This window comes from Amborella trichopoda, chromosome 2, assembly GCF_054954075.1.
Source record: "Amborella trichopoda isolate Santa Cruz 75 chromosome 2, AtrichopodaSantaCruz75HAP2 v2.0, whole genome shotgun sequence".
In the NCBI taxonomy this organism is placed as follows: Eukaryota; Viridiplantae; Streptophyta; class Magnoliopsida; order Amborellales; family Amborellaceae; genus Amborella; species Amborella trichopoda.
Genome location: NC_142337.1, coordinates 25,557,707 through 25,629,795, shown reverse-complemented (window position 1 = coordinate 25,629,795; position 72,089 = coordinate 25,557,707). Strand labels below are relative to the sequence as shown.

Here is a 72,089-nt window from a genome sequence, read left to right as displayed (position 1 = left end):
TCTTTTCCTCTACACTTTCTTCTTCTCTCCCTTTTCTTCTGTTTCTTCTTCCTCTGAGTTTCCCTCAGAGGCCATGCACGGCAGTGGCAGTGCCGTACATGCCTCTCTCATTTTTCTCGTCCCCTCCTGTGGTTTCACAGGTCGCACATGGCCATAGCAGCGCCATGCGCGAGCTCCTTTTTCCTTCTTCTTTGTTTGCCTCGATCTCTCAGCGAGGTTTGCAGAAGGTGCTACCCATCGCCGTTCGCAAACATATCCTCGACGTCTCAGCGAGGAACACAGATGGCGAAGCCTACTGCCACCCACAGGGGTTTCACCCTGTTGCGTACCTATGGCAGGAGGCAATGTTCATCACCATCTGCGAAGGGTTGCGTCAATACACGTCGCCACCCCCGAGCTTCTCTCTTACACTCAGCACCTATCGTCGTGCGTAGGCTTCTTTCGTGAGTTCGGCATTTATTGTCGTGCTCTAGTTTTTCTCGTGCTCTCAGTACTCATCATCGTGCGTTAGTTTCTTTCATGCGCTCAAGGCCTATTGCCGCGGGCAGGCTTCTTTCGTGCGCTCTGTACCTATCGTCGCGCGTAAGCTTCTCTCATGTACCACACCTATCACCGTGCGCTTCACGAGGGGTTATCACCATACACCTCACCAGAAGCTATCTTTGCCCACAAGAGATGCATTGTCTTCTCGTGTTGCCAACAGTGATGCTTATCGTCTCCCTCAAGGGATGTGTTGCCTCCTCGTGCTGTAAATGGCAATGTTTGGCATCGTTGGGACCTCATCTCTCTGCCATCTCGTGCCTTCTCCTTGGTCTCTTCTTTTCTCACTTGACTAAGGATAGACTTAGTCTAGTGCTGCTATAGTGATTTGGCTGTCGAGCAGTATTGCCGTCGTGCTGGTCCTGAGTATCATGCCCATCTTGCTGCAACACCAGATTAGGATAATTGTATCGGCCTCAGTTTTCGAGTAATATTTTCGTTGTGCTGGTCTTGAGTACCATGCCTGTCTTGCTACCACTCTGAGTCGGTCATTGTATTGCTCCTGCTATCTTGCTAGTCTCGTCCCCTTATCAAGTTCTCTTCTCTTCTCTGCCTTTATTTGAACCTTCCACTTCATCACCCTCACTTATGAATGTGCATCCTTCGGCCCACTTGTCTTGTAAGTTAACCATGATAATGTTGTGCAGAAAACATGGAGATTGAAGGCCAAGGGAGGCGATTTCGAACCAGTTGTAGCAGCCTGGGGGATTTTTGACATGATCTAAGAGGGCGCCCATGTGAGTCAGCCCAAGTAAGTCACAGAACTAGGTGAGGTTGGTCCCCACGTCAAATAAAATTCCTCTCTCACTAGTTGGACACCTGCCCTTGTTCTATGAACGAGGTTCCTGAGAGAGTGATATCAAGTCCCGGGTCTTCCAACCCGAGACACGTGCCACTCGATCACCTAAATCTGGGGAGGCAAGATCAAGGCATCTAACCACTCCTCAGTTTCTAGTCTTGGTGGACCCTCCACCATGGCCCTTTGCATTGGTAGTACATTTACTACCACCCAAAACATGCACCTTGCTACTGGCTAGTGCCTTTCCAGTTACATTGCTAAAGTACACTAAAAGGCTGCCCTGTCCACTTACGCAAAAGGCTAGTAGATTACCATCTCTCTTGAGGGTTGCCGCAAGGCCACCCTCCATACTTCTTCACTACCTTGAACCTCTATGTCGAGGCTCGACACACCGAGGAGGAGATCATGGGGCCTCCACCTCTCACACACACCTAAAGGCTCGTGGTCCATCCACTAGAGCCACATCTCGAGGCAACTTCCATGCTGAGCTCGCATCCAAGGCTAGGCCTTCTCGGGCCGAATTCTGAATGCGCCATGCATCTGCATCGCACAGCTCAGAGCAGCTTTAGTTCTACGCCAGCTCGAGCACATGAAGGTCGACCACCTCGTCCTCCCTCTCAGTGAACACAGCTTCACCTTGTGAGAGATAGGCTCTTACCTAGTCCCTCATAGACACAAGATCATGGTCTCAGCGTCTTAAGGTCGAACTAGCTGACTGAGCCCAGGCTGAACCCTAAGCCACCCGGATGGCTTCCTCCAAAGGTGCACACGAACCAGCTTCACAGGTTCCTCCCCGATCCCAACTCAGGCGGAGTCGCGAGCTAGTTCCTTCTTCTATCATGCTCCCTTTGCCAGGGAAACACTTCGAGACCTTGTACTCCAAGGTTTTCCCTAAGAGTACCATCTTGAGTCAGCCACCTCGGGTTAGCCATGCACCCGAACCTCACAAGGGAACTCGGGGCAAAGGCTTAATGGAAGATAGAAGCCCTCAGCCTCCAAGGAAGTAACCTATCCTTGGACCTCACTCTCTGCTCATGCTGATGGACGCAGCCCTCGCATGCTCAAGAAAGGCGGGGCTGTCCAAATCTCAAGCTCAATTATGGAGTGAAGTCTATTGCAGCCTCAAGATTAAGCAGAAGAGAGGCCTGCAGCTCCTGACCAGGGAGGCCCCAAAGGTAGTAGAGGTTACTACTCTCGATAACCTCCTATCTTACAATCCCTTCTTCCCTCTTCAGATTCCAGAACTTGAGCAGGAAATCCAAGAATATTGCTCCGTTGTGATTATCACAGGAAAAGATCGAGATACCAAGAAATCATGGTCCCAAGACCGTCACGAACCGGTTTTCATACGATCGGCATACAAGACTCAAGTCCAGTCGGGGCCTGCTGAGCCCCTACAGACTGAATTGCTGCATACGACTCCCCGACCTCGACAGCCCACTACTCCACATGGCTCTAACCCTTCCGAAGAAATTGTCAACATCAAGGTGATCGACGACCCGTCTGACGCTCAAGAAGAGCGGATGAACAGGTTCGAGGTGATGATGCAGTCCATTCTCGAAAAGATGGATCGCTTAAAAGCCTCCAGGCCCCCTTTCTCACCATGAGGCCAACTCCCCACCGGTTGTGGACATAGCCGCCAGACAAACTCCCACATCAGCCTCTCAAGACAGTTATGCTCCTTGCATGGTGTCTCAAGCCGATATAGATGCCATGGTGACCCACAGTCTCAAGAGCAAGGTGTTGTTTCCCTTAGATTATCAAAAAGGGAAGCTTCTGCTGTTCAATGGTACTACATCCCCGCACCAGCATATTGCTCACTTCCAAGAAGCTTGTCGAGAGATGGCAGCTGGCAAACGAATCCTCCTCGGTCAGTTCGTCGAGACTCTTGAAGGGCCAGCCTTCCAGTGGTATGCTCGGCTGCCCCCAAGCTCGGTACACACATGGTAGGAAATGGAGCAATTGTTTTACCAAATTGCTAAGTTGGTAAGTTCATCGCCCGATGGAGAGAGATGGAAACCTATCATGCCACTACCATGACTGAAAGAGAAGCAGTTTAGACCTGCATACGGGATATGTTGCCCGAGATCGCCCTGCATGTTGAGGTTTCCAATCCAGCCTCCATGTCAGAGCTCATCTCTAAAGCAATTCCTATAGAAGGTTTCTCCAAACACCATGGTGGATCTCGTTAGCAGCCCTCTAGCTCGAGAAACAGCCGAAGCAACAACAATTATCACTCCAACAATCGGTGCAACCAGTGATTAGTGCGGCTGTCACCGTGACAGACACTAAGAAAGTCACCTCTCAAACATTGGATCTCTCCAAAGGCGTAGTCACAACCAAGGCACAGACAGAACCTCCGGCTGGAGGCAAGCACCAATAGTCCGATAATAAGGTCCCGCCCCCTAAAAATATAAATCGAAGTGACTACTTGATCCAGCACCAGAACAAGGTGTACCCCTTCGAGAAGGAGTGGGTTCTTTCACTGCTTCGCTTACTACTAGAGCAGAACATGATCCAGTTGCCAGAGGTTAAATCCCCAGAGCAACCTAGAAAGGAGGCACATGAGAGATATTACGCCTATCACAGGAGATTAGGCCACCCCACTCAAGAATGCTATACACTCAAAGACATTATCGAATCCCTCATTAACAAGGGCAACATAAAGCTTGAAGAGCTAAAGAAATCATTTAGGGCAACTGAGGCTTCTCACGTAATGACAATCCAAGAGGATGTCGAGGCACCTACCGTCCTTCATGCGATATTCTCTGTCATTCTTAAGAAGGTCACATCATGTTGAAGCCTACAAGGCAGCCCAAGTTCTTGCCTCTAGGAAATGAGAACCTCTAGTGTTTGTATCATCTGATATGAGGCCATGACCTCAGCAAATGCACCAGCTTCCATGAGCTTTAAGCAAAGAAGATGCAATAGCACCACCAAGAAGTTCATGCTAACCCAGGAGCTCACCCTCAGGTCCCTGCTGCACCAGTGCAAGAAGACCTCCCAACATAAGCCCAAGGAAGTGCTGAGCCTGACCCTCTATAGGACCTCTTTGAGGCATTGCCCCGACAAGGTCTCGTCAGTCCCAACCCCGTCAGGCAACCTAGGCTTCTTGCTCAGGGTACAAAAAATCTTCGGTTCCCATATCACCAGGTATGGGGTCATGAGCAGAGGGAATACTATGGCTTTGAAGCGATAGTCACGGAGAAAGTACAAAAAGGCCACATTGCTTGCACCATCCTCCCAGAACGCTTCCAAGCCACCACTCTCGTCCAAAAAGAAGTTCCATTACAAGTCCCCTACGAGGATACCCTAGACCCTTATGAACCCTCAACTTCTCAGCTATGGGAAGTCTACCACGGGCGAAACATGCTCAATTATCTGAAGCAAGAGGCAGTTCACCATGCCTGGGCTGCTCATTACCCGGTCATGACGGACCCTACACTTCCCCAGAGATCTAGAAAGAGCCAAGCATCTAGGTCAGCTTGCTGAAGAATTATATTCCTCGGCCACCAGTCGATGAAGAATTTCCCAAGCCCCTTCCTCCACTGCAGACCCTACAGGACTTCATCTCAGGCGTAACTCACCTGATCCCTTCGTCCAATCAGGAGGACACCCCTAATTCATCAACTGCTCAAGACTCATCCAATACGGGTGATGACGTTAAAAGCATCCCTCAATGGTTAGAGTAGGGGCAAGACCTAAAATACCGCCTGCACACGTCCAATTCTGGTGATGACATAAAAAGATGCCCAAAACACTCTAACTCTGCTTCTTCTTCTTCACCTCCCTCTTCTTTTATCTCCTTCACAGGTGTAGCTCGGCAGTGCCCACACTTCGATGTTATAAACAGAGAGCTCACCAACATCAGCAGGTTGCTGCGGACGCGCCAAGGAAAGATGCTAGCCTACGCGGCTTGATTCTTAACCGTCGCCAACGCCCTGGCAGCCCAAGCCAAATCTGAGCCACCTTCAAGCCCCCGTACTAAGGATGTCTGCCACGTGATTTAGGTCCATGAAGCGCAAGCCAGCTTGGGGCAAGTATCGAGTGATCCTAGTAAGGATGTCATGGACTCCACGATCACAGAATCTCAAAGTCATCCTCTGTAGTCCGATGGGTCGACCATGTTCAATTCCAAACGTTTCATTATTTGGTCCGATAATGGTCCAAGGGTCGTTTCCCACACTAGGGTCCTCCTAGAAGAAGAAATGTTAGGATCTTTGGTCTCTGCACTAGAGATTAAGGGATGAAGACGACTCAAGGCCAACTTTCATCTTGGCAAAAATGTCCCCAAAGGAGAAAGAAAGTTATATTTCCTTCCTCCGGGCAAATCGGGACGTCTTCGCCTGGCATTATCATGAGAAGCCCAGTCTTGACCCCCAAATCATTGTCCATCGTCTCGGCATTGATCTGTCCATCCAACCCATAAAAAAAAAATCAAGAAGGTTTGGACCTGATATTGAGATGCAGATTGATGCTGAGGTGAACAAGCTCAGGCAAGCTGGATTTTTACGTGAAGTCAAATACCCAAGATGGACAGAAAATGTTGTCCCAGTTGCGAAGAAAAATGGCCAAATCAGGGTCTGTATTGATTTTTGTGACCTGAACACTGCCTTCCCCTAGGATGACTTCCCCTTACCGTTCACCGAGATGTTTGTTGATTCTACGGCTCATTGCCAGATCTTCTCCTTCATGGATGGGTATTCTGGTTATAATCATATCAGGATGGAGTCAGAGGATGAGGAGGCCACCGCATTCTTGACTCTAAAGGGTGTATTTTGCTACATTGTGATACCTTTCAGGTTAAAGAACATCGGTGACACATACCAGCGAGCCATGACTACCATCTTCAAGGACATGATGCACAAGGAGGTCGAGTGCTATGTGGATGACTTGGTGGTGAAGTCTGAAGCAAGGGATGCTCACATGAAGGATCTTGAAAATGTATTTGAGTGATTACAGCGTCACCAATTCAAGATGAACCCCTTGAAATGCACCTTTGGTGTATGCTCAAGAAAGTTCTTAGCGTTCATCATGAGGTATCGTGAGCTTGAAATTGAGTCGGTCAAATGCCTACAGCCCTGTGTGAGCTTCGGTCTCTCCAAGGGCAGTTGGCCTTCATTCGAAGGTTCATCTCGAAACTCTCAGGACGATGCAAGCCCTTTTCACACTTGTTGAAGAAGGACACTCCCTTCATATGGGATGAGGTGTGCCAAGCTACACTTGATGATATCAAGCAGTACTTGTTGAATCCTCCGGTACTCTCCACACCAGTGTTAGGAAGGCCTCTCATCCTGTACGTGACCGCTCTCGATCAGTCGCTTGGGGTACTCTTAACATAGAACAATGATGAGGGGAAAGAATAACACTCTATTATCTCAGCCACAGGATGCAGGGTGCGGACCACTCAAGCAGGCCCACACCAGCAGCGACATAATGAAGCAATCCCTCTCAAGCAGGTTTCAGGGGACAATCTCAGTCCAACTTCATGCGTCATCACTTCATAGACCGGTTCAGGGTTCCGGACTGAATAATATCTGACAATGGACCTCAGTTCAGAAGCCATCACATTGATCACCTAGTTAACCAGTTCGGTTTTGAGTGGAAGTACTCGACCATGTACCACCCTCGAGCCAATGGTTTTGCTGAGGCGTTTAATAAAACCTTGTGTGGGGTGCTCCAAAAATTAGTTTAGAAGTCAAAGAAGAATTGACATGAGAGGGTGCATGAAGATCTATGGGCCTATCACACCACCACTCAGAATGCTACAGACTCTACTCCTTATTCCCTGGTCTAAGGAGGTGAAGCAATTTATCCCTTGAGGTTCAATTACCCTCACTCCGTGTCGCTATACATAAGAGACTGACTGAAGATGAAAGGGTCAAGCTCTGTTATCAAGAGTTGGATGCCCTTGATGAAAAGCTTAAAGGCTCAGTAGAACCTCGAGCTCAATCAGGGAAGAATGAAGGGAGCCTTTGACAAGTCTGTCAAGGTTCGCTCATTCGCTAGTGGGGATCTAGTCTTAGTAGTCAAGAGACCGATCATCATGCATGGACGTTGCAAAGAAAAATTCGAACCAAAGTGGGAAGGTCCCTTCATTGTCAAAAAGGTCGCACAAAATGGGGCCTATATACTGGCAAACTTTGATGAAGAAGAGGCAATGCCCCCTATCAACGAGCGATACCTAAAGAAGTACTATTCCTGATGTGCTTTTAAAATACAACATATGAAATAAAAGGAAGAAAGAAATGGAAAAGAAGAACACTAAACCAACTCAAAAGAAATTCATTCCTTTTATTGCACTAGAAAAAGTTACAAGCCACCGTCAAAAGCCCATTATCAGGGAGGTTACAAATATAGTATCAACAATTTCTCTTGCTTTAGAAGAAAAGACGGTGTTCGCACTAAAATGTTGCTCTTGCTTCGAAGGAGGACCAACCATTTTCGAGTTAGCTTCAATTATCTAACAAGGCATGGCTTTCAAGGAGAGGGAAGAAGTACCCTGATAGAGTCTTCTTCCCTAGTAAGGAGCTGGCCTATGATGGATTCCCTTCCTCGTGACAACCTGGACTTCACTATTGTGCTGGACAACTTCGCTTCCAATACACCACAATGGCCGGGCTTTCTCATCTTCCATCACTCTTGACCCCCTCAAGGCACCACCATCCATGGTCTTCGCCGCATGCAACTCAACATTGCACGTGATCATCGCTGCAGGCAGTCCAACGCTGCGTGTGACCATTGCCACTAGCGGCATACTGCCGAGCATGGCTGTCACCGTGCACAGCTTTGCACTACGCGAAGGCAGCGTTGCATCCGACTTAATGTCGTGCATGCCCTTATGGTACCCCGGTTCTCAATGTCCCCAATTCCCAGGGGGCATTAACTCTTGGGCCTCTTCGGTTTCCTCAACCGATGCCCCTTGGTGATGGTCAACCTTCTTACGACCCTTCGCCTCCCTGACCGTTACAGGCTTGCGATGCCTCGGGTTCTCACCGACGCTTCCTCTTCTCATCGAGAACTCACTCCTACTTGCCGGATGACCCTTCCCCGTCTTTTCCCTCTCTTTCACCGGTGACCGAAACTAGAAAAAAACTGCCTGGAGTCCCCTGAGAGCCCTCTGTGACCTCTAGGTTTCTCCTCCTCTTACTTTTACAATTCACCACAACTCATCAGAATGACACTGTGTTTACGGTGAGCCCACTGTTGTGCTTTCTCTTTCCTTGCCGATGATCACAAAATCACCATGACGTCCACCAAACAGTCCCTGTGCACCCCGAAAATACTGTCTCAACCTGATGACACCACTATCTTTCTCACAATAGCTTCAATGGCTACCGTTCTTCATCGAAAACATCTCTGTGAATTCCTACGAAGTCCCTATTACCCACTACAGAAGCCTTGACACTCTCTCAAAATTCTCGCAAGTACTCTGTGAAGATTCATGATTCACTAAAGTACACTAGAGAGCTCCTGAATGACTGTGCACTGCGGCTTGGCCGGAGGTTTCTTGCCGGAAGACTCTCGACAGAAGTTCTCGCTTTGTAACTCTCCTCTTCACTGTTTTATCAAAGGTAAAACGATAAAATGGGGTTTTACCCCTTTTATAGACGAGGGTTACGTGAAGTGCTCCCCCACAAGCTCAAAATGACATTCATGTTCTCGTCTTCAAACGGTGATAAGTCGAGGCCGGGGGCGGGTCTAGCCCGAGGGCCGAATGCGAGTTGCTGCCGCTTGTGCCTCATGAACTTGCTGCTGCCTATGCCTTGACATCGTGTGATATTGACGTCATGCGCTTCTCTAAGGATTAGCATTGTGTGATTCATAAGAAGCTATCATCGTGCGCTTCATCAGGAGCTATCACTGTGTGCTTCACAATAAGCTATCACTGCAGGCTTCACAAGAAGCTATCGTCGTGCGCTTCACCAGGATCTATCATCATGCGCTTCACAAGAAGCTATCGCCGTGCGCTTCACCATGAGCTATCACCACGCGCCTCACTAGAAGCTATCACCATGCGCTTCACTAGGATCTATCGCCGTGCACTTCACCAGGATCTATCGTCAGGAGCTTCCCCAGCAGCTATCGTCGTGCACTTCATTAGGAGTTATCGCTTTGCGTCACTTTCCTCAAGCTAACACCGTGCCTCAGCACCATGTGCCTTACTCATGTTAACATCATGCACTTCTCTAAAAGGCTTAATATCATGCGCCTCTCTAAAATACTAATGTCGTGCGTGTATTGCTCATGCCTTATGGCGAGTGTCTGCCTCAGCCTAGTGCCGCTCATCTGCCTCAGCCTAGCGTCGCTCATCTACCTCATCCCAACTCCACACGTAGATCAAACAGAGGCACTGCTAGCTGTGGTTTTTTCGGTGTTCCCAGTGGAGTTATGCCCAAACGGGACCTGCCATCCCTAGCAAGCAGGCCACCGTTCTACATCACCAAGGAGTCCATTCGCTACACTATGGTCATCAGATCCTCAGGGAGTCAAGTCTCCAATTACGGCTCTGTCCCCATGGAGTCACATTCCCCTAAACTGTATGGTCCAGACTATAAGACCTTAAACTGTAGCAGAGGTCGACCTTAAACAGCATGGTCTTCACTGAAAGATGTTAACCTGCACAACCATGGTCCAAAGTATATGACCTTAAACTATAGCGGAGGTCTAGTTACACGACCTTAAACTGCATGATCCTAGTAGCATGACTTTAAACTACATAGCCATGGTACGAGCTGCAAGACCTTAAAATTATTATGCACATCCCGGTATAAGACCTTAAAATTGTAGTGCACGTTAAACAACACGACAAATAGTCCATGGGCATGTCTTTAAACTGTGAAATGAACGCATCTCTCCACCGGGTGTATTCTACCACTATCCCCAGTGAGGTTACACCTGTACCCCATACTATCATTCTCAATGGAGCTACATGCGGGCCACTGTCCCTCATCCCCAGTAGGAGTTACATTTGTATTGCAGCCCATTATCCCCAGTTGAGTTAGAGTCATTCTTATCTCTTCAATCCCTAGTGGGGTTGCATCTATGGTCCAGCCTTCCATCCCCAGCAGAGTTCCATGCATGCCATTGCTCATTATTCCTGTGGAGCCATTAATCCCCAGTGGGTCCGTTTCTCACCGAACCACTGTCGCCATACCCCATGGAGCTTCACGTAAATGGTGACCCACTTAAATGGTCTAGGTGCATGACCCTAATCCGCATGGTCCAAACTATATGGTCTAAAGCTATAGCGGAGGTCTCGTTGCACGACCTTAAACTGAATGATCTTAGCTGCATGACTTTAAACTGCGTAGCCAACGTCCAACTGTATGACCCAAAACTATAGTGCACGACCCAAAACTACAGTGCACGTCTTGATCGCATGAATTTAAATTGCTTCGCCCAGGTCCATGAGCCATGACCTTAAACTTGGCCCCACACACACGCACTTGCCCTTTATGAGCATCTTCACACACGCCTTTCTTAATCGGCCCATTCGTGTGCACGCATCACCTTCATTACTTCCCCAGTGAGTCCATTCACTTCATTACCATCATCTATTATTCCCCAGTGAGTCTTACCTGTGCTCAATAAACAGCGAGCCATCCCGCCATCCATACTCATCATCAGCTAGTGGGTCACCAGTATCGACCACTCAATTCCCCAAAGTGAGTATAATCACCATTATGCTCACTCCATGGCCTCCAAAGGCTCCCATCCAACACCACCATGGTCTAGCTATATGACCTTAAACTATAAGTGCACATCCTGGCCGCATGACAATAAAAGGCTCCGCATAGGTCTTGAAGGCATGACCTTAAACACGCCCTTAACAAAAGAAAAGAAAGAAAGAGAGACATACATGACGAAAACCCACAAGGGCGTCGTGGATAAAAATGTCAGAAAATAAAAATAAAATAATAAAGTGGACGGACACGGTCACAAAACCGTGAGCAAAAATGTCCAAAAATAAAACCTGGGCACGATGAAAACCCGAAAGGGTGTCATGAGTAAAAACAGATGAAAAGGGTGGACATGGCCACCAAGTCATGGATAAAAGGAGCCCATAAATAAAGGAGGTTGGTGAAAACCGTCTTTACGGTGCCACTTCCCTTATTCAGGTGAAAACCCACAAAGGACGCTTGGACCGATAAAGCAGGTTGGCCCAATGTCATAGCCTGAGCCAGCACCCAATTGCCAAACAGGAGTAATTCTGGCTAATGAGGTCCACACAAAATCCTCAGCTTCCAGCATCTAATCACAACACAGGATGGCTCACTCGGGAGTGAGAGCCTCACAAGATCTAATAAACTTCAACACCAAAATCAAAAAGAGTCCTTGAGGGTGGAGGCGATGAACAATAGACCCCTCAAAAGCAAAAAGAGTCCTTGAGGGTTAGGACAATGACCAAAAGATCCCTCCAAAAGAAAAAAGAGCCCTTGAGGGTGAGGACGATGACCGAAAGATCCATTCAAAAACAAAGAGTGTTCCTAAGGTGAGGACGATGGCTGGAATATCCCTCAAAAACACAAATGGCCCCTAGGGGTACTTTCCGATAGGGTGAGGACTGTAAATACCAATCTCTCCATATCGAAAACTCGTCTGATGACATTAAAAACTAATCCCTACGGTTCCGTGAGGGTGAGGATCGCTACATGATCCCTGAAAGTCTCTTCTCCCCCAAAGTCTCCATTAATGGATCTATGAAAAATGCGTCCAAACATCTGAGCATCCTAGTTTCAACATTGCATGGAGTTCTCCTCGACGTTCATGTGGTCATGTGGCTAGGAAGAAAAAATAAATAAAGCCAGAGAAAATTTTCCAAATGTTGTCCTTCTCACTTCTCTCGAAGCACAACATTCTATGGGGCATGCTGTTTGAAGACATTTTTCATCATCATGGGTCCCCGATGCGGAATAATAAGGGAGAAACCGGTCAATAAAGCCAAATAAATAGTGAAAATTTCAATAGTCTCATAATTGCCCTAGAACTAGCCAAGATCTTCATAAGGACTCCAAAACGTTACCTGCCATGTTTTGTCCCATTCTAACATGTTTAAGGCAGTACAAACTGAGAAATAGTTTCAGTAGAATCAACCTCTATCACCCTGAAATAGATCCCTAAATAGAACCCTACTTTCAGAGCATCAAGCGGCCATGGGACTACTGCCATTGGATCCGACACTATTAATTTCAGCTTAGACGGACACTCCAAGAAGAAGTTATGGGCAAAATATTGAAACAGGATGAGCTGCACACTTTCTCGTGCGGCCACCCTACAACTAAACTCCATTAAAGGGACAATCAGAAACAGTGACTTGTGACATCCATTTCTCCCTCATCCGAGATCAAATCGCACTCAAACGTATTGGAACGTGTTCATCTCATCAAGACGAGCACGTCCCATGACAATGATCGAGTCGGGAAAAAAGCTAGAGAGAAGTTCATCATTTGAAGCCACACGTTACCGATTTCCAGCAGTAACTTTGGTCACTCACGCAACCAAATCATAGTGCCTGTGAGCTCGATCGGCACAAGACCAGTTGCATCACATGTGTAAGGTTCGTGGCTGTCACTGGTCCGAACCCCACGTGTGATGAATGGTCGTATCTCACACAAAAGCGAGTCGAAGTCACTATAGATTTCGACGGTTGAAATCTGAAATTCTGACAAAAATCCAAAATTGTCAAAACTTAGTTTGGGCACCAAATCATGTCCCATTTGTTGCATCGTGATCGTGGTAACATGCTCAGTGAAATTCAGTGAAGAAATTCAAGATGAAGACGCACTATCGATCAAAAGTTTTCAAGATCTATGAAAATTTCAAGTTATGTGATCATGCCTTTAAAGTGTGATTCATGGCTTAAAATTGATATCAAAATGATCGTAGCATTCAGCCCTACATGATGGCTATTATCTTTCATTCATTCGTATGCCGGATCGTCAGTGGATCATCCGAGAAGAATCAGGAACGTCCTAAGTTCTTAGCAAGGACTGTTTTCGAATTTCTCCAATTGTTAGGCAGGGGAAAATCAGTCATTTTTCACCCTATGTTATTATTTTATTTAATTAAAAAAAGATGTAATTATCATCAATTAGGGTTAGTTTTGGGTAATCCACCCACTTTTTAGCTCTAGTCTATAAATAGACGCTACCTCTCATTGTAAAACAGGATGCTCAGACTCTCTTTTTCGATTAATGAAAAATTATTTTCTTTAAGAGCAAGAGTTGGGTCATGTTTCTTCTTTGGAGAGAGAAAGGAGAGAGAAAGTTTAGAGTGGTACCCTCTTAACTTCGAGGTATACTCTCTCTCTTCCTTTCTTCTCTCTCTTTGGTTTTCCTTTTCTTTCTTCTTCTCCCTTCTTCTCTTTCTTCTTTTTTATCTTTCTTAATCTTCTCTGGTGAGTCTTCCTCAGAGGCCATGCAAGGTAGTGGCAGTGTCGTGCATGCGTCCTTCATTCTTCTCTTTCCCTCAACACTGTCCATGCACGGCGTTAGTCGTTGTTGTGCATAGCGTCATTTGAACGAGCGCATAGTGAGCCGGGCCATGCTCAAGCAGTGGGTCGGGCTCCTATTTCTGTTTTAAGATAGGTTTCATACGCAACAATGTTCATCACCAGCCACAGACTTTTTCTTTTTCCTCTCATGAGTTGCAAACGGTGCTGCTCACTATCGTCCGTAGGTGTATCTTTCTCATCTTGCGTAAGGCAGACGACGATGCTTACTGCCGTGCGTAGGCCTCTCTGTTGTGCCCATGTATATCACAGATGACGATGCTTATCGCCGCCCGCGGGGGTCTCATGTTGTACGACTAACGCAGATGGTGATGCTCATCGTCACAAGAGGGAGTTTCACCCTAGCCGCGTGACTATCACAGATGGCGATGCCTATCGCTGCTTGCAAAGGGTCGCGATGATGCTTACCACCGTGCGCAAGCCTATCTGTTGCACTCCGTGCCTATCACAGATGGTAATGCCTATTGCCACCCGTGAAGGGTAGTTGTGTAGCCTTCTCTTGTTGCCGACGGTGATGGCTACTGTCGTCTGTAGTTCACTACTCGCCTTTTCACCATGAGTAGTAGTGTCCAACACCGTCCAGGAGCCACAACACTGTTACTCCATAGCTGCAAACAGCGATGCTTAACGCCACATGGGACTTTCTTTCTCTTTCATCTCACGACTTCTCTTCTCTTCTCTTCTCTTTTCTTTTCTTCTTCCATTCTCGCTTGACCAAAGTATATACGCAGTCTAGCAGTGCAATAGTGGTCCGGTTGTCGAGCAGTATTGCTGCTGTGATGGTCAAGAGTACCATGCCCGTCTTGCTGCCGCACCAAATTAGGATAGTCATATCGGCCTTGGTTTCGAGTAATATTTTCATCGTGTCGATTTGAGTTACCGTGCCCATCTTGTTACCATTCCAAGTCCATCATTGTACTTGTCCAGCTATCAGGCTAGGCTCATCCCCTTGTCAAGTCCTCTTCTCTTTTCTCCCCTTATTCCACCATCTTTTTCATCATCTTAACTTTTCATCTTCTCTATGAATGTGCATCGCCCTAAGACAAAGGTGGGTTCCTCGGCCGACTTGTCTTACATATTAACCATGTTAGTGTTGTGCAGAAAACAAGGAGATTGTAGGTCAAGGGAGGCAATTCCAAACCAACTGAAGCAACTGGAGGGCTTTCCATCGTGATCTAAGAGAGCACCCACGTAAGTCAGCCCGAGTAAGTCACGGACTCAGGTGAGGTTGGTCCCCATGTCACATTTAAAATTCCCCCCTCACCAGTTGGGCTCCTGCCCTTGTTCTGTGAACAGGGTTCCCTAGAGAGTGGTCTCAGGTCCCGGGTCCTCCGAACTCGAGACACGTGTCACCTGATCACATACATCGGGGGAGGTGAGATCAAGGCATCTGACCATCACCCTCAAGGACTCTTTTTGTTTTTGGAATTTGGGGGATCTTTTGAGGCTTTCACTCCCAGGAGAGCCATCTTTATTAGATCCTTATAGCTGAGGATTTTGTTTGGACCCCGTTAGCCAGAATTATGCTATTTTGGTAATTGAGTGCTTGCTATGGCTGTGATGCTACGTCAACCTGCTTTATCAGTCTCATCGCCCTTTGTGGGTTTTTACATGAACTGGGAAAGTGACGTTGTAAAGAAGGTTTTCACCAACCTCCTTATTTTTGGGCTCTTTTACCCATGACCTTGTAGCCATGTCCACCCTTTTCATCCATTTTTGCTCATGGCGCCCTTTCGGGTTTTCACTGTGCTTGGGTTTTATTTTTGAACATTTTTACTCATAGTTTCATTACCGTACTCGTCCACTTTTAATCGTTTCTTTTTTGACATTTTTACCCATGATGCCCTTGTGGGTTTTTGTCATGTCCGTCTCATTTTTTTTGTGTTTTTTTTTGGGGCGTGTTGAAGGTCTTGCCTTCAGGACCTTCTTGAATTAGTTTAACGTCACATAACCTGGATGTGTACTATAGTTTAGGGTCATAGAGCTGGACCATGGTGGTGATGGATGACAGCCTTTGGAGATCATGGAGTGAGCATGAAATACTCATGTTCGGGAAATGGGACCCACTAGCTGACAACGAATATGGATGGTGGAATGATTTGCCATTTCTTGAGCATGGGTGAAACTCACTGAGGAATGGTGAATGGGGTAGAGGGGAATGGACTTCTTAGGGAGTTGATGAAGATGGGATGCGCAAAAAGGGTATTGTGTGTGCTTGTGTGTGTGTGGAAGCTTGTTTAAAGTCCTACCTCCTGGACCTTGTGCGAAGCAGTTTAACATCCTGCGGCTTGGACGGGACTATAGTTTTAGGTCATACAGTTGGACCTTGGCTATGCAGTTTAAAGTCATGCAGCTAAGGCCATGCAGTTTAAGGTCGTGTAACTAGACCTCCACTATAGCTTAAGGTCATATAGTTTGGACCATGGATGTGCAATTTAAAGTCTTACAGCGAGGACCATGCAGTTTAAGGTTGTGCAACTAAACCTCTGCTACAGTTTAAGGCCTTATACTTTGGCCTATGCAGTTTAGGGTCGTGCACCTAGACCACCGCTACAGTTTAAGGCCTTATAGTTGGGACCGTGGTTGTACAATTTAAAGTCTTGTAGCGAGGACCATGCAGTTTAAGGTCATGAAACTAGACCTCCACTATAGTTTAAAGTCTTATAGTTTGAACCATGCAGTTTAGGGTCGTGCACCTAGACCATTTAGGTGGGTTACCATGTAAGTAAAGCTCCGTGGGGGGACAAAGACAGTGGTTCAGTGAGAAGCAGACCCACTAAGGATTAATGGGGTAAATATGACTCCATGGGGATGAAGGGTAGTAGCATGCATGTAACTCCACTGGGGATGGTGATTCAACACACTAGGCGATAACCAGGCTTGGCAAAAAGGCATGATTGGGGATAAGAATGGGAGACATTGGTAAGGGTTGTAGCATGACAAAAACTGAGGTCAGGGACAGTTCAAGTTCATGATGAAGGTTTAAAGGGGCCACAAATGATGCGTTTCAGCTGGGAGCAAGATGGGAGCCAGGCGGCGAATGGTCCTATCAAGCGAAATGGTATGGAGCAGCCCAATCAAGACTGTGGTACTCCTCTTTGGGATATGGCGTTGTAGAGGCAGACGCATGCTTCGGAATCTCATAATTAGAACTGTGGAATGCCCCTTATTCAATGAGGCGGCCGCATGCTTTTTGCGTCGAAGTCTCACAGTTGAAACTATGGTACTCCTCTTGGAGAGACGAGCGCATGCCTTGATGATTACATGCTTTTTCTTCGAAGCCTCACAGTCGAAACAATGGTATGCCTCTGAGAGACGAGTGCATGCCTTGATGATTACATACTTTTACTTTGAAGCCTCACAGTCAAAACTATGGTACACCTCTTTGAGATATAGCATTGTAGTGGAGGTTGCATGCTTTGAAATGCATGCTTTGCTTCGAAACCTCACAGTCGAAACTATGGTATGCCTCTTTGAGATATGGTTTTATAGAGGCGGTCGCATGCTTTGGAATGCATGCTTTGCTTCGAAACCTCACAGTCGAAACTGTGGTACGCCTCTTTGACATATGGCTTTGTAGAGGGGGGCGCATGCTTTGAAATGCATGCTTTGCTTCAAAGCCTCGCAGTCACGACCGAGGTACACCTTGATTTAGGATGACACGTCAAAGGGGTGGTGTCTTTTAACTGGGGGCTTATGAAGAAAAATGTAGTAGGGGATGTGTAGGAGGGTGTTATGCGATAACCCCATAGAGCTAGGTAAGCACAAGAAGCAGTTTATAGTCATGCGAGTGGACTAAATGTCGCGCAGTTGAACGTCTTGCTATAGGGACGTGCGTTACAGTTTCAAAGTCTTATAGCTCGGACCATGGCTATGCAGTTTAAAGTCATGCGGCTAAGACAATGCAGTTTAAGGTCATGCAACTAGACCTTTACTACAGTTAAGGTCATATAGTTTGGACCATGAAAATTAGGGTCGTGCACCTAAACCATCGCTATAGTTTAAAGTCAAATGGTTTGGACCATGCAGTTTAAGGTCATGCACCTAGACCATGGCTACAATTTAAGGTCATATAGTTTGGACCATGCAGTTTAGGATTGTGAACTTAGACCACCGCTACAGTTTAAGGTCATGTAATTTGGACCATGCAGTTTAGGGTCATGCAGCTAAACCATAATGTGGTAAAGGAATGTGACTCCATGAGAAACAGAGCCGTAATTGGAGACTTGACTTCCTAAGGATATGATGACTGTAGTGTAGAGAATGGACTCCCTGGGGATGCAGAACAGTGCACACTGAAGATGACATGTCATAACCTCTGGCTGTAGCTCCCTGGAGCGGATAGTGGGAGAGCCACTTATGGCATGCACACGACGCCAAGCTTCAAATAACGCACGTAGGCCTAGATGATACGCACAATGTTAGGACTGTGGATGATGTGCATGACGTTAGGCTTCTAATGAAGTGCACCGCATTAGGCCTCTATATGAAGTGCAGGGTGTTAAGCCTCTAGTGAAGCGCACAACGTTAGGCCTCTAGATGAAGCGCATGGCATTAAACCTTTGGATGAAGTGCACGGCGTTAGCATCCAAGGGATGCGCAACATTATGCTTCAAATAATGCACGCGATGCTAGGCCTAATAACACGCACATCGTTAGTGTCAAGAGGATGTGTTCAGTATTAAGACATAGTGACGGCAACAACAATAGACTCATGAACCACAGAAGGCAATGACTTACATTCCGGCCTCGGGCTTGACCCACCCCAGCCTGGAACTGTCGTCGTGTGAAGGCTAGGACCTGAATGTAATTTTGAGCTTGTACGGAGCAGCTTGTGTAACCCCTATCTATAAAAGGGGGTAAAACCCCAATTTCACCATTTTACTTACAGTAAAACAGTGAGAGAGTTTAGTGCGGGAGAGAACTTCCGATAAGTACTTCCAGTGAGGACTATAGTGCATAGAGACCTGCTAACCGATCCTCAGCAAGTTTAAGGACATTCGCAAGGTGCTTGCAAGAGTTTGTAGAGAGTGTCGAGACCTTCTGGAGTGGGTAATAGGGGCTTTTGACAAGAAAAAGGAGACTAGGGAAGTTGCAGTGAGAAAACCGTTGGCGTAGGCAAGTTGCAGAGACATAGTAGTGCTTCCGCAAAAAGGTTTCGGCGAGACAACGGGAGTGTAATAGCTCTGAAATGACTTTTAGCCACTAGAAGGGGAGAGGAAGGGACAAAAGTAAGCTTGTTGGAAGCACAATAACATTTCAGTGAATTTGGTTGAACTGTAGAAGTAAGAAGAGGGGAAACCGAAGGGTCGCAAAGGCCTCTCAAGGGATTCTGAGAAGCTTTTTGCTAGCATTGGTCACTGGTGGAAGAGAGGGAAAAGGCGGAGAAGGTTCCCCCGCAAGTAGAAGAGCTTTCGTGAGAAAAGGAAACACTAGTGGGGACCCGAGGGGTCAGAAAGATCGCATTCGTTGAGAGGCGAAGAGCCGTGGGACGACGAACGGTCACCCTCTGCATCAATGGTGACCGGCCATGTCGTGAGTGCCAGGCGGCATGCCCAAATTTTGAGGGTTGTGGGGCTACACATGTAGGACGTGCGAGCGTGAGACGACAGTGTGCCTTTGCCTTGATGTACGACACTACTACTTCGGTGGGCAAACGATGATAGCCTTTACAAGAGCAACAGTCGATAACCTTTATAAGAGTAGCTGACATTATGCCTTAAAAACCTCCTGAGGGCCCTAGTGAATGCAGTCAGCGCTACGTTGTAAGAACCTCCTGAGGGACCTGGCGAACCCCTTAAGAACCAGCCAACGATACACCCTTGTGAACGCAGCCGGTGCTACGTCTTGAGAACTCAGACGGCGGTAGCTTTGTAGACAGCATAGTCAACGCTAACCTTTATTCAGGCAGCCAGCAATAGCCTTTCCTTTTATGCACAGTGGTAAAACTGCCCCTCAGTGACTTGCACACGGCAGCGAAACCTTGGCTTTTAGCATCATGGCCCAATCTTTGGTTATCATTCCAGATGTGAACAACCTCTAGAGGGTAGGAGAACTTGGAACCGACAAGTTCACCGGTGAAAGTTTGGTGAGGGGTGAGCCCATCTTGCTCACCGAGGCTCTGTGTGAACCCAGCTAGCCTTTGAGCATCACCTTTATCAGTGACCCCATTCTCTTCGAGGTCAAAGAAGACAACGATGGAAATGTGAGGTTGGAGAAAGGGGTAGGTCTCTTCCATTGTTTGCACAGGAATATAGCCTCAGGCGAGGACTTGCCAACCCTAGGAAAGAGGATGGTGAAGACCCCATGCCTGAAGTGGTCTTTTGCTGGCCTCCAGGTGCAAGGGGAGCACCAATACCTGAAAGGGTACTCTTCTTGGACCGTAAGGGTGTTGAGCCGATGCAAAAGTATTCTAAAGCTCGTTTCCCTGCTAGCAGCCATCCAATGCTCAGTAGGATATTATGACTGATGTTCAAACATGGTCAAGGTGCTATTGGAAACCTGGAGCCATGTTAGTAACACATTGATGCTTAGTCATGGGGGAGAGGGATGTCTCTGCTAGATCTACACTTCATCGGTGGGCTCTCACTCATAGGTGCTATGTATGACGAGTTCATACTTCGAACTCGGTCAACGGGTCGAGAAAGAAAACCCACTAGCTGAACTTCAAGAGTTATTTGAGATTTATCAGTTGCTCTTCTCTGAGTCGAAGAATGGATGCGTCTCCTTCACCCAATGGGTGGCATTCTTCTATGGAGATTGTACTAATGAGGTTGGTCCATGACCAAGAAGAAAGGGGAAGGCATCCATGAAGGGAACCCCTCAAGTATTTGAACTGCACAACAGGAATGACCACATCTTCCTACCAGTGTATCTGGTACTCTTCCTGTGCAAGTTTACTCTCTATGGAGGAGCAGAGACTATACGTCTAGGCACGTTCTATGTAACCTATGACATGGCGAGGGGGCAAGAGTACGCGCTCGTACAGTCGGTCCTATACAACATCTACTACGGCTTGGGAGCTATGTCCAGGGGGAAACCTTATCAAGGCGATGAAGGTGGCAATGGCATAATGGACAGCGAAGTCTTCTCGAGGGACTTCAAGATGCCTTTCCCCATCCACTATGTATATGGCTAGCTCGGGGTTTATTTACCCATCACCTACCTCAAAACTAGGGTGTTGGACGAAACAATGTGCCCATTTCTCCTGAGGATTGCTGGGCAGAAAGTAATCTTCCACATTCCTCGTAACGCACGTAGCTTGTTCTGCAATGACCACCTTCACATGAGTAGGCCAGCCTTCCTGGTCAGAAACCTCATGGATCGCACTATTTCTGACGACTTGGGAAAGAACCAGGATGGTGCTCCTACTACTCATACGGAGCTCATGTACATGTTGAGTGTCAGAGGCGAGGTTCTACCCAACCGCACCATCCACAATGCTAAGCTTGAGGGGTATTTGCCTCATCGATTTGCTCGATAGCACGGGATAGACCAAGGGTGCCCATTCTTGATATTCTTTGAGAAGCGATACAGCAAGATCAACCGCAAAAAGAAGGACCAGCTAGGGACTCATCATGAGACCTAGCTCTTGTGGCATATTCGTACGGCTTGGGCCACTTGCTTGGAGTTCACCGAAATCAACATGTTGCCACATTTTGACAGAACAGTGCGAGCAACTGAGGTCTACAAACGCTGGTGGCGGATCATCAGTAAGGGGTATTGGGAAGTCAGCCACCCCTAGAAAGGGGAGAACTCCCACTGAAGCCAGGACATGCGGCAGAGGAAGATGGCGAGGACTCCTCCATTGGGGGAAATATTCACCCTGAGCTTCCCCTGAGACTGGCGCACCATTGAGCGGCACCGCCAAACTACCATGGACAAGTCTCTACCACGTTTTCTTGATATGCAGAGAAGACAAAGAGCATCTTTGACAACCTCTCTACTATTTTTCAGTGGAGGGAGGGCCGCAAGGTTCCACTGTATGAAGAGCACCCAGTTCAAGACTTGAACGAGCTGATAGGGAGAAGCCCTCACAGCAAAGTTGTCATTGGCTCTTCTCAAGGGGGAGCTTTTGAGACTACTGCATCTTCTCAAGCAAAGGGGAAGAAGAGGAAGGGGGCTGCTTCTGCCATTCCTCGTGTATCAGCTCATCCTGCACCATGGGCTCTGAAGCACAAGGGGCCCAAACTTTCGGTGGTTCGAGAGTCGGAAGATGGTTCTTCGCCGGCTGCTTCCTCAGAGTCCTATGTGTCTCTGGTGGTCTCTGATTCACCCTCCGCTCTGGAGGATTCATCTTCTCTTTCACCTGAGATTTCTTTCGGCTCCTCATAAGTTCGAGCAGGTGCCTTAGATCCCACCATACCGATCGACATCGCTTCCGACCAGGAAGTGACATCTGCGGCCGAGGGAGAGGGTCCAGTCCCAATGGAGATCAATGAGGCTAGTGATACAAACCTTGAGGGTGCTGCTCAAGGTGGGGAAGTTGTTGCGGTCTAGGATGCCGCTGCACCTACTGAAGCAGAGAACGCAGTCATGGAAGGGTATGTCCATTCCTCAAGGAGCTCCACCAACATGGAGATCCACACAATGATCTGTGCTACAAACCCTAAACTGCACAACCCAGATCTGGATGCACAATCCTAAACTCTGTGGTATGTGCTGCATGACCATAAACTGCACAGCCCTGGTCTAGACGTACGACCTCAAACTCCATGGTCCTGCATGACCCTAAATGCATAGCCCTTGTTTAGACGCACGACCCTAAACTCTACGATCCATGCTGCATGACCCTGAACTGCACAGCCCAGGTCTAGATGCACAACCCTTAACTTCGCGGTCCATGCTGCATGACCCTAAATTGCACAGCCCTGGTCTAGATACACAACCCTTAACTTCGCGGTCCGTGCTGCATGACCCTAAACTGCACAGCCCTGATCTAGATACAAGACCCTAAACTCCGCAATTCGTGTTGTATGACCCTAAACTGCACATCCCTGATCTAGACGTATGACCCTAAACTCTATTGTTTGTGCTGCATGACCCTAAACTGCACAGCCCTAGTCTAGACGCACGACCATAAACTCCATGGTCTGTGCTGCATGACCCTAAACTGTACAGCCTTGATCTATATGCACGACCCTAAATTGGACGGTCCCTGATGCATGACCCTAAACAGCTCAGTGTTGGTCTAGACACACAACTCTAGACTCTATTGCCCATGCCGCATGACCCTAAACTGCACAGCCCTGGTCTAAACACATGACCCTAAACTCCACGGTCTGTGCTACATGACCCTAAACTGCACAGCCCTGGTCTAGATGCACGACCCTATACTCCATGGTCTATACTGCATGAACTTAAACTTCACATCCCTGGTCTAGACGCATGACCCTAAACTCTGCGGTCCGTGCTGCATGACCCTAAACTGCACAGCCCTGGGCTAGTTGCATGACCCTAAACTACATGGTCCAAACTATATGACCTTAACTCAATTCTACGTCCCGGTCACATGACGTCAAACTGCACAATACCATGGTCTGAACTATATGACTTTATACAGTAGTGGAGGTCAGGTCGCACGACCTTAAACTACATGGTCCTAGTTGTATGAATTTAAACTTGCATAACCACGGTCCAAATATATGACCTTAAACCATAGTGCACGTCCTGATCTCATGACGATAAACTGCTTTGCTCAGGTCCAGGAGGCATGACCATAAACGCGCCTCCACATATGTGCACAAGCCTTTACGTGCACTTTCACGCACGTCTTTCCTAACCTATCTGTTAGTGTGCGTGCATCACCTTCATTATCTCCCCAGTAAGTTCATTCATTTCATCACCATACATCATTCCCCAGTGAGTCTCACCAGTGCTCACAAAACGACGAGCCATCTCGTCATCCAAACTCGTTGTAAGTTAGTGGGTCACCTTCATCCACTCACATTTCATACATCACCCATCTCTCATTGGTAGCCTCGAGCAATCTCCTCAAGTGAGCCAAACCACCACCATACCCACTCCATGGCCTTCATAGACTGCCCTCCATCACCATTACGGTTCAGCTATATGACCTTAAACCATAGTGCACGTCCAGACTGCAAGACGTTAAACTATTTCGCACGGGTCCTGGCCTGGAGGCATGGCCGTAAACATGTCCTCACAAAAAAAAAAAGGAAATGAAAAAATAATGGGCATGGTGTATACTTAAACGAGGGAACGCTATGAGTAAAAATGACGATGGGCATGGTCACGAAACCATGAGTAACAGAGTTCCGTGAATAAAAATCGGGCACGGTAAAAACCTGAAAGGGCATGGCAAATAAAAATGGACAAAAAGGGTGCACATGGATGAAAGGTCATGGGCAAAAGAGCTTAATAAACAGGAGGTTTGGTGAAAACCGTCTTTACAGCACCACTTCCCCAGCCCTAGTGAAAACTCGCGAATGACGCTTTGACCAATAAAATCAGTTTGATGTAATATTCACTTCCACATAAGGCCTTAGCCAGCACTCCCTTCATCGTTAAGACGTCCAACAGGGTGTAGACTGTAAAATCGTCCCTGGACAGTCCTTCTCTAGTCCTGGGTGATAGGGTAGCCCAGTTGATATCCTCCTCCAGTCCTGGGTGAATAAGTAGCCCAGTCGACGTCCTCCTCCAATCCTGGGTGAATAAGTAGCCCAATCGACATCCTTCTTCAGTTATGGGTGAAAAGGTAACCCAATTGACATCATTCTTTTATCCTGGGTGAACAAGTAGCCCAGTCAACATCCTTCTTCAGTCCTGGGTGAATAGATAGCCCAGTCGACGTCCTCCTCCAGTCCTGAGTGAATAGCTATCGCAGTCGACATCCTTCTTCAGTCCTGGGTGAACAAGTAGCCCAGCCGACGTCCCTCTTAAATCCTAGGTGAACAGGTAGCCCAACCGACATCCTTCTTCATCCTGGGTGAATAGGTAGCCAAGTCCACATCGTTCTTCATGGCTGGGTGACAACGTAGCCTAGTTATTATCCCTTCTTCGAGAACCTTCTCCCCATGCATGGAGTATGAATGCCTTCTCCTTCTCTTACAAGACCTCCTCCCCATGCACAGAGTGTGCATGCTTTCTCTTTCTCTTACAAGACCTCCTCCCCATACATAGAGTGTGCATGCCTTCTCCTCCTCTTACAAGACCTCCTCCCCATGCACAGAGTGTGCATGCCTTCTCCTTCTCTTACAAGACTTTTTCCCCATGCACGGAGTGTGCTGCCGTCTCCTTCTCTTACAAGACCTCCTCCCCATGCACAGAGTGTGCATGCCTTCTCCTTCTTTTCCTCCCCATGCATGGAGTGTGCATGCCATCTCGTTCTCTTATTGACCTCCTCCCCATGGATGGAGTGTGCATGCCTTCTCCTTCTCTTATAGACCTCCTCCCCATGCACAAAGTGTGCATGCCTTCTCCTTCTCTTATAGACCTCCTCCTCATGCATGGAGTATGCATGCCTTCTCCTTCTCTTATAGACCTCCTCCCCATGCACGGAGTGTGTATGCCGTCTCCTTCTCTTATAGACCCCTATCTCAATGAGGCTAGGTGACAAAGTAGCCTAGTCATCAACCCCCAAAGGTCAAAAATGAAAAAGCCAGGGCAGAACCTACCGAAGACTTCAGCTCGCCTAGCTAGTATGACCATTCCTTCAAGATCAACTAATAGAACCTGCCCTTGACTGATCTCGATAGACGAGACCAGTAGTGGTACTCTGATCGTCAAAAGCAAACCTGGCGCAGCAGCAAACTAATGTCGTCAAAAAGTCTCTTCTCCCCCTAAAGTCTCCACGGATGGACCCGCGAACAATGCATCGCTACGTTTGAGCAGCCTAGTTACACCATTATGTGAATCTCCTCGGCGTTCACATGATCCTGTGGCTAGGAAGGAAAAAAGTAAAAGCTAAGGGAAACATTCAGAATGATTGTCCTTCTCGCTTATCTTGAAGAACAACATTCTACGGGGCAAGCTGTTTGAATGTATTTTTCATCACCTTGGTCCCTGGTAGGAAGTAGTTCAATAAAGCCTATGAAACATTGGAAAATTCCCGACAGTCTCATAATGGTCCCAGAATTGGTTAAGATCGTCATTAGCACTTCAAAAGACCACCTGACAAGTTTCATCACGATCAAACATGTCTAAGGCAGTGAACACAAAGAAATAGTTTTCAAAAAATTGGCCCCTAGCACCCTGAAATGGACCCTACAACTGGAGTTATATTTTTGGTGTCTCAAATTATTATGTAACTACCGCCATTGGATTCAATACGGTTAAAAACCCCTATGGGCCAAGTTTTGGCTTGATCAGACGCTCCAAAACAAAGATATGAGTAAAATATTGAAACAAGAGAGGTCACACACTATTCCCATATGGCCTCACTGCACCAAAACACCATTAAAGGTGGTTGTTTTTGCAATCACGAGCAATCATTTTCAGGGCATGTAACTCACTTGTTCCAAGTCAAAACGCTCAAAAATTTGGTGAGCGTATTCGTCTCATCAAGACGAACAATTCGATATGTGGCACACCCCGAGATGATATCCGAGCAGGGAGAAAAGCTAGAGAGAAGTTGCCTGTCCGTGAAGAAATTTCAGAAAATTCAGCAGCGATATACCTTGCTCGATGAACCAAATTACAACGCTCGTACAACGGATCGATGCAAAACCAATTCCACTGTGTGCGTAAGGTTCAAGACTATCATTCGACCAAATCCCGTACCTGATGGAAAGTCAAATTTCATGCACGAAGAGGACGAAGTTACTGAAATTTCGGCCGCCAGATTCTAGATTCCATCCAAACCTCAAAAGTTGCAAAATCTTTGTTCGGGCTCCAAATCGCATTTCGATTGTTGCCACACGATCGTGATGACATGCTTAGTGCGCTACGATGAAGAAATCATAGAAAAACATTAAGGAAAGAACGCACTATCGATCTGAAGTTTCCAAGATTCAAACAAATTTCAAGTCTCGTGATCATGACTCGAAAACCTGACTCCTAGCTCAAAGTTGGTATCAAAACAATCACCACGTCGAGCCCTATAGGAACATAATAATCTTTCCATCAAATGGGCATCAGAACAACCCTGGGTCAGCCACGAAAGATCACGCAAGTTCTCGGGCAGCCATAGAGACTGTTATGAAATTCCACACATTGTTAGGCCAGGGCAAAACAGTGCTTTTGCACCTATTTTTAGAATTTCTTTTAATTCAATTAAATCTTAATTTTTAGTAATTAGGTTTAATTTTGATCAATCCACCCATGTTTGGGCACAACTCTATATAAACATGCACTGCCTCATTGTAAAGGCTCGGCACGCCAACCCCTCACCACCTGTCGGACTTTAGTGAATTCTTTAAAGATTCAATAAAATTTTGATTCCTTGCTTGAGTCTTTGAGTACGTCTTGGAGAGAAAGATAAGAGAGAGAAGAAAAGGGTTGGTACCCTTCAAGCATGACTTTCTCTCTCCTCCCCTCTCTCGCTTTCTTTCTCTCTCTTCTCTCTCTTATCTCTCTCTCTTCTCTCTCACTTCTCTCCCTATCAACTGGTAAGGCCTAGTGTCGATTGGCTTTCTCTCTATTCTTCTATCAATTGGTGAGACTTAGTGCTAGTTGGCTTTCTCTCTCTTCTTTTGTCAACTGGTGATATCTAACAATGGTTGGCTTTCTCTCTCTTCTTTTGTCAATGGACGGGACCTATCAGCGGTTGGCTTTCTCTCTCTTTATCTATCAGTCTGTAAGGCCTAGATTCAGTTGGTGTCCTCTCTCGTTTTCTACCAGTCGGTGAGACCTAGTGCTAGTTGGTCTCCTCTCTCTTCTTTTACCAGTCAGCGAGACCTAGCCTCAGTTGTTCTCCTCTCTCTTCGTCTATCAATCAGAGAGATCTAACATCGGTTGATCTCCACTCTCTTCATCTATCAATCAGTGAGACCTAGCGTCGATTGGTCTCCTCTCTCTTCGTCTATCAATCGACCAGGCCTAACGTCGGTTGTCTTTTCTCTCTCTACGAGTCGACGAGGCCTAGCATAGGGTTGGTCTCTTTCTATCCTTCGACCAGTCGATGAGGCCTAGCGCGAGGTTGGTCTCCTCTCTCTTCTTCTACCAGTCAGTGAGGCCTAGTGTTGGTTGTCTTTTCTCTCTCTATCAGTCGGTGAGGCCTAGCACCAAGTGAGTCTTCTCTCTCTTCTTCTAACAGTCGATAAAGCCTAGCACCAATTGGTTTTCCCTCTCTTCTGCTATCAATTGGCGAGACTAAGCGTTCGTTGGCTTCCTTCTTCTCTTCTCATTTGACATAGTTGGTGAAGCTTACTACCGACTGCTTCCTCTCCCTCGTATCTCCTGAAATATTCGGTGACGTCTAGCACGAACTGCATCTCCTCGTCCTTCTTCTCTCTCCTTTCGTATATCCCCTTCCTCTCTTTAACCATTCCTTTATGCTCTCTCATTCAACCAAGAGGGATTGAGCCTAGCATCTCATGGTAGTCCTGTAGTCTAGCCATAATGTTGTCGCGTCAGGTTCGCTGAACTCGCTTTACTTCCACGACAGACCGATCATCGTGCCTAGCTAGTCGATATTGGCAATAACGTCTAGTAGCGATACCGTGAGCTGGTCTCAGTTACAAAGTCCATTTCTCCACCACGTTATGTCAATTATCCACCAATCTAGTCATTGCCTTGATCTTCTCGCTTGTGGGCTTATACCCGAATTGTTTGCAAAATATCCTAATTCCTTTTTCCCAATCATCCTTTGCTTTTCTAATTGTCTTCTCAGTTTTAGGTATGTGCATAACGCAAGACCTTCAGCACAGATTTCTGCTGGGAGTTCTCCAAGAGTTTAAAGGGAGTAAGGAATCATTCCCCCCCATGTTTATTTTTTAGTCGTGTTTTTACATTTTTGACGAACAGATTGGGAAGTCTAGCAATAAATTTTTCTTTCCAATGGTCAGACTTACTATCCTCCCTAGAAAGTAATCTAGAGTAAAACATATCTTTATACCATTTAAAATGTGAAAGAGTTGGACATCTTAAATTTGAAAGTAAATCCTTAGATCAAGCTGATAAGAAGGTTGTACTTCCCACAACGTGAAGTGTGATGGTATAAATTAAAGTATTTACTGCATCTCCCTCAGTAACTATATTTTCTAGGTCCTGTCCTGGTCCAATTTCAGTTTTGACTTCCCATTGCTTGGTGGCATTTAAAATTTGATCTTTAGCTTCTTCTTCCATATGAAAATCCCAACAGCCTCTGAGCCACCATGTGAAACCACATATAATGGCTTTGGCAATCTCATGGTCTTTATTCTCACTTACTTTACAAGTGGTGGCATACATGGTAGTATGTTTCATGAGGTCAAGGATTTGGTTTTCAGACATGCCATCTATATTCCAATTTACAATAGATCTTCCTAAATAGGACACCGAACAAGTAATCAAGTCTTCTTCAATTTGGAAATCTACAAGAGTCGGTCTAGGATAATACATCCAGGTAGGAGCTACAGGTCTTGTTTTTCTCCCGTAATCAATTCGATTAATATCTAAGCTCTCTGGTTTAAAAGCTTCTTCTATTTCTTCTATTTTCTTTATTGGTAATATTTTGGTTTTCTTGAAGAACTTGTACATTTCCACTTGTTTCTCCTTTAGCATCTATGTTTAATTTTTCGAACCTTTTTACCCATTCATCCACCAATTCTTTGTTATCTTCTTTCTTCTTGATTCCTTACAGGCTAAACTTTCCTACCGCTATACTTGGTGGTGGTTTAAATAAGATTGCTTCTTTATCTTTTTCCTCCTTCTTCTCTTGTTGTTGAGGCTTTATTTTATTAAGTACAATTTCTATTCTATTAGTTTGCTTCCCTATAATCTGTAGGAAGAGATTTGTATAACTATTTTGTTCTATCATATGAGGTACTGCCTCAAGTTTGGCCATATGATTATCAGATTCTTTAGGCCCAAGTTTATAAGGCGAAGCTTTTACTTCATGTTTTTCCCTTTTTAATTGTAAACTTGATTCAGGAGGCTGGATAACTTCAATCGTTTCGCCTTTGACTATATGATAAGTCTAGAAAACACTTTGAATAGTATTTATATCATCTTCTGGATATTTTATTCCTTCCTTTTTAAGAATATATTTAATCCATTTAAAGAATTTTACATTTTTTTTATGTTGTATCATAAATTTATTAAACTTTATATGAAAAATATTTCTCAATTCTTCTTTGAACTCTTGAAAGAACCAATCTCTTAGTTGTTTGTTCTCATCAGAGAGGAAGTCCTTTTTAATCCATTCCTTAACAATAATAAACTCATCTGGTTTCTGAAGTGTAAGAACTTTGAAATCGAATTCTAAAAGGGTTGGTTCTTTGGTTTCAGTTTGTGAAGAACTAGGAGTATCACATTTGTAGAATGGGTGTTGGACTTGGTTTGGATTTCTTCTAAGTCCTTCAAGAACAATCTTGTCATTATGGGCTTTTTCATCATCAGTTTGAGGAATAAAAGAAGTTGAGGTTCTACACGGAATTCTAGGAACGATATTTGAAATATTTAGCTTAGTTCTCCTAAAAGATGGAAACTGTATTTCTATTTCTCCATTAGGATATTCGATAATTTGTTCTGGTTCCCTGTTTTGAGGAGCTGTTATCTAAGTTTCAGACTGGAGAGACCATCTTTCAGGGTAATTTTACCTGTTTCCAAGATACGGACTTAGGTTTAACAAGATTAGATTTATCCATATTTGTTTGAAAGAAGATAGTTTGTCCTTTAGTATCCATTTGCCTAGCATTTGGACATAGAGTGTTCATGACTTTATAGCATATTCTATAAATGAATGCTAGATTTTGAGATCCAGGATCCATATCAAAAACTTGGGTTTTAAGGTTAAGGGTTAAAACTTTAAACAGATTTGGATCTAATAATGCTACCGAGAAATTCGGAAAGCAATTAAAATATATAGGTTCATTGCAGAGAGTAGATTCAATGATCCCTAAAAGAGAGTCGTTAAACCTCTGGTGTCTGCTATCTCTTAGTTAGAATAAAACGGAATTATTTAAACTAGTTCTAGTTAAAGGTTTTACAGCTATTTGAACAAGACCAATATGAAGATAGTTAAATTCTTTCTTTTTATGCTCTTTTATCATTCTGGATGAAAGAAGTTGGAAACTATCTTGATTTTCCATTACAAAAATAGTTTCTTCAATAGTTTTATTTGAAAAACTACTCTTAAATTCAAAAGTTTCGTTTTATAAACATCAGTTGTAGGAACCTTAGGAATATTCCTGTTTGGATTTGTTTTTCTATATTATCTATAATAATTTATTCTCTATTATTAACACGTAGAGTATTACTAGAACTAGAAGCAGCTCTATTTGATAATATTTTGAATAAGTTTGCCATTTTAATCTTGGTATTACCCCTGAGTTAATTAGAAACAGTCCCTACACCTTACTGCCCTTCTGGCTTGGTGGCCTTTGGGTGACAATGACTTTAGAGATTTTGACAAGATTTAATAGACAAAATTGTTCAGTTCACCACTGAATAATCCTGGCTTTGATACCAAAGTAGCGGAGGAGACTAACAATAAGATAGAAAGCACATAGCAAAGAAGGCATAGATGTAGAAAGCACATAGAACAATTACTTGATAATTAACAAAGTTAGGCACTTACATAGATAGAATAGAAGAGATAGTATAACACCATTGTGGTTCCTCTTCTTCAGAAGACTGGGATAGAAGACACAGAAGACTCAAGCAAAGCTCACAATAGATAAACTAGAAGAGAGAGTATAACACCAGTGTGGTTCCTCTTCTTCAAAAGACTCAGACAGAAGACACAGAAGACTCAAGCAAAGCTCACACTTAACAAATCACTCAAAACCAAACACTCAGAAAACATTCAAAACTAAAGGCAGAAAACTAAGACAGAAAACTCTCAAGATTTCTCCTTGCCATTCCCTTTGGGTCTCGCCTCTTTATATAGAGGAGGGGAGGTCGGACTCCAAATGATTACAAATCTGCACCTAAAGTAAGATGCCCTTTCAATAAAGAAAAAGTTAAAGTTCTAACAAAAGTAAGATTCCTCTACAGTGATTGGTGACGATAATGCTCCTTTTTAGTATAGCTGATTAATTGATCTATGCCAATAGTGCTTCTTTTGTCAGTGGTAATTTTGATTTTGGGACACGTGTCTTGAGTGAGTTTTTAGAGTCATACCGTCCTTTGTTTTTACCCTCAATTTAGTGGGGAGAAGGTAATGCCTGCACAGTCATCGCCGTTTAGCGGACTATAGTCTTCTATTTCTTCGTCTTTTGATGGAGTAGGCATTTTTACTTCATCTTCTTGTAGGGCCAACAGTAGCTTCTTTCTAAGCTCAACTTTTGATAGTGTAGGATTTTATGTTGCATTATCATAATATATTCAGAAAACCCCATATCAAAAGTAGGTGAGGAGGATGGTTATGTTTTCATATAAATCTTGTCAGGGTCCAGGGATTCATTTTTGTAACTATTCCGCCATTTAATTGATATCTGTCGGCATAACTTTGGGATATAATCCCATCGGTCCATTCCATCCTTAGAAAGTTGGTATGTCCATTTTAATATCCAAGGGACTAGATATAAGGCCATGAAATATAAATGATAGTCTCTTTTTAGACTATTTGCATTTTAATCAAATAATTTTCTCTGTGAAATTTGTAATTTTTGGGCAAGTATCTGGCTACATGATCCCCATAATAGGAACCAGCCTTTAAACCAGTTGGGAAACTCTATTGATTCAGTTCTTTTAAACTGTACGTACCAGCTACATGTAGTCGTAGTATTTTGATAGGCAAAAACCTCATCCCATGCCTTGATGTACTCAAAGTAATGGTAGTATTTATTTTTAAATCCTTTAGTATTTATCATCTTTGTTTTTAAAGGATTCAGACCCCAATCTCTATAAGAGATGATTTTATGAATTTAGAACTTGGAATATGCTATTTATGAGTCATTATTTCTGTAATGGTGTACTATTGATGCCGACCCAGTTCCCATAAGTATGGTCTCATACCATTCTCTGCATCTATCCCCCATATTAGGATGCAGATGATTGCGTAAATATATGACTACTATTTCAACAGGGTCTTTTTCCCTGTGGTTATTTTCAATAATAATCAGCGATATATAAGTTGTTTCAAGAAATAGAGTTCTATCTGTATTTTGATTTTTTTGTGCTCAAAGGGGATTGTTGGGCAGATATATCAATCTCCTGAGCCTACTTTCTTATTAAAGCTTTCGGAGTAGATGAAGATGTCGGGCTTTTTCCCGGGCTAGAACTATATGGGGCCAGGGTTTTTCCCGTACTGTTATATTAGGCCAAAGCTTTTCCTTGGCTAAGAACTATATCCATTGGTTGATGTTGACTTTTCCTTCCCTCCCTGTAAAAATTATCGGGTCAAGAAGTCAGGAAGATGGTTATGATTGCCATTAATATGTTCAATATCAAAATCAAATACGGAAATAATGTCTTGCCAATGGTCAAATATTTTTTTGCAACGAGATTTTTAATGTCTTTTTCAAGAATATCTTTGGCTGATTTACAATCAGTTCGAATAAGAAATTTTCTGTTGAGTAAGTCACTTTGAAATTTTGTGACACAATAGATTATGGCTAAGATTTCTTTTTTGATAGTAAAATATTTTTGTTGAGTAGGGTTCCAAGCTTTAGAAGTAAAATGTACCAATCGCTCGTCTTTTTGGGATTTTTGTTTAAGTATTTCTCCTAGCCCTAGCTCAAAGGCGTCAGTTTCAACAATTTTAAAAGCTATAGGGTCAAATAGTGCTAAACAAGGTAATTCTTTAGCCTTCAATTTTAATTTTTTAACAGCGATTGTATGTTCATTAGTCCAATTAGGAGGATTTTTTTTTAATATCTGAAATAAAGGTTTTGTATCTAAAGCCACATTTTTATAGAAATTGAAAATATAATTTAGACAACCGAGGAACCTTTGTAGTTCAGTTTTATCTTTGATGATATCCTGGAATTTTGATGCAAACTCGATTGCCCTATCAATAGGGATAATTCTTCATTGGAAAATATTATGTCCTAAGAACCTTATTTTAGTTTTAAAAAGGTTTATATTTTTAGCTGAAACAACTAATCCAACAGTTTTTACAGCTTTAAAGAAAATATTTAAAGGTTTCCAATGTTGTTCGATAGTTTCAGAATAAACAAGAACATCATCAATGTACACAATGATAAATTTGGTGGAGGGATTGAAAATATTGTTCATGATGTTTTGAAATTCAAAAGGGGCATTTTTAAAACCAAAAGGCATAACATTCCATTCATAATGCCCAAAAGGAACATTGAAAGCAGTTTTATACCTGTCTTTTTCTGTTATTTGAATTTCCCAATATCTTGATTTTAAATGAAATTTTGAGAATATACAAGCATTAACCAATCTATCTAGAAGATCCTTTTTGTTTGGGATAAGATATCAAATCCATCTCAGAGTTTATTTAAAGGTTTGTAATTTATAGCCAGTCGATGAGCTCCTATTTCAATCTCTGAGGCTTTTTCTACATAAAGGCTACACAACTCCATGGTGAGAAACTTTTTCTAATAAGTTTTTTATCAAGCAATTCATGTATCTTAGTTTTACAGATTTCTAGGAGTCTACTATTCATTTGTATTGGTCTTGCTGTTGTAGGAAGTTTTTGTTCATTGAATCCAGGTTCATAAGGAAGTTCAACAAAATGTTGCTTCCTACTCCAAAAATCATTAGGAATATATGAACATATTTCTTTTTCAAGCATTATTTTGAAATTGCTGATTCTATTTTGTATTTGGGGTAATGTAAGTTTTTCATCAATGACCTTATGTTTGACTTATTCTTTTAAATGAAAGAGGAATTTTTCTTTTGTCGATATTTTATTTTTAATATTGTTTATTTCATGGACTTTTGGTTTATCAATAAAGTCAAATTTTACTTCATGTCCTACAATGTTTGCTTTTATTCCAGTGTTATCAATTTTAATAGGATAAAGCATATTTAAGAAGGGAGTTCCAAGTATAACAGGTTGACTTAATCCTTTAACCATTATGAAGGGAAATTTAAAGCATGTACCATTATTACAGACCATTGCATCGACAGTTTATAATTTATTAACATCTCACTACCATCAGCAGTGTTTAAAACCTATACGATTTTGCTAAAATATTATGTTGGAACTAGTCCTTCATTTATACAATTTAAATCTACTCCTAAATCTATAAGAGTAGTAGTTTGAAAGGTATATTCTTTTTGGACAAATATTTTAACAATGGTAAACCATCTCTGAGTTATTACTTTGTCCAAGAGGTTAACATATTTACAGTCTTGTATTTTCTCTAACATATTACATTTGGTTGAAGTTTCAGGGTCATCTAGTATTTTTGGACGAGTATCTTCATACTTAGGTGGTAGCAGATTATGATTATAATCATGCATTAAATTATTAAATTCTTTTTCAATATTATCATTCCCATTTTCTAGAAGTTGATACTCATAACCTTGTTTTGGCTGTTTTCACCAAAGTGACCTTTTATTGAGTTTTGTTGCCAACTGGGGAATTTTGTGGATGGCCAACTGCTGCTGCTAAACTGCATATGCCATCAAAGAAGCCTCAATAGAATTGGACGTGGCTGTACCATTCAATTTCATGAGCATTCATTGTAGTGGAATCTGCTTTTTCTCTTTCTAGAAAAAATTACAATAGGCTCTAGTATTTGTATCAAACTCTTTAACTCAATATGCGCAATGGGTGACAGATCAACTTGATAAATGGTAATTCCAATGACAAATAAGATGTTAATCATTGTTTTAAAATGCGGCTGCATCATGCGGTATGCAGTGGGCACCGCATCTACACAGTCCGCATATGCGCCGCATTAGACCGCATCAGAGCCTCATCTGGCCGCATCAGAGCTGCATCTGGTTGCATCGTTTTCTATAAAAAGAAAATTCAATTGTGCTCCTCTAAGAGGGGAAAAATGGTCTTTTTGACGATCAAAAATTGGGGGAAACAGTTTGGGAGGGTATTAAACCCCCCTAAACGATCATTTACAGCCACTTTCGTGGCTTTTTTGGAATCAAATCTAGCAAAAAAATAAATTAGGCGGAATTTCTTTTTCATTCAGATCTTGGATTTGGGGATTGTTTGATACTTGTATATTGATTAGAACCTTTTGATTGTTGATTTGGAGAAGTTTAGGTGAATTTGTGATAAGTAATCGGGGGTTTCAGAGGCCATGAAGAAATTTAGCACTAAAATTGGGGAGAGTGGATACAGAATCTCAAGGAGCTAATAATTTTGGAGTTAAACTAAAATGCCTACTATCACATATATCACCTCCATATTTTTTCTATGCATTAACCTATTTTTTTAGATTTTTTTAGAATTTTTTTACATGTATTGATCCCATCGTCGCGATGCACCCGTATCTGGACCACATTGAGCCGCATCGGCCCCCCCCCACCGCTTTTGGCCACGTCCTGCATTTTAAAACACTGATGCTAATCACTCACCTAGAATTTCACTCATAGCTTGATCTTTCATTAGATAATGCTTCTCATCCGTAATTTACCTACTCCTTGATAGTGACTCAGAGTTGTAGTTTCTTATTGCACTTGTGCTTCAGTTACTTGAATTGAACCATGAAGTTGCACTGCTCATATTGTGTTCACATCGTACCAAATAACTGTTTTGTCTTGGCATTCTATACCACAATTAGAACATGTATGACTTATTGAGTCCTATTGTGTTTTGCGTAAGCCTAACTTCTTTCTCAGAAATTTTTTGTGAACTTATAACTCGTAATTCCTCATAATTATTTTAATTGCTTACTTGGAAAAAGCCTTTAAGCCATGGAAGCTTGTGCTTGAATCTTCATGCGTGTTATAATTATGATGTTTTCTGTGTTTTCTATCACAAAACTTTTGGTTATTGCATTAAATTTCTCTGTTTCATAAACTATTGAAATTCTTGAAGTGCAACCTGTTCTGAATTTCTAATCGATTTGCCTTCATTACCTTATATTGGTTTGGTGATAGATGTTATAGATTTGTTACAGGATTTAGTAATGTGACATTCTTAGTTCTGAATTCTCTTGCCATTGTATAAAACATCATGTGCCAATTAGGGGCACGTTTCTTTGGGGGAAGGTTCCTCTTCAGAAGACAAACCATCCCTGTTACTGTATCACTTTTGCATTTGACACGCTATAGTGATCTAGAAAATAAAAACGTACATCTTTTATATTTGTACACAATCCTGTGAAGTTCGACTTCCGTGGTAAAACCATAAAAGTGAAACTTTTGGAAGGTTTTTCCTTTTTGCGTTATAACATTGGTAAAAGCCTTTTGCCTTCTCTGTTTCCCTAACCTCTTCTCTCGACTCGCCAAGCCCAGCTCTCTCTCCTGCTTGTCCCTCTCAACCAAGTGCCTCCTCATCACCCTCTCTCCCCTCTCTTAAACCTCTGACCTCTCTCGCTCTCTGTTGCTCTCACTCCCCAGCTCTCTCATTATCTCTCTTTATGAAAATCCCTCTCCCCACAAATCTCTCTATCTATCACTCTCTCTCCTACTCTCTTTCATGATCTCTCTCTCTTGTGCAAGCTCCTCACCCCCAGATTTTCTCTATCTCTACTCTTTCTCTCTCTCTCTCTCTCTTTCTCTTTTTCTCTCTCCTCTCTCTGGAATCCCACATATGTGGCAAGATTTTCTCTATCTCTACTCTTTCTCTCTCTCTCTCTCTTTCTCTTTTTCTCTCTCCTCTCTCTGGAATCCCACATATGTGGGCAAGCAGGAAACACAATAATTTATAAAACCTATTTCACCCCTCTCTATATCTAAACAACAAACCCACAATTCTGTATCTCCAGCCCATTTTCCCTTTGGCTTAGAGTACAAACATAATAAAAAAAAATGAACTCCTAGCCATTCCTTCCAATTCAATGGATTTTCTCACCATCTTAGTCGCTTGTTTTTCTCGCTTCCAAAGATAAATCTTCCTTGCTCAGGCCTTCACCCCTAACACTCAATCTAAGTTAGAAAGAGAAACAAGGAAAACCCAATAAGCCCTTTTTATGGCTACTCTCTCTGCTCTCTTCTTCTTGTTACTCTTTCTCCTCTTTAGATGGTGTTTCATCTTTGTCTCTCTTATCTCTTGCTGTGGTCTTGCATGGCATAGCCGCTTCTTTGTTGAGGGGAACACGCCTGCAACTTTTGGCCACCCTGTTTGGTCCTTTCTCCATGGGTCGGTGAAGTTCACACTGTTAACAATCAAAAACTAAAGAGAGACTTTGTTAAATTAAGTGAAGGTATTATGTGGCTTGTTTATTGCAATTAGGTTTTATTGATGTAGAGAATTTTTTTTATTTTCTTTATTATTAGTTTTTTGCGTTTATCTTTTAACTCAAGAGTAGGAGGTGCGAAGGGATAATTAGGTTGGCATGAGTTTATTGTGTGCGTGAATTGATATTGAGTTGGTTAGTTTAGGAATGTAAATAGGATAAGGTTAAATCTAAGGGAGTTTTATCTTTTCAACAATAGGCAGCTTTGGATAAAATGGGGGTTTTTGGTACGTGAGGTTAAGAGAGAAACAAATAGGGATGACCAAGAAAATAGGTTAAGGGCGAGAAAATAAGGAGGAGAGATAAAATACGAAAGATAATTGTTTATCTTCTTTTAGTCTATTTAAAGGGAGATCTCTTTTCATTGTAAATCAGTGAATGAGTTACATAGAATTTGGTCTCGTGAAGAGATTGTTTTTGGAGTGGATTCCCTCGTAGACCTTTGAAATAGGGTATATTCTATCAACTTTTCTTTTTTTATTGTTAGTTTTTCTGGTTTATTTTCTCCTTACGTCAATTGGTATTAGAGCGAGTTAGATTTGAGTATGTTAGATCTACAGAGAGCAAGTTAGATCCAAAGAGATCCGGTTTGTTTTATAATGCCACCAAAAGTTAATCAAAGTTAATTCTGCTCCTATGGATGATCGTTGGGGACAAGCTATAGAAAATTTGACTAAAGCGCTAGAGGAGATAAATCAGAGGTTGCAGCGGTTGGAGAACGATGTTATTCGTGTAGAACAGATGATGCACTGGTTGGATCAGAGGTTGCAGTGGTTGGAGAATAGCCTTCCTCATGAAGAAGGTACTAGCAACCACATTAATCTTGCATTTGGAATTCCACAATAAAACCAAGGTGTTGTTTTCACGCGAAACGGAGATTATAGGCCAGATCCGCATCCTATAGAGCGACCACGAGATTTTAGTATTAAAGTCGATCTCCCAGAATTTCATGGTAAGCTCCACATTGAAGGTTTTATTGATTGGTTAAGTGCAGTTGAGAGTTATTTTGAATGGAGTGAATTGTCAGAAGAACGCAGGTATGCTGCGGCCTGGTGGGAGCAAGTTCAACAATTCTGAATTCGTAGTGGGAAGGGAAAAGTTACTGACTGGCAAAAGATGAAAAAGAAATTGAAAGAAAATTTTCTTCCTGCGGATCATGCGTAAATTTTCTTTCAAGAACTCCAAAATCTTCGACATAATGAAAAAAAAGTAGAAGATTATACTAGAGAGTTTTGTCGATTAGTTGTTCGAAATAACCTCCAAGAGACTAAAAGACAAAAGATTGCTCGATATGTAAATGGCCTTCAACCTACCATTAGGGATCAGGTTTTTCTACAACGACAATGGACTTTAAGTGAAGCTTTCAACTTGCTTTACGAGTAGAAACTAAATACCAAGGACGCACCTATAAGCGATTTTACACCCAAAAGGAGGTTTTACACCAATCGAGATTCAATGAAGAAAAAAAAAGATACTGCAAATTTTATGTATTATCGATGCAACGAACCAGGACATTGTACGTTTGAATGCTAAAAAAGAAGATGGACGTACACTTTGTTAGGGAAGAGAAGAAGTTCCAGAAGAAGATAAAGTTCAACAAATACTCCTCCATGGTTATGAAGATGGAGATCCACTTTGAATCGAGCTCGAGGTCAAGTTTCTGCCAACCCCGGAAGAATGATGTAGAGAAAAAAATAATTTTATTATTATTATTATTAGCTTTTTTGAGTTTATCTTTTAACTCAAGAATAGGAGGTGCGCAGGGATAATTAGGTGGGCATGAGTTTATTTTGTACGTGAATTGATATTGAGTTGGTTAGTTTAGGAATGTAAATAGGATAAAGTTAAATCTAAGGGAATTTTATCTTTTCAACAATAGGTAGCTTTGGATAAAAAAGGGGGTTTCTGGTACATGAGGTTAAGAGAGAAAAAAAATAGGGATGACCAAGAAAATAGGTTAAGGGAGAGAAAATAGGGAGGAGAGACAAAATAGGAAAGACAATTGTTTATCTTCTTTTAGTCAATTTAAAGGGAGATCTCCCTTCATTTTAAATCAGTGAATGAGTTGAATAGAATTTGGTTTCGTGAAGATACTATTTTTAGGGTGGATTCCCTCGCAGACCTTTGAGAGAGGGTATATTCTATCAACCTTTCTTTTTTTATTGTTAGTTTTTCGGGTTTTATTTTTTCCCTGCATCATTTATTTAAAGAGCTTGATTGGAAATGTCGAGTCCAATCAAAATGTACATACTAGAAGGCCAAATTGATTACTCTCAGAGAGAGAAAGTTAAACACTTGGAATCACATTAATTGAGGATTGGCCTCATAATGTACAACTTCTCCTTTTTATATATTTTTTTGGATAATTCGTTTTATCATTTGATTAATGGGTTCATTTATTATTCTATGCGTTGGTCTAGAATCTAGACTATAGATCAATATGTATGAAACTTATAAAACAACTCACTTAGTTTGCCAAGATTGACTTTGCTTTCATACTTTCTGCGTCAATGATCATTCTTTCTAGCCCAAACTTTTCCTGTATTTAAAGCTATTGTGGACTGAGAAACACTCTAAAAAATGAACGAACGGTTAAAACTTGCTTATTCATTGCTCTCCATAAGCCAAATATTCTAGAGCCAATCAATGACGGGCACCCAGAATTCGTTAATATTCCACACAGGTTATCAAACACAGTTCCTAACAATTCCAGAAAGATAACGTTCCGATTTCCAAGAAAGAAGAACTGGAAGATTCACCTTCCAGCAATCAAACAGGCCCTTAAAGATCTAACTTCTTCCTGTAGACCGGGATTTATTCATTTTTGTCTTAATGGAATTGATTTCTTATTACCAGATTTTTTTTTTTTAGTTAATCTCATCAAGGCTAACAAGAGGCTAGCACATGGTTGGCATGTTCCATCACTGTACTTAAGAAGTTTCACCCATGGTAGAAGAATAAGGTTCTTATAACTGGGTCCCTAGTTTCCTTATCCCTTTCCCTTCTGTTAATTCCATTTCGACCGTAATTGATGTCATCATACTTGTACTTTGGCTCTATCAGACATATGACAAGTTTTCTTTGGACGATTTCTCTCTATATCGGGCAAGCTCCTCCCTCACCAGCAGGGACCTTTCTTTTGATTAGGCACCGATAGGGATTCATTCCTATAGGGATTACTCCTTTAGGTATCGATGAGTCCTGTAATCACTTTGAAAGACCATGTTTTTATTTGAAATTCTTTTAAAGACCATCTTTTCTAATCATGTTTGAATTCCACCTTGTCAACCCCTATTCACCAATTATTAGTTATTGCATCAAAACCCTTAGAACTTTTTTTTGCAAGTATAGGGACTTCATTTTGTGCTTGTGCTTTAGTGATTTATTTGATATGAAGATATGAATTGATATGATTTCTATAGATAATGCAGTTGTGGTGCAAAGATGCCTGAAAAAAGGGGGGAAAAAAAATCCTATCAAGCATAATCTGTATTTGATTGTATGAAGCTTCTCAAACTTGTATAGACTTTTTGTATTAAGCATCTCAAAATCCTTTTTTCTGTGGGACGACGTCAAGGGCAAAGCGTCATCCTTATGTCAACATCAGATGGGGTGGCTAGGGGCCACAAGTTAGCCCATTTGAGGCCATGTGTGGCCCATTGGCCACTTAGGCTGGTGCGAAGGGCCCCCAGTCCTTAAATGGAATTTTTGAAAACAATATTTGTAGCCCATTTTAAACCACATAAAATATAGATAAAATTTCTAAAGATATTTAAAATTCATTTTCAACTTATTTTGCAAAAATAAATTAACTTGGGCTGTCAAAAAAATATTTGAAAGAAATTAAGCACCTTTAGAGTTTGAATTCATAAAATTAGGGCGCTCTATGTCCTTAACCCAAAACCCACAACCATTTCCTTGAATAGACCCAACGAAACCATGACCCACAATCTTTGTAGGGGCTCGAGGCTCGTGCTTGGTCCATTAAAGCTTATCGATTGATGGTCAGAATTTTGTAATCTTAGTTGACTGCAGGTGCACCTCAAGGACAAGTATATTGCGCATTTGTGATCGTAGTCAGAATCAAGCAAACAAGTGACGGTGCATGATTTCTCTCTTAGCAAATGTGCACATCTCTAACCTGGTATATCACCTGGAGAGGCAGCTTCCCATTTATGCTTCTCTTATAGGAACATGCCATAAGTTAGTTGGAAATAAGTCGAGGCTTTTTCCGTTGCCCTCACAGGCAACCAACCTATGCGGGATATCCTTTCCCCCGACTTTTATCTCATAGAGATATCCCTTCTCTTGATCTCTCACAGGCATCCCTATGCACCGAGATTAGCCTTCGATATCTAGTTCTAGGTTCACGCTAACCTTGACCATGGGATAACCTCAAGCCTCATGGTACCCCATTGAGCTTGTGAACCAAAACCCATGGTTAGGATTTGACTTAAGAATATTGAAAGATATTGTGTCAAGGCCTTGAGAGACCACATAAATCCAACAACAATTCCACTCTATATATTGTAGTTTTCTAAAGCTTTACATTTTGTTTTTTCCCTTATTCTCCATATAATGGAAAGAAAGCACAAGCGAAGCTTTAACCCCATTCGTCTATTAATTATTAATCTATTTGTTATATGATTACTGTTATAATATTATAAATAAGAATAAGTTTTTAGAAATGTTTTTCTGGTAGTAGGCTTATTTATGTCAAAGTAGTTAAATATGACATATGTTTGAGCCTTTCATGACATCTTAATAGCTTTACTATGTTATAATACTTTCTGGGCTTGCTTTGATTACCAATTCAATCGAGGCTATAATTAATTTTAGCAATCCATGAACACTGATTTAAGCCTAAGTCAACATGTGCGCTATATGTCCTAGTTGGATTATTATCGTTATGATGCTTCAACATAAGTCAACATGTGCACTTTATGTCCTAGTTGGTTTATTAACGTTATGATAGTTCACTAGTTATAAACGTCCAATAATATGTACAGACGTGACATTTATGCAAATTATATTTCCTTTATAAAGAATATGTGATATGGTAGCCTGTTATGAAGATGAATATTGAGAGCTCCTTGTTTTCTTTTAATTGTGTTTATATCCTGAAGAACTTATTTGTCCTTCTTTTCACTTAAAGGGTACTTTTATATGTAAGCTAAGTTTATCATTTACATTAAGTGGAGGTTAGTTGTCTTCCATGTGACTTTCTCTCTTTCTAAAAGTCTCTTCTTTTTCTATCTAACCAAGCTTTTTTTTCTCTCTCTTGCTGTCTATTTTCTTCTCTTTCCTTCGTTCCTTAGTTGTTGCTGTAGTTCGAACTCGGTATCAAAGCTCGGTTGCTTTGAGAACTTTCTTTTGTAACCCTTGAGATGTGATTTGGCCATGAGTCGATCTCCAAAAGGCATATCGCTAGAAACATTTGATCTGAAGGGAAAAAGGAGGTATGAAATCCTAGATTTGGAAAAGAAGTATAGAATGCAGAATCAAAAACCCTAGATCTGTTTGGTATAGTTCGATGGTGCTAAAGTCTGTTGTTGGACCCCTTAAATGGATTGAACCCTTGTTTGTGAGTTGTGAACTTAGTCCTTTTTGAGATCTCTAGCATTGATGATCTCGGGTCCCTGTTCGAAGTATTTTTCAGTATCTGGCTCTGCTGATCAATGTGTTGGTGTTTTTTAGCCTGTTTGTGGTCAATATGGTCTAATATGAGTGATTCAAGCCATTCTTCGACCTTCACTAATACTCCACATTGTAACCTCCAATATGCATGTCCATGGAGATAGCCCTAGTCTCCATATTACTACTGTCAAATTCAATGGGTTGCCAATGGGTTCACTCAAACTTATGGAATAGACTATCAGGAGACATTCACTCCTATGGCTAACATGAACTGCATTCGGGTCGGTTTGTCTTTGGCAGCTAACATGGAGTGGCTATTACATCAACTGGACATCAAGAATGCATTCCTTCATGGGAGGAAGAAGTGTAAACGGTTCCCTTACCTGGATTCAGGGCTCCTGGATATGAGGGAAAAATGTGTAGATTGAGAAGGCTATTTATGGAATAAAGAAGTCTACTTGAGCTTGGTTTGAAAGGTTTAGTGGTGCGTGGAGATCAGTTTGGACCAATGGTTTAAAAAACGGATCGGTGACCCGGATCGAGCTCCCAAAAAACCGATCCGGATCGGCGAATCTGCGATCCGGGTCGGAATCGGGTGAATCGGTCAGAATAAAGCTTAAAAAAAATCCGAAAAAATTATTAAAATTCATTATAAATATTGCTTTTTAGGAATTCAATAAGAAATGAGGGTACTCCATTAAGAATTTTCATGTTTTTGAATGAATATGCGAATATTGATATGTTCTTTCCCTGCATGAACTGCCATTCAGCATTTAATTTACATCACACAAAAGGATAAACATAGAATTATCATGGAATAAGTATATCAACATACATGGACTACAATAAAGCATAAAATTAGTAACATATGATCTAAAAATAAAATGATAGACGACGTTATTGTTCTTCTTGGTCACGCTGGTGCCATTGATTGAATTCGTTTAACAATTCATTGATTCGATCTAAAAACGAATCATCGATATTAGCAGGCGTCTGACTATTCCCAAATCCCCGAGTGTTAGTGTTTTGTTGTGTTTCCAATCTAAAATCCCCGAAGATTGTCCATCCTTCATGCTCACCTGCACTGTCGTGCTCATCCCTACACTGTTGCTGTTGGGATCGCCGATCCGGATCGGTTTTTTGGAAGCTCGATCTGGGTCACCGATCCGTTTTTTAAACCATTGGTTTGGACCATAGTTAACAAATCGGCGACTAATCGTCGATTTTTTTTAAAATTCGGCATTGTTTTGAAAAACGTTTAAAACGTCGTTTTTTTGAAAAGTTCGTAAAAAAACGTGTTTTTTTATTAAAACGTTAAAAACACGATTTTTTGGAGAACGAATTAAACGGACCCAAAAAAACTCATTTTTACTTGTATTTTTTTAAAAAAAGAAAAAAAAATTCCTGACATGTGTAATTTCTTAAAAACGTATTATTTTCATAAAAAAGAAATCCTAACACAGAACACTCATGTTCTCGCAAATTTTATAATCTTCATGTTCCTGAAAAAACATAGTATTTCCATCAACAAACCTAATCTTCATGTTCCTGCAAATTTCATAATCTTCTTGCTCTTGAAAACCCCCATCCCCAAGAAACCCATTTGATTTTCTCTCTCTAACAGAGAAATCCCCCATCCCCAATTTTGAGCTTTTTCCAAACTCACAAAGCAAAACCTCCATCCCTAATTTTGAAGAAGCATACCATGCTTTCAATGAAACGCAGGTCTTTCAAAGACCTTGCTGTTCTATCGAGCTTCCTTATCAGTGAGATCAGGGGAGAAGAGAGTTCTATCGAGCTTCTTCCTGCTCAGGTCTTCCAAAGCCTTGCTCCATTTTTTTTCCAAAAGTCTTCAAGTTTCACAAATGGTCTTGAAAAGCGGTTTTCAATGAAAACAACTATATAAAGTATAAAGTAATCTTTATATTAACCATAGTTATAAGTGATTTAACCATAGTTAATGCATTTATTGATAAAAACAAAAATTGTGTATTTTTTTGAGTATATTGATATTTGCTAAAGTATTTAAGTAGATTTGGGTTTTTAAAGTAGATTTTGGGTATGTTAATATTTAAGTAGATTTGATATTTGTTGATATTTAATTGTGCCTGTTTTTTTTTTTGGGTTTGGTGATATTTAAGTAGATTTGATATTTGTTGAAGTATTCAATGTGAAGATTTATATGGTGTATGTGGGGTATGTTGATATTTAAATATATTTGATATTTCTAAAAAAAAAAAATTGTGCCTTTTTTTGGGTATGTTGATATTTAAGTAGATTTGATATTTGTTGAAGTATTTAATGTGAAAATTATATGGTGTACTTTTTTTTGTTTTTTTAAGTAGTTGTGATCTTTGTTAAATTATTTAATGTGAACATTTATATCGTGTATTTTTTTTTTGGTATGAAGTAGTTGTGATCTTTGTTAACTTATTTGATTTTTTGACTCCCATTGTTTTAGCCTAGTCCGATTTATTGGCGATATCTTTACATGAAGTATTTTTACCGATCCTTATTTTTTATCCGACTTTTTCATCCGACTTTTTAAAATAAAAATGATTTTTTCCCGATTTTAAGGTAAGCAGATTTATTGAAAATCCCTGACTTGCTAACTTTGGTTTGGACTCCACATGACTCACTATCTCTCTTCTCTCAAAGTGTCTCTCCTTCTCTTTCTTCCTACCCAAGCTTTTGATCTCTCTTTGTCTTTCTCTCTCTCTGTCCCTCTCTATTTTTTTCTTTTTTACTTCTTTCCTGGTTGCTGCTGTATTTTTAGCTTAGCCCAAATATAATTTGATGTATGTTTTTAATTTTCGAATGTTACTTGTCAAGTGTATTGCATGGAGCTATAGAAGCTTAATCACTTACAATGATGACGATGTATATTATCTCGATTTATACGAAGTCCTTCAATGAAATTTTCGAGTTATAAAGCAAGATCAGTGCATAACTCAGTAACTCAGGCACGGAATCACCTGAGTCACTTTAACCTAGCACCAACAGAGTCTGGAAGTTGCTAAATCAGCAAACTACCCAGGTATAGAACTAGCCTTGGCCAGTTCTTTATCAGACTTGGCAAGATCTCGAGTCACTTACAGGTTCAGACAACTTTTTTTTGCTTCCGGTGGCAAAAGGCAAGGATGAATTAAACATACTTTAGCGAACATTGGTATTAAGCCCCCAAATTTCATCTCTAGGGGCATTTTAACATACTTCAACTAACATTGGTATTAAGCCCCCAAATTTTTTCATCTCTAGGGTCGTCTATGCGAGAGATTAACCAAATTTCACAGATTTGAGAGGATTCAAGGGTGTCATTTTTCAGTTTAAAAAAAGCTTCAATGAACCTCTGATCTTCTAAATCCAAAAGCCTCACCCCAAAATACTTTGGGGGTTCGATTTTGTGGCCTTTGTGGGTTGGTCTGCTACTGATACTTGCTTCTATATAGTATTGTATGTAAAGTTCCAATATTTTTACCTCAAAGTTAAGTTTTTTGGGGAATTAGTGTAAATATCCTTTATTTTATGTGGTATTTAAAAGATGGTCCCCATTTTACATGATTTATACTCCTGTCCGCTTTTCTCTCATTTTTTATATTTTTCCATAAAATAACCTTGGTTTGGAACTAGAAGTTTTAAATCAGGTCTTGTCTTCTTTATCAATAGATACATTCGAAAATTTAGGTTCCGAACCAACTTTTTGGTAACTAAACTGGTTCAGAACTTCAAGCTCCGAACTGGTTAGTCTGTCAAAAAATTAAGTGTAACTTGGAGCGCTCTCTCTTAGAACTTCAAACTCCAAACTGGTTATTCTGTCAAAAAATTAAGTGTATCTCTCTCTCTCTCTCTCTCTCTCTCTCTCTCTCTCTCTCTCTCTCTCTCTCTCTCTCTCTCTCTCCAGTCTTTGTGGGGAATACACTTGAGTCCACTCAGACTTGGCTGAGTAACTTGGCTCTGGCAATGTTTGAGTCCAATGCCCGAGCCTAGTTATTGAACATTGGGCAAAATTGAGTTGTTTGGACATATGCCTATGCATTCTAGATCATCTAACAAGAAATTTTTGCAATGAATGTCTAGAACAGCCTGTTATAGCTTATGCTCAAAAAACATGGAAATTAGCTTCTGGGGAGAACATGCATGCTGAGAGTGGTTATTGGCGGCCAAAGGTTGACGGGTCAATTGAAGTTGTTATTGCTCAAAGTACTGGTCTAGTGGAGGTCCAGGTAACTCTTGTTTCCTTCAGATAAGTTCTGCTGTTTGTAGTACAAGAACATGAAGGAGTCCAAGTGGACTTCTGCATTTCAAAATTTTCTATCTTGGCAATACTGGATTCTGAAACAAAAATGTGCTCTTAAACTATTGAGTCCTGAGATAAGAAAAAAAATTAAGTGACAAATTTGTTGTATTCATTACTCTAAAAATTATGGGGTGTTGAGGTTATTGATATGCTATCATAAGCTGAAGCTTTTAGATGACCTGTCACTGAATTCATGAATCAATTCATCATATATTATAATTATTGTATCTTTTGCTTAATTTTATTTGTTTGCAGCATGCAAAGTACACTTTTTCCATGTGCCTAGAACTTTAGTGAAATCGTTTCCCTTCCATACGTAAAATGCAGCATAGAATAGGGGAAGATTAACAGCGAAAGGTATTGGAGTAAACGAGGTCAATCCTCAGCGTGATTTTCATCTCTCAACGAACTGTGATTCATATAATCTCTGTTAAATTTCTAGTTCAGCCCCTCTGGAAGTATTTTAGTATATGGAGTTTTGAAATTGCACAATCCAGAGTTCAATTATGGTTCAATGAGTTGAGTTGCTTTATCACCATAGGAAGAAAATAATTTAAAAGGAGACCTGCAATGGGAGCAAAGGAGTAAAGTGATTTTCCCAAAAGCTTCCTATGTATGGGATACTCCAAGTGATTCGGCGTAAGACTCATCTATACTAGGAGACACCTTGGCCTAATTAAAACTCATGGTCCCCTCTATGCATGCCTTTCTCCAGCTGTTGCTGTGTCTATAGTTTGACGTTTCTGGTATGTTCTTAATCCTATCATTTTCCTATATTTCTGCTCAACCTTTATCTGGCTCTTAGGGTTTTCCTCTCTACTTGGACCCTATTATCTTTTTTAAAATTCTTAGGTCTTCCATTTTACGTCGGTATTTTTTTTGTTAATCTCATTGCATCTACTTGCTGCACTTGTCAAGAGAATGTCAAACCCGAGGTTCTTACACTGTATAAAAGGGAAGCTCTTGTTGGCCGTACTTGAATAGTTGAATCTTGCTCCCTAAAGGCAAGCACCTTCTGTATCAGGAGATGCCTTAGCCTGAGTAAACCATGGACAAGGCACGCAGCCCTTACTCTAGATTCGCTACCATCAGTGCAGCTTTTTGACTCAATGCATCAATAGAAGGAATGCAAGCTTCCCACACCCGTCTCTCTCTATGCACCCATTTCTATCTATGTGGGCATCCATACGCACACACATATGGGTGTGTATAATGTGGTACACTAGGCCGATATTGTACATGTGGTATTGCAGAAAAAACACCTCGTTAAGAGGATTTCTATGATCTAAAGCTTTTCAAAACATCTTAGATTCATCTTTTGACAAATTTAATTATACGTATGTTCTCTTAGGACCTTAGATCTGATTGTCCAGCAAATGGATGGTGCGGGTCATATCTTATATGAGTACCTGATTTGTGCTCCAAATCATTTTCTTTCTTAGTTTGATTTGTGAGATAAACAAAAGATGATTTGAGAGATTTGTGGACAACCAGATCCCCTGACGTGGTGCTTTGGTGATCACCAAAATTTCTTGTGTGCGCATGTGTGTGACAATTTTATTATCATCATCATTTAAGTATTTTCCCAATTATTTGGGGTTGGCTACACATAACTTGGTTTTCTATTTTGCTCTTTCAAAAGTTAATACCCTCAGTGAAACCATAAGTCTCCATATCTTTTCGGACTTCTTCCAACCATGTTCTTTTGAGCTTACCCCTTGTCTTTTTCGAGCCTTTTATTTTAACCAACTCGTACCTCTTAACAGGTGCTGTACTGGGCTTGCGCTGCATAGGGCTAGCCCATTTAAGTTACTTTCTCTTATCTTATCACTTATTGGAGCCATATCTAAGTTCTCCCGAATATATTCACTTTCAAATTCTATCACTTGTCTTGCCACTCATCCATCTCAATATCCCCATCTCAGCTACACTCATTCTATGGCTATGTTGTTTCTTGACTGCTAACATTTTGCCCCATAAAGCAAAACTGGTTTCACAATTGTCCTATAGAACTTCCCTTTCAGCTTCATTGGTATGTGACGATCACATAAAAGTTTGGTTGCACATTTCCACTTCACCCACCCAACTCTAATTTTATCTGCGGCATCTTCTTCAATCTCCATTTTCCTAGAGTAATGACTTGATGTTGTAAGTATGCTATTTTTTTATATTTCTTGGCCGTCAATTTTAACTTCTATTATTACTTAATTTGTATTCCACATGTCTTAGTCCGGCTAATTTGAAAACCTTTAGATTCCAGAACATCCCTCCCAAGTTCTAACTTTGTGTTGGTGTGGCTTGGGGTCTCATTAATCAGAACTATGTTGTCCGCGGTATCTCATCTGGTAACTACCTAGTTAAGTCATCCATAATTAAGACAAAGAGGTATGGGCCCAAAGCTGACTCCTGATGTAAACTTATTGTCACTGAAAACTCACTCGTCTCTCTACTAGTTTCTCACACACTAGTTAGCACCCCCTCGTACATATCTCTCACCAAGTCAATATTGTATCTGAAGACTCATTTCTTTTCGAATACCCACCAAATTAAACCTCGAGGTATGCAATCATAAGCTTTCTCTAAATCAATAAAGACCATGTGGAGGTCTTTTTCTTTCGCCCTAAACTTCTAATCGGTTGCCTAAGTAGGAAAATAATTTCAATTGCCTATCTGACATAAACCGAATTGGTTTTCTGATATACTCGTTGTGTGCGACAATCTTATCTACTTAACAAAATGCAAGTAGGTTATCCTTTTTCTTTGCATGGTAGAACACATTGATTAAAAAATTGGTGAGCTAACTAGGTAATGTCCAAGTTGGCTGGGACCCAATGGGTTACCGGTTCGGTTCTTGCCAAGAGTTGGACGAGTTGGTCCCATAACCCCTGTTTTTCCCTCGCATGAAAAAAAGAAAAGAAACATTTTAGCTGTAGTTTTGGACTTTTTTTGATCAATTATTGGTCCTTTCATCTATAACATCATTCCAATCACTCTTTTGAGCATTAATCCATCAATTTCAGGGTGGAACAAGATTAGGTAGAAAATATTCTGATTTCGGTTAGGTTTTATCATCCAAATTGCGTTTTTTTGTGCGTTAAAACCCAAATCTTCCATTCTTACCAGTTCTCCCTCAAATTTGAACCAAACAATTGGAAATTTGTTTAAAATTGTTTGTGTTTGAGCTCACTAATGAACCGTTAAACAAATTTTCTGGATGGATGACAAACTTACAAGAGATCTATTGTCAAAGTTGTCAGGTTTTACTGGATAACAGTTCATTTGAAAAAGAGGCTAGGATTTTCTAGAAAAGTATGAAATTTGGAATTTTTAAGCATCAATTTGTGTGGAATTTTTATCTAGAAGACGGTAAGATTGATTAAACAAGGTATTTTATTTTTGCAATTAAGACTTGTATTTCTTTTGATCTTTTTTGTTTTCTTTCTTTATTTTCCTGAAAATGGGTCTTGGATTTTTTAATAAAATCTGAAAATTTTGCAGATTTTATTGGGTTTTTTATTTTATTTTATTTTATTTTAAATTTTTTTTTTATGTGCTTTAGGATGTGTTAGGAAGGTTTAATTTATGTTGATCTTTTCCCTCCTTTCGAATGAAAATCATTTTTTTTGGTTGGTTCTCTATTTTTCCAAAAATGGTTCTATCATTTAAGAAAAACATAAATCTTTGAAAGTATTATGTGTAATTTTTTAGGGGCTTTTGTTCTAGATTGTGTTAAGAAAGGTTTAAATATTTTTTTGTTGATTTTTTTCTTTGATTTATGATGAAATTTATTTTTTTTGCTATGTTTTATATGTTTTTGAAAAAGTGCCACGAAGTTTTGAATAATTTTAATGTAAATAACTAAATGTTAACATCATTTTTCTTATTTTTATTTCTGTGCTAGATTGTGTTAGGATTGCTTTAGATAAAATTTTTATTGTGTCTCTCCCTAATTTCTAGTGAAACCTTTTTATGTTTGCTCAATTCTCTATTTTCATGAAAATATGCTTGGATCTTTGAAGAATTTTTTTTGAATATTATGTTTATGTTTTTTTTTTTCAATGATTAAGTTTGATTTCTGTTTGCATGGTTCAGTATATTTTTGATGGAAAAAATCTCTATTTTTCTGAAAATTTATTTAATACAATTTATCTTTAATTTTCATGTGTGCTTTTTGGGTGATTCAGCAATTAATATTTGTTCATGTGGAAATTCGGTTATATTGTGAATTTTGTATTGCTTTTTAATCATAACTAAGGTGCATTTCTCAAAGATATATAATTTTTAGATTGTATGTTTTAACTTGTTTGTATATGATACTGATATTCTATCAACAATATGGCTCTCGCTATTGAATTTTTTTGCAGTTTTTACTATGAAATGATTGCATGGCACTCAGGCAGCAACTAGAATCTAGTTATTCACATGTATTTCACAATCCCCTTTAAATATACCACTTATTTATTAAATTTTTTCAACTGACCAACTAAATTTTATTTTTGATAACTTTTGAATATTTTTTTTGGAAATTTTTATAATCTTAGGATGGTCGATGAATTGGTCCATGTTGGCTGGCTCACCAAATCGAATTGGATCCAGCTGGTGGATGGTTCGGCGACCCACTCTGATTTTTTGAACATTGGTAGAGAGGAAACTTTTAGCCCTTTGCATGTATTGAATATCATAACATCCTAAAAGTATTATGAATAAGATTTTACTAAAGAATGTACATAAAATGGTTGTAGTTTGAGACGGTTGCCTATAAAAAAATGTTTACTAAAAAAGCATTAAACTCTAGTCTCTTTCTCTCTGTCTTGTCTTTGTTATCCCATGCATCTCGGAGGTTTAGTACTTGTGAGGTTTTCAAACTGGGCTCAGTTGAGGAACTCGCCACATGTTGAGTTACTTGGGCATCTTCAAGTGAGGTTGTGCAAAGCCATGCAATAGCCACAAGAAAATGAATAGAAAATTGGAAAAATCACAAAAAAAAGGAAAAATTTAAATATGTTAAAAAAGATAATAAATACAGGCAATGAATAAGGAATGTAAACTATGAAAAATGAAACTCATATGACAATATTGGGCCCCACTTACAGAAACTACTTGATAATCCAATTTGACATTATATAATTTAAAATTTTCTGTTATTATATTGCTGAATCAAATGAGGCCTATGAAACTCCACTCCACATAAGTGAGTAAGCATCAAGAGTAAAGATAACACATTAATTTGCAATATAGGTACAAAATACACCAATACAGGTTGATAGTCTCTCAACTGCAGGCTTCCCATAGAGAGTGTTGCGCTACAAGTAATATGGGGACTCTTCATTCATTCTAGTACTTCCATGAGTATCATAGTTATACGTAGCCCTTGGTGTCAGGGAGGGGTTCCCTCCTAACATTTCTATGATGTCTGGAGCGGTCCTTATGTCTTCGGTATGCATGTCGGCGGCTTGCAACCCAAAGTCATTAAGGCTTGTCCAACCTTCATGCTCATTGCCACCCTGGCTCTATTACTCACCACTGCCTTGGCTCTGTTGGCTACCATCTTGGCTATGTCACCTAATAAGTTGGGTTTGCTGCCCAACATCTCCGCCCTACCTTTCCCCCTTTCTACTAGAGGCCCCACCATCTTGGCCTCCTCTGCCTCCTGTTGTGTCACCTTCCCCTCTTTTGGGATGTCATTTGGATCATCTGCAAGGCTTCAAGGATCTTCATGTTGATTGGTGGCTCTTCTTGTTTTACCAGCCATTCATATGCTGGATTCGCCTGGAATATGTAATCCAAGTTGATGGGATTGTAATCCATTTTCTCACTCCTCAACAGCCTCCTCCTCAAGTTCAGGTTGTAGTGCATACAAGCGAGCTTGTGAAACTCATCAATTTTCAGCATGTTCTATAGGAATGTACTCCAATTTCTCTCATACATTGTGGCAAAGCAAGGTTGGTTTAGGATCCTGATTGCAATACTTTGTGAGTAAAGGTGTAGTTTTCATGTGTATCCCACCATACCTTGTTTAAACAAGAGGACAGTCAACCACGTTGGTTAATGGTTATAATAGGATTTGACAATCATTTAAATATGAATACTAACTTTGTTCTAATTTTCCTTCTTGTCTGCTTGCTAGATTGGACCCAAATTTCCCTTGTGCATAGGTAGAGAAAGCAACCTAAAACAACAAACAATAGATTTAAAATTTAGAAACTACAACAGGCCAAAGAGAGACTGTTGCACAATTTAAAGTTCTTGAAAAGACTTCCTTCTCTTAAGATTCAATTTGGTCATCCTCATCTGGCTCTAACCTCTCAATACATTATTTTACCCCTTCCATGCTCTTAGGATGCTCACTCTGACTAGGTAGATAGTGATAAGCCGGGCTAAAGAGGAAAACTAGGTACATTATATTGTCATTGTATAGGTAAACATAATAACAAGATTTGACTATAAATTAAACTTCAAATTTAAATTTAGTTGTTGCATGGATGTGGTGGTGCAGTGGGCTAGTCCTCTTCTCATCAAAGATGGCCCATACCTTGATATAAAATCTATAATGGGCTTCTATTCCCAACTTCAAACGATACAACGCCTCAATTAAGAAAATGCACAACAGGCTTGACATCTGATTCAACCATTCTTAGGATATGTACAAGCGAGATGGTGGCAGCAACTATCTGCCTGCATTTATCCTAGAATCTATGGTTATCAATGATTTCATCCAACTTGCTATCGCCGTGAGTCATTGAGATTTGTGCATGAACCCATTCCATTGAAGCCACCATCATCTTCAATCTGGATTACTGGTCTAGTATTGACTTTAATGTCACGTATGGGTTGCAAACCTTGTAATAGCGTGCATGACGAGCCCCCTTTTATAATGCTGTCTCATCAAGCAAAGAACAAAGGAGCGATTATATATGGATTGTGTTATCTTATTTCCTTGATTGTATACAAATTGTGTAAATCTTATTCCCTTGGGCAAAGGTCAGGAACGAGTAAAATGTCTTCTAATTGAGGTTGATCTAAAGGGCTCGTGCTAACCCCCCCCACACCAAGTACTACGTGTTGGGACCATGTGGATGACTACTTAGGCTCCTGCTATTTATCATGTATGTCATCTATGTGGGCATGTTGTCTATGCTTCTCTTCTATTTGGGCCCTTTTCCTCTTAGTCATTTCTGTTTGGGCCCTCTTAGTCATTTCTGTTTGGGCCTCAAACTCCACCTCCTCATCCTCACCCTCCCACAAGGTGCATAATATCCATCCCTATCTTCTCAAGCACCATTTGCCTCTGTACCTTGTTTCCCTTTCCAATCTATCTTTTTCTAGTTTCTTTTGTGCATCTAGTGTGCTTCAAAAGTTTTAGATATATTTTTAATTCGTTTTTTTTTTATTTCTATATCATTATATATATAAACATGTTGGTTTGCTGTTGATGCCTTTAGCATGTCTTCTCTTGTAGGTTTAGGAGATAATGAGGATTTAGCATGGCAGTATGGGGGAAGCTGCCAGAGAAGGGTAAGAGATGGCTGAACTGTAGGCATTGCCGTAAGGCCATGAAAGGCAATATTAGTCGCCTTCAACATCACCTCGCCCACATTCAAGGTGATGTGTAGAGACTTGTCCTAGTCTGCGTACAACAGTGAGGGAGGAGATGACGCGATCTGCATATTTAAAAAGAAACTATTTGCAACAAGAAGATAAAAGATATATCCAAACTTTTTTTTTGAATTAAATACCGCTTTTAAAATGGCCAAAGCATTCTAATTGATAGGAAAAATTATTAAGCTACAATAATAAATAAATGTTAGAAACAATAAATCAAAACATCACAGTTAACAATATAAAAAAGAAGAAGGAAAGTAACAAACTCAAATCCGATATAAAAACTTCCGTATATGAATTATCATCGTCACAGCCATTTTTCAACTAATTGGGGTCAGCTACATGAATCTTAGCCCGCCATTCTGCTCTATTAAGGGCCATACCCTTAGTGAGGTTATAAGTTCCCATATCTTTTCTCATTACTTCCAACCTTGTCCGTTTGAGCATACCCCTTGCCCTTTTTACGCCTTTCACTTGAACTAACTCGCACCTCCTAACAGGTGTTGTACTGGGCCTGCACCACACATGGCCAGCCACCTAAGTCTCTCATCTTATTGCCTATTAGTGCCACACTTAAATCTTCCTAAATGTATTCATTTCAAATTCTATCCCTTCTCGTCTTGCCACTCATGCATCTGTACAAACCTCATGTCCACTACATCCATTCTATGGGTATATTATTTTTTTACCGTCTAACATTCCTCCCCATAGAGGAAAACTGGTCTCACAGCTGTCCTATAGAACTTTCCTTTCAACTTCATTGGTATGCGGTGATCACATAAAATTTTAGATGCACATCTCCACTTCGCACATGTAGCTCTAATTCTATGTGCGATATCTTCCTCAATCTCTTCATTTTTTTAGATTATCGCCCTAAATTATCGAAAGTACGCTCTTTTTAGTATTTCCTGGCCGTCAATCTTAACTACTTCCATGTCTCTATTCTTATTATTACTATACTTACATTCCATATACTGTCTTTGTATGGCTAATTTTAAAACCTTTAGATTCTTGAGCATCCCTTTAAAGTTCTAACTTTATGTTGACGCCGCTTTAAGTCTCATCTATCAAAACTATGTCATTTGCGAAGAACATGCACCACGGTACCTCATCTTGTAGGTGCCTAGTTAAGTCGCCCATATGCTGATCTTTGATGTAGACCTATTGTCATTGAAAACTCACTCGTCTCTCCACTAGTTGTTCTTACACTAGTTAGCGCTCCATCGTACATATCTCTCACCAAGTCGATGTTGTGTCTGGATATTCCTTTGTTTTCCAACACCCACTAAGTTAAATCTCAAGATATTCTATTATAAGCTTTCTTTAGATCAATAAAGACTATGTGGAGGTCTTTTCATTTGCCCTAAACTTTTCAATCAGTTGCCTACATAGAAAAATAGCTTAGGTTGTTGACCTCCCTGGCATAAAACCGAGTTGGTTTTTCGATTTCTTGCCTTAAGTCTTTGTTCAATAACTCTCTCTCAGAGCTTCATAGTGTGGCTCAATAAGTTTGATCCCTTGATAGTTCGCACAATTCTATATGTCTCATTTGTTCGTGTAAATAGGTACAATAGTACTTTTCCTCCATTTGTCTGACATTTTTTTGTTCTCAACACCTTGTTGAACAACTTGGTCAACCAGTCAATGCTAATCTCCCCCTTGTACTTCGAAACCTCTATCGAGATACAATGCGGTCTTAAAGCCTTTCCTATATTCATCATTTTCCAAGATTCTTTCACTTCCGATAACCTAATCCTACAAATGTATCTATGACCTTTGTCTTCATTTATGCCAATGGTTCTTTCTACCGTCATGTTCTCATTGTGTTCGTCATTAAATAATTTTTGAAAATAAATTCTCGACCATTCGTTGACCTCTTCATCCGTCACCAAGACCATTTATCCTCACTTCTAATGCATTTTATATGGTTTAGATCCCCACACTGTTTCTCTCTCATTTTTGCTAATTTGAAGACATCTTTCACCATTTCTTCTTCCCAATTTACTGTGTAGATTATCATATGCCTTAAATTTAGTCTTATTTACTATTTGTTTAGTGTTTTTCTTAGAATTTAAATTTTTCTAAGTTTTGATCATTTCTATTATCCTTCCAAGTTTTATAACATGATTGTTTTTCACTAATGGCCTTCCGAACCTCATCGCTCCACCCCAAGTTTCTTTATCGGAATTTCTTTTGCCTCTAAATTCTCTTAAAACGTCTTTTGCCACTTTCTTAATATAGTCAGCCATCTAATTCAACAAAATATTGACCTCATGTTCAGAGTTCCATTTTTTTTTTTTAAATAATTTATCCCTAAATAAGTCCATTTTCTTATTTTTAAAATTCCAAAAACAATTAACTTGTTGAAGTCTTCCTTTTAGAGTAAATTCCACTTACAAAATAATTGAAGTGCGCTAGAGGCATAAATAAAATTGAAAATGAGTGCACATAACTATTAAAACATTATAGATGCATGTAATTTTTATCTTTATCTATGAGTAAAAATCTATCCTGCATAAATTGAATATTATGCATTTTCTTTTGATAGATTGCAAAAAAATGTAATAATAACTAAAAGAGTAATAATCCTATAGGACCCTCCCCCACCCTTGTGTGTAGGACCCCAAAAGATCACCATTAAAGTTGGCACGGATCTCTAGAAAAGTTATCACATAGGTGTGAGACTTGACTTTTCTAGAGATCCGTACCAACTTTAATGGTGATCATTTGGGGTTCTACACACATGGGTGGGGGAGGCTCTATAGGATCATTTCTCTAACTAAAATAATACTAGATCAACCAAAATTATTCATTATTAAGGTAAATTTATGAAGGAATTATCTACAAAGATCTTTTATACATGGAGGTCACAATCATTCCCACTCATTATATGTCAAATTGGATGGCTTCGGGTGAGTCATGAAGTCCGAGAATTTTTCTTTTGAAACTTTATGTCTATTCAATGTTAATCTTACAACCACCCATTTTGAAATTTAAGGGACAAGAATGATTGTGACCTCCACATACAAAGATAAATGGTCTCTTTGTAGACAATCCCATTTATGAATTTAAAGTGAAAGAAAAGAGAAAAGGCATTTACCTGGAATTTCGAGCAAAACTCTTGATTCCCATATATTCATGCTCAAATCAAATTTACACCTCTAAATCCCCTCAAAGCTTCCTAAGCCAACTACAATGAAGCCACTAAACTAGTTTTGACCTTCTACTTTGTATTGGGAGATCTGAGCACTTGAATATTTTGGATGAAAAGAAATTCCAAATTTTCAATCTCTCAAATCTTGAACTTTTTTTTCTTGGGGTGTTTTTTGTGAAAAACATGCAATATGGGTGGATTACCATTCCAAAGGTAGGCTTAGATATCAAATTCCATCAAATTGAACCATCCATTGTAAACAAATCACAATTTTTAATTTCAAATGGCCAAAATTTATAATCTCTCAAATTCTTTGGATTTGAGGTTTTTTCTCAAATCCAATGTTCCGAATTCAAATTTTTGCCTCAGTAACATGGGCAAGTCTGAATGCTCCTCATTACCTTGAATGCTTACTTATGTTCCATAATTTTGTAAAAAGGACCATGGTTTGAGGTTGACGGACAAGTAATTGTTCTTGTGGCAAAAAGTTAAAAGAGCTGAATATTTTTATATGCTTAGAGACTACCACTACCAACGTGATACTTTTAGGATAGTGGCACTCTTAAGGTACTTATAAAAGTCAAATGATATAATGTAAAAGTGTAATGCGACTAAAATATAATGTAGTGTATAACATAATGTAATGTATAATAACATTATAATATATTATGTTGTGTCTAAAGCAAAAATGTAGTGTTATTGATAATACCAAAATATAATTGATTTTTTATTTACATGTCCATGTCCTATATAACATGATAAATATGAGATATTTGGATAAAAATAAAAGATGTAAAGACACAAAATGTATCCTTATAAAACATAGGATAGACTAATTTTATGTAATGTATGCCATAGTTACTCGAATCTCTCACCAAAGGTTGCGATTCCGATTCTAAACCCAGATTTAGAAATTTCAACTAGGAATCTTCTCGGAATCCGTTTCTATGAAGTCTAGAATCTTGATTCCAATACTTATAGAATCTCACTTCCAATATTTGTTAGTTTTTTAATTCCACAATTGGTGAATCTCGATTCTACACTAGTTGAAATTGATTTCCACATTTACCGAAATTCTACCACTTCCCCCTTTTTTTTTTTTTTTTGCTTTTTTTCCCTTAGAAGTAATGTTAAGTTTTCAAGGCATCAAACTACTCAAGCTACGTTCAATCCCAAGCTACACAAGCTAGACACTCAATCCCAAGCTACAAGGGGTGATCATCTTTTTTGGCATGAAATTACCAGAAGAAACCAAAGTGGAGATCCACATTCTCTACTTAATTCTTTAAGTATGCATTGTATTCATCTAATGGAGAGATTGCAACTCCAAGATGTTAAAAATAATGTAGTACAAATAATGTAAACATGCATGTATGGCATGTCGGTCAATGAATGGCATTGAGAATGTATTGTTTCCTCCTTAGTTTCCTCTCGATTCCTAAAATATCGGAATCTCGATTCCATATATGAAGGAATCTCGATTCCATATTGGTCAAACTCAATTCCAACTAGGTTGGAACAAGATTCCAAAGAGCAAGGAATATCGATTCCATCTATGTAGGGATCTCGATTCTATGATGGTTGAATCTTGATTCCTAAAAATCGGAATCTCGTCCTCCACGATTCCTCTTGTATAGACGTCGATCCCAAAATAGGAATTTTCCAGCCAACAGTGATTCCTCGCTTCCAATTCCTACATTGATTCAGTTTCCGAATCGCTTTTGGAAACTATACTGTATTTTTATGTATTAGTTGTGTACTGCACTATTTATTATGAAAACCAAATATGTTCACATGCACCCACAGACACATGGATGATAGTTGTATATATCCTTCATGTTAGATATTATGATAAATGCTGTTGCTATTTGGATGTCTTAGACTAAAAATTTGAAATTACTCCTTTCATGGAACTGAAATTTCTTAGATGAGAATCCTACCAAACATATTCTAGTTTGTATCGAAATGCAAGTTCATTTGGTTTTCTTGGAAACATAGATGGCATTACTAAAAAACAATCTAGGTGCTATATTTGCAGCAGAGATTAGTGACTATTGTGGTTGATATAACTGTTAGGTGCATGAATTAATGTGATTAGAGCTCCTAATGGTCCTTGAGTAACAACATTCTCCTTTGTTTTGCAGAAGGGGACATATGATGCTGAGAAGAAGATGGTACAGCTTCAAAGCGAACTTATAGGGAATGCCACAAAGGTAATCCCTGCCATGAACTTGGGAGTACCCGTTTCTAATTACTTATATGCTATAGAACAACTATCTTGATTGTCAAACAAGTAAGATCGCAATTCTTTATGTGTCAATATTTCCTTTTTGGAGCTAACTATATTTGATGGGACATACTTTCCCTCCATCATCCAATCCATTGGTTGAGCAGATGACCCTTATGACTATAGAGTTTTGATTAAGTTTCGGCGAAGTTGCTCAAAGATGGAAGTCGCCCTTGGCCAGTATGATCTACTTGGGCAAGTCCGAGTCAACTCACCTAAGTTTGCCTCAAGTCATCCAAGATGCCCAAAAAAGTACTTTAATTTTTGTAAATTATGAACTTTAATAAAATATAAGAAAAAAAAAAACATAAGAAATAATAAAAATATATATAACAGAAAATTGATATTGAATTTAAATTAGATCTATCAAGAATAAATCAATCACAAGAATTTAAACTGAACGAATTGAAATTTAGCCAACATTTTCAGGGCTGAACCTCTAATCTCTGTGCACTGAGTGAATCGATGCCTCCAGTCTTTATCAAACCATCCTCAAACTCTTCCCAAGACCAGATTTAGGGTCCGAGTTTGGATTTAATCTATCGGAGCTTGTGAAAATTGGGGGTGACTGTAGAATATAGAATTAAAATTTTGCAAATCTGAGTTTTTGTTTTTTTTTTTTGAGCTACATGCCTATGATTGGATAAAAAAGGAAAAAAACCCAAAAGCAGGCTTTTCGTCGGGAATCGATCAATAATTGTGAAGAAATCACAAATTGTATAAATTAATCAAAACCTTCGTTGAAATCTTTGATCTCTTTTATTCTATTACGTATGATGATTGTTATAAAATTTGATATATCTAGTGGATAGAGATCATACTAATCGAGTGAATAGGCAAAACGTTTGGGCTGAAATGGCTGTCGATCATAAAAAATGAAAAAGAAGGGGATGGATATCCCTCACTAATGTTTCGATTTCAGTATTGAACTTGGGCAAATATTGATGATTTGTCGAGTACTCAAAAACTCACCTGACTCTGACGGTGCTTGGGTGAGTTGTTATAATAAATTGGCCACATTGCTGTAGAATTCTATATATCCCCGAGTTGGAGGATTATGGGCCCAAGCGACTTGGCCAAGTCTGCTCTTGCAAATACTGGGTGTGATGATAATATGGATTATACAATCCTTTCTTTTGATTTGTTTGTGTTCGTGTGGTCCCATTATCCGAATGGACTGAAATAATTTTGTGCGGTCCCATGTCTTTCAATTCCTCTTTGAACTACAATACTATTAAACGTTGTGAAATTATGCTGTGATCGCTCTTCCTTAAACTACTCAAATTTTGTTTAACTTCGTGAATTTAGTAATCATGAAAGCTTAGCTAATTTCAGATATGACTTACCTCTTGGAAGCTGCTTTTTCAAGTCTGATTCTTGGACATATCATGGATTATGTCTATCTTTCAAGTAGGTGTAATGTGCATCTAAACATTAAAAACATAAAATGCATATCTAGGTTATCCACTGTCACTGGAATGTTTTTTTTTTTTTGAAACTGGTAACTGTTATTACTGGAATGTCTTTGGCAGGAGTTTCTCAAAAAACCGATTCATATCTCAGGCATATAAATCCTAGCAACTTTCAATTCCCTTTTATGCAAACCTAGTAGATGATCTTTTGGAAGGAACAGTGATCCCAATGCCATTACCATTGTGATTTTTGTGAAAATTGAAAAACCTCTGATGATTCAATCCATAGATTTTCAAGAGATTGGACTGTCAATTTTCTAGATTTTCAAAATTTTTCATTTTTCACCATCAATACCTGGTTGGCCTAACCGATTGTATATGAGAATACTGGTTGAGCAGGGGTTGGGTGCTTCCCGTTGTCCCAGATCTCCCCAGACCCATGCAGTTCTTTTTTTTTGCTCCAATCAAGTTGGACATGCGTAGTCCTCCTAATGTTCATTAATAGCTATAAATACTGCGGAGTAGTGGACCTTTTCAAGATTTTAGTGAAGATAAGGCATCTCTAGTTTGCGCTTGCGTTGGGGCTGTGAATCTTTCCTTCTTGCCAGAGGCTTCTGGTAGATTTTTATGGCAAAGCGCTTGTGTTGCTTTGAATCATTCTTTTGATTTTGTGAAAATAAATTCGATTGCAATTTGAAATGTTTATTTTGTTGCCTACTCAAGCTGTTCTTCTGGGCTTCTACTCGATCATCCTTTGTCGTGTGTACTTCATGTATATTCTTCTACTTTGGCATATTGCTACTCTAAGGTGGACCCCCTTGTTAAAATGTGATTTGTAAGTTTTTTAAAATAATCAGCAAAGATGCATATTAAAAAAAAAAAAAATGACGAAGAAAGATAGACTTGTTTTCTTTTTTTTTGAACGGAAGAAAGATGACTTGTTTGTAAGCATATTAATACAAAAAGAGCAAACGACATGTGGAAATTGGAAGTGATGAATGTTGCTTTCTAACAGATTTTACCATTTGCAGGTGAGAGAAATAACCCGAACTTTTGAGTTTATCAGTGGAGAACTAGTTTACTTTGTTCAGATGGCTACAAATTCAACAACTCTACAGCCGCATTTGAGAGGACTGCTTAAGAAGATATGATTGTTCATCTTTGTCAACAGAGGACCCGTTTTCGACCTTTTCCTAACCTCTTTGGAGCATTTATGCTCCCCATGTACTCCCCTCCCCCCTAAATCACAATTTGAAGAAGATGATTGAGAGTTGGCGCCTTATCTATTCTTCGTTTAGGCTTGGTTTGATAATTTTTTTACTATTTCACAGAGAATTCTTGAGAATACTTGGGGTTCTAGAAACATCTGAAAGTTAGTGCAATCACTTTCTCCGTTTTGATAATTTCCATGGGAAAGCGAAGCAGTTTTCCCTAAAACTTGTCTGAAAAATTGGTGTAGTAAGTTTCATATGGAGAACTGTTTTTTTCAATAGTGCGATATTAAAAGTTTATTGTAAATTTGTAAATTACAATTTATTGGAAATCGATCTCAAAAGTATGTGTAAACTTTGTTGGTTTTCATATAGCTTGATAAATTTATCAAAATTTCTACAAAAATGATCAGTCCATTTTGAATTGAACCAAAAAATTATTGAATCCTATAAATATTCATCAATTTATGTGTTATTTAAAAATTTTAAAAAGGGAAAAGTTTATATAGAGCTCTAAACAATCAAATTAGAGCCCACATCAAAAATTTCACTAGAAGAAGTTATTTTGATGTCCAAATATCTTCAAATTGATCATCTTGATCTCAAGATTCATGAACATGAGAAAAAAATGAATTTCAAGTTTTGGAAATGGTTGTATCCGGTCTAGTTGACTTTGGTAGCCCAATTATGAATCCTTGTTGTGGTATGTGGGTCATGGTAATTGTTGGGCCAATTTAAGAAAACAAGTGTGAATTATAGTCCACATTAGAAGATAGAGTGCTTCAACAACGTTATAAAATCTTAGACTTAGATGTATTCGATTATCACCAAAATTATTTGGTTTTAATTATTTTGATGTTTAATAATTTTTAGATTGATTATTTGAAGTTTTATGAGTTTTTGGATATTTTATTTTTACAAAACAAATTTATAAAATAAGAAATATTCAATTTTAGTATTTAAATATTCAAAGGAATATAAAATTTAAGTATATCTTCCAAAATCTAAAAATGAATTTTATTATTTTTAAAATTCATAGGAGATTTGAGAGCCCATTAGGTACCTCAATGGGAAGTGCGTCTGGGCCCCACTAGGGCCTCTAGATGGCACACACTACTTATTTTGGATTATGTATTAATTGAGATCATGTCTTGTTGACTAAGATAATCTTGTTGACTTAGTCAATTAAAAACAAGGTATGCTTTATGGAATCTTAAGGAGTTTAGACTCTTAAAAGGAATATAAATAAATAAAGAGATTTAAACAAAAAGAGATATTATCTCATATTTTCCATAACTTTAGTACTTGATGGAATAAAGCTCGGGAAGTTAAAGGATAACGTTTTGTATCATCATTTGGATCATGATGATTGATCTAAGGTTTGAATGACTCAAATCTCTTACCCCACAGGTCTTCTATGATCAATGGTATAGATAAATATATAAGGATGACTATTCCCAATGAAATTTTGATTATTTGAGAAGTCTATATGTAAAGCACCCTGCATCTCTCATTCTCTGCACAAAATACCTCCCTTCTTTTCTCTTTGATCTATGTTGAAGGTGGTACACTACCCTTGGTTCTTCTTCTCTCTCTCTGTTAAGGTCTCATCTCTCCTTTAAGAGATAAGGGGCACGCCCCATAAGAGATCGAAAGAGGGGGCATGCCCCACTTAGTTCAAGAAGGTGGCACGCCCCACTCAAATTGTTCTAAGGCATTGAGGCCTTGACCATATTTGTAGCATGCTCTCACATTTGGGGGATAACTTGAGCTTTCTCATACTTGGGAGATTCGAGATAGACCATTTGATCTGGTGCGCCAATGGAGGAGGAGGCCCGGTGTGGGGTGTTCTAAGTTCCGTTGAGGTAATTATGTTTTGCAGTCTATTTATTTCTTGTCATTTCTTATTCCAATAAAAGAAAGTTGTAATTAGTGGAAGTAAGTGAGAAGCACTTTTAGTTATTTTTTTATTATTTTGAGTCGATTTTATTGTAATTGGATCATTGTAAATGTTCTAATCAGTGTGAGAAATAAAAATAAAAAAACTATATACACCGTGCTAGATCACCTTGTCCACCTTTCAATGGTATTTGAGCGAGAGTTTCTTGCTGCCCATAGGAATTTTTATTTTCTTTTAGAATTGTATCATCTTGGGAAAATTAATATTGCTACACTCACTTTTATCTCTAAGATCCCGAAGACCGAAAGGTTCGATGGAACAAACTACTCCTCATGGAAGCGCAAAATAGGCTATGGGCTTTATGATGAGGGTTTGAATAAGATATTGTCTCAGCATCATCCTCGCTATCCTAGAAACAACTTATCACAAGCTACAAAAGGCACATACGCTTCATGGAAGCATAAAGACATGCGTGCTAGGCATATACTACTTTGCTCTATGACTGACTCATATACATCCAAGTATGAACCAAGTAAAACGATAAAAAGGTATGCATGAGAGGCTTGAGAAAGAATATGCAGATCCTACCCTTATGAGGCAATCTATAACGAAGTAAAGATGGTCAAAGGCACAAAGATAGCCGAATATGTGCATACTTTTTGTGCACTTCTTCGATAGATGGAGGCTACCTGCATGCGACCCTTGGAACCAATGAAAATGGTTCACATGATGAAATATCTCCCTAATTCATGGGAGGCTTTCGTCACATCCCTCTCTGCTCGACAAACGGCTCAAAGCTAGAGGAGCTCGTTACTTTGCTCAAAGGAGCAACACGCACACTGGGTCTAAAAGAAACTATACATATGGTAAAATCCCCACCCTTCTTTAAGCCTAATAAGGGAAAGGGAAAGAATACAAATAACGAGAGAGACAATAGGAAAAGGAAAGAGACGATGACTTGTCACGTATGCAAGAAAGTTAACTACATAACTAAAAATTGTTGGTTCAACAAAAATCCTGGGGCCAACAAGGAAATTGCATGTGTGGTCTTTACTAATCGAACCCAAAGGAACATCTTGGTATCTTGAGTTGGAAGCTACGACTCACGTAACAAACAACAAAGATGGCTTCTGTGCTTTTACTCCTGTGGGTCCAGGTGAGCAACACATATTTATGGGAGGAAAGCAAAAGACCGAGGTCTTAGGGGTTGGTGATTATGGGCTTGAAATGACGAATGAAAAAGTCTTGATCCTTAAACAAGCACTTTATGCTCTTGAAATGAGGAAGTGCTTGGTTTCTAGTATTAAGATGGCTAAGGCCGGTCTTGTCACCACCTTCTATGAAGACAAGATGTTAAAGTCCGAGACTTTTTCGATCGTTGATTCTGTTTACATTTTGAATAGTTTCCTATTAATGCTTATTTCAGTTTTCTTTTTGATTTGTTGTATAACCTCTTTCTAGTGTTTTGAGTGGTACCATGTTATTGTAGGCATCGCTAGATTTTCGACGTTATAAAAATCGCTTAAATTTGAGCAACCGTTGTTGAAGGGTATTTTTCGACACTGGGTATCCCCGGTACGCATAAGGAGAGAGCAGTTTGTGACCTAGGTCTACGGGAACCAAAATGCTTATGGACCACATAAGCAGTAGTATAATAAGCCCTAATTTAGAGCTAAATTTTTTACAGTCCTGAAATGGCCTAAAAATGATTTAAAATATGGCTGAGGGTGGGTCTCTTAAGAACAGCTGCCAAGTTTCGTCGCAATCCGATGAAGTTAAGGCAAATCAGACGCCAAACTAGTTTTCAAAATCCTTCCTCTGGCATGCTAAAAGAAGACCTTGCAACTACAGCCCTATCGTCGAAGCTTCAAACGATCAGCATACCACTTTCATTGGATTTAGAAAGTTCAAAAATCCCCGGGTACCAAGTTTCGGCTTATTCGAAAGTTTCTAGACCAATCTGCGGCCAACTTACCAAAAATAGGTAGGCCGCATGCAATCCTGGTGCACCCTCAGCGAACCAGCTTCCACCTATGGAACCTATATTTTCCAATTTTGAGCTGGACTTCCCATGGCCGTATCTCCTTTATCCCGAGTCAGAATGAGCTCAAACTTTTGAGAGGATGTTTGTCTCATCGGCCCGATCGTTTTGATATATGGCATGCCCCATAGCATAGCCTGAGCCGAGAGAAATCAAAGAGAGAAGATCGCCTTGGAAAAGCAAAAGTTGCAGGATTTTTGAAGAAGCTCCCTTTGATCAAACAGTCGTATCACAATGCTTGCATACCTGATCGGCCTGAAAATGGATGCATCGCGACCACAAGGTTGAGGACTTCATTCGTGCCAAACCTCGCGTGTGATAAATGATCAGATTCACTGTATTTCAGGGACTAAGAAGAGGCAATTTCCAGCCACCAAAATTCCAATTTCGGACAAAATTCCCCAATTCAGAAAGTGGTCATTGAGGCACCAAATCAAGCCATTCTTGTTACAAAATGATCATGGCGACTTGCTATTCAATCTACAACAAAGAAATCGAGGAAAACAATCAAGAAATAGGTGAGATCTTGAATCTAAAATTGTAAGATTCTCACAAATCTTGCTGCCTCACGTTAGCGGCCTAAAACCTTGATTCATGACTCGAAACCTATACCAAAATGACCACCTCACCGAGCTCTACAAGTTTTTGATATTATTTTGACCAGACAACGGTCGAAAGAACCCCAAGATAGCCACAGGAATTTCATGTGAGTTCATGGCCGTGGCAGGGATTGATTTGGAATTACTCAGCTTGTTGTGGGCACAGGGAAAAATCGTCATTTTACCCCAATTTTTAGCATTTATTTAATTAAAAAATGTCTATTTTTCAGCAATTAGGTTAGTTTTTGGGCATCCACCCATGTTTCCCATGGTTGCCTATAAATATCCAACATGTAATAACCTAAGGAACCTTTTTTGGATGACTTTTGATCCCAAGGTCTTTCGATAATATTTCGATTCACCCTTTACTTTTACATAAAAGCTTCCTTTGAGACTTCTTTGTTTTGAGTTATTTTACTTACTATTCATTAGAGAGAGAGGAGAGAGAATATTTTACTTGATGCCCCTGATCTTAGCCGCCGAGTCAAGACCCAATAGGTAACCCTCTCCCTTCCCACATGTGAAGCGGGGGTTGGCGGCCAGGCTGTCAGCTCCGCCTCTTCTCTCTCCTCTATTTTTTCTCTCTCCTCTTTCTCCCTCCTCTCTCATCTTCCCTTCTCTCTCCTCCTCTTTCTTCTTCTTCTTTTCCTCTTCTTTCTCTTTATCCTCCTCTCTCTTTCTTCTTTCCCTCCCTACCTTCTCTTTCTCTTTCTCTTTCCTCCTTTCTCTCCTCTTTCTCTCTCCTCCTTCTCTCTCCTTTACTTCTTTCCTTCTCTTCTTTCTCTCTCCTCTTTCTCTCTCTTCTTCATCTTTTCCTCTCTCCCTTCTCTCTCCTCCTCTCTCTTCTTTCCCCTTTTTCCTCTCTTCTTTCTCTCTCCTCATTCTCTATCTTCTTCCTCTTTCCCTCTCTCCCTTCTCTCTCTCCTCCTGCTCTCTCTTTGTCCTCTTCTCTCTCCTTTCTTCTTCTCTCTCCTTTTCTACCTTATCTTTCTTCTCTCTCCTCTTCTTCCCTTTCTTCCTCTCTTCTTCCTCTCCCTCTACTCCCCGAGTGGCGGCTTGAGCCTTTTCCCAGAGTGGCAGGCTTCAGCCAGCGTCTTGTCCTCTTCCTCTGTGTCCTCTCCCTCAACTCCCCGAGTGGCAGCCTGAGCCTCTTCTCAGAGTGGCAGGCTTCAAATGCCGTCTCGTCTTCTTCTAAGCTTCTCCTTTCTCTTCTATCTTCTCTCTTCCCCGACCGGCAGCTCAGCCACCGTCTCGCCTTCTCCCTTTCTTCTAGCTTCTTCGTCCTCTTCTGTCTTCTCTCTCTTCCCTGAACGGTAGCTCAGTCGCCGTCTTGCCTTCTCCCTTTCTTCTAGCTTCTTCTTCCTCTTCTGTCTTCTCTCTCTTTTCCCCAAATGACAGCTCAGTCGCAGTCTCGCCTTCTCCCTTCCTTCCCCCTTCTTCTTCCTCTTCTATCTTCTCTCTTCCCCGAACGACAGCTCAGCTGTCGTCTTGCCTTTTTACTTCCCCCTTCTTCTTCCTCTTCTATCTTCTCTCGCCTCCTCAAATGACGGCATAACCGTCATCTCGCTTTCTACCTGCCTTCTAGCTTCTTTACTCTTTGATTTCCTCTCTCTTCCCCGACCAGTGGCTTAGCCGCTGTCTCGTCATCTCTCATAATCTTCTACTCTTACTGTCTTCTCTCCCCCTCTCTAATGATTATCTTTCTAACTTCTCACTCTCTTTCTTATTCTTCTCCCTTTTCTCTCTCTCACTCTCTCTACCTCCTCTCTCTTTCTCAACCTTCTCTCCCCCTTCCCTCGCACTATCTTACTATCTTCTGCCCTCTCTTTATCTTCTCTCATTTTTCTTTAACTCTGTCTCTCTTCTCTCTTTCCATCCTCTTCCTTATTTCTCTATCTCAACTTGGTTATACAATACCATCTTCCCCCATTTCATTCTGGTAGAGCGGCAACTCTTGCATGCCTAGGACCTTTTCCTTGAGGCTATGAGCCACCATAGCATCTATGTCGGTTTACGAGACCCCGCAGGAGGTAGAACTGTCTTGGGAGACCGGCGGGAGAGTTTCCCTAGGAACTGTGTCCTCACCAATCGGGGAATCAGTCTCATGTGAGAGGAAGTGGGCTCGGAGGCTTCTAGGTGTTCCATCTTTTCAAGGATGGATTGAATCATTACCTCGAACCTGGTCATTTTCTCTTCATGGGCTTCGTCCAGGTCATTGATCACCATGACACTGACCGTCTCTTCTGGGAGGTCAGAGCCACAGAGGAGCGAATAGCCGGAATCGGCGAGTCATGGATGGCAAGTCAGTCTGTAGGGGCTCAGCTTGCCCCGACTTGGCTCGAGCCTTGTATGCCAATCTTGTGAGGATCGGTTCTCGACGATCTTGGGACCGTGGCTTCTGGGCAGTGACAACCTAGCAATACTCTTAGACTCGCTCAAGTTCTGGAGTTTGAAGAGGGATATAGGGGTTACGAGGTAAGAGGTCATCAAGGGTGGCGACCTCGACTGTCTTGGAGGCTTCTTTGGTCAAGATCTGAAGACCTCTCTTCTGCTTAACCCTAAGACAGTTGTTCCAGAAACAAGCTTGAGACCTAGACTGCCCCGCCTTCTGTGAACATGTAAGGGTTGTGTCTGTGAGTTGGAGCAGGTAGCGGGATCCAAGGACAGAAGGTAACCTGGGTTTCTGCCTTGGAGGCTGGAGTCCTCTGTTTGACATCAAGTCGTTGCCCCGAGTTCCTTTGTGAGGCCCATGTGCATAGCTAACCTGAGGCTGGCTCAAGATGGTACTCTTAGGGAAAACCTTTGAGTATCAGGCCTCAAGGTGCTTGCCTAGTGTCGAAAGAGCGGAAGGGGAAGGAGGTGGTTAATGACTCCATCTGAGTTGGAATCGGGAAGGAACCCGCAAAGGTGGTGCATGTGCACCTTTAGGGTTAGCCGTCAGGGTGACCAGAGGGTCAGCCCAGGCTCAGTTAATGAGTTCGACCAGAGGAGGTGGAGACTCACGAGATTGTGTCTAGAAGGGACGAGGTGGAACCTTATCTCTTGCAGGATGAAGTTGTGTGTCCTGAGAGGGGGAACAGGGTGGTCGACCCTCATGTGCTAGAGGTGGCATAGCACTAGCGCTGCCCCGAGTTGTGGAAAGCATATGTATGGTGCTTTCAGGGTTCGGCCTTGAAGCCTAGTCCTGGATGCAGGCTCAAGGCAATGTGAAGGTTGGCTCGAGGTGTGGCTCTAGTGGATGGACCGCGATCCCTTAGGTGTGTGCTAGGGATGGAATTCATAGGGTCTTCGCCTCGATGTGCTGAGCCTTTAAATGTAGAGGTCCGAAGTGATGAAGAAGTATGGGGGGTTGCTTTATGGCGAACCTCAGGAGCGACGACAACTTGCTTACCTCTCGCGAAAGCAGTCAGGGCAGCCTTTCGGCGTGCCCCAGCAATATGACCAGCAAGAGACTTGCCAGTAGCAAGGTGAATGCTGTGTGCGGTGGCAGACGTGCCACCGATGCAAAGGGCCTTGGTGGAGGGTCCACCAGGTCGAGGAAGCAGGGAGTCAGGGACTTTTATCTCCCCTCTCGTGCTATCCCCGAGAATAACCTGGGAGCCGGACGGTGAGTCCTGACTCAGAAGGAGAGTAGGGACGCAAGCTTGCACAGTTTGCTTCCCTAGAGTAATCATGAGTGCGGGGATGAGAAAATACCTGACTCGGATGAA

The 72,089-nt window shown here is 40.7% G+C and overlaps 1 protein-coding gene across 1 annotated transcript; it reads left to right on the top strand.

The window, feature by feature from the left end:
* The first annotated feature begins 47,962 nt into the window (after positions 1-47,962).
* Positions 47,963-64,139, top strand: LOC105420167 (peroxynitrite isomerase Rv2717c-like). The gene is made up of 3 exons (XM_011622760.2): positions 47,963-48,099; positions 61,074-61,142; positions 63,660-64,139. Exons 1-3 carry the CDS (start codon positions 48,010-48,012, stop codon positions 63,777-63,779), a joined length of 279 nt encoding a protein of 92 aa, XP_011621062.2. The 5' UTR covers positions 47,963-48,009; the 3' UTR covers positions 63,780-64,139.
* Positions 64,140-72,089: the final 7,950 nt, after the last annotated feature.

What these genes read in the sequence shown, in the direction of transcription:
- LOC105420167 (XM_011622760.2), top strand. Translation starts at nt 48,010, where the DNA reads ATGCATGCTGAGAGTGGTTATTGGCGGCCAAAGGTTGACGGGTCAATT. An exon ending in CTGGTCTAGTGGAGGTCCAG is followed by an intron (nt 48,100 to 61,073) that starts GTAACTCTTGTT and finishes TTTGTTTTGCAG; the next exon opens with AAGGGGACATATGATGCTGA. An exon ending in TTATAGGGAATGCCACAAAG is followed by an intron (nt 61,143 to 63,659) that starts GTAATCCCTGCC and finishes TACCATTTGCAG; the next exon opens with GTGAGAGAAATAACCCGAAC.